Consider the following 72,089-nt stretch of genomic DNA (forward strand, 5'->3'; position numbering starts at 1 on the left):
GAAGTGTCACTGCACTCCTATGTACATTCTCGGCAGTTTTACTTTATGTTCAAACGTGATGTCTCTGTAACCCATAGTTACCAATAGTAGTTTAGTACAACTCCATTGAACTATTCAAAAGTGCTTAGAGAGGTTCTTCACATAACCATTGAATACATCTGGTAGGAAAAGACCTCCAAGATTATCCAGTCCAACCTTTGATCTGCTGCTGAAGATCAACACTAAACCATATCCCTAAGCACTAGGTTTGCGTGCCACTTGAAAACCTCCAGGTATGGTGACTCCACCACTGCCCTGAGCAGCCCATTCCAATGTTTGATAACCCCTTCAGTGAAGAAGTATTTCCTGATATCCAACCTAACCTAGACTGCTCTGGCACAGTTTGCAACCTTAAGTCCTGTTACTTGCCAGCAAGAAGAGGCTGGCCCCCTGCTCACTCCAGACTCCCTTCAGGTAGTTATAGAGAGCAGTAAGGTCTCCCCTCGGCCTCCTCTTCTCTAGACTGAACAAACCCTGCTCTCTCAGATGCTCCTTGTAGGTCATGGGCTCTTGACATTTCTTTATGTCTAAACAGCATATAATGAACTGCAGTCACTTTTCCCTCAGTATAAATAATGGAAGTGCAAATAACAACATTTAGAATGGCTTTAATCATTTACAGTATTCCTCATCTATGGCAAATCTCTTGTTAATGTGATTTTATAGATACTTTTTGTGTCATTGTTTCTCGTGTAATTCTATAATTGAAGGAAGATTGAAAATGCAGAGGAAGGACTAAAAGAGTTATATTAGTAAAATGAAGAGGCAAGAAAAGGGAAAGAACACTTTTAGTCTCCAAAGGGGACTAAATAAATAAGTCAAATCCATGCTCAGTTTGATTTTTAAGGTGATGTATTTATCTGTTCTTAATTTATCCACACTAATACAACCTTCCCTATTCAGCTCATCATCTCCTGATGAATAATGCATGAATAAATATTGCTACCTATACACTCCACGAATGCAAAAGTAGTTTATAATTTCCCAGAAAGGTTTTATTAATAGTACAGTGTTAACCACCTTGGTTTGAGTCATAATTAATTGTCAGTGTGTATTTGAGAAACCAAAGGGAATGAAGATGAGAGAAGGCAGAAGGCGGGGAGTGGGGGGGAACCCAAAACCACCCTGGAGTTAGCTGCATTGAAAGAGTGAATTCTTTTCAGTCTGAGCAGGAAGCTGCTAATACTTGTTAATGTAGTCATTCTTTAAAATAGTCTTTCAGATGATTCAGTTGGAAATCTTTGTTATGCTCTAGCTATTAACAGAAGCCACCTGAATTTCTGGGTGGAAGTCCAGTGGAAAGAGAGTGACAATATCCAGAAACATCTAAGTTTTCCATTGGCTGGTTTCAGCTCTCATATTTGCTTTTCACTTCTGAAATATAATGCTAAGGGGGAGTCGAGAGGTGGGGAGGTTTGACATCTTCCCCTTCTACTGCTTCACAACCTATTAAAAAAACCACTTAGTTTTAAAGCAATTTAAAAATGAATCAGTAACTTTAAGTTGTGTGATACACATCCCATTAACCTTCACAATATCTCCAACATCCTTTACAGGAAGTTGACACGGCAAATCACTAATGAGACCGGGAGTGAAACCTAGATATGAAAATACTACTTTTAGTCCCTGTATTCCTTCATGAATGCACAAATTCTGTGGGTGATGAAGTCCAGGGGAACCCTGGCAGCAAAGCAGAGGGAATTCTTCTCCTAGTATAGCTGCATGGCTTGGGCAAGGGAAAAATCCTGGCTAACAGTGGAATGCACAGATACACACAACTTTAATGCTCTGAACTCCTCTGAACTTTGACAGTGGCGATTCATTCCCAGAGAATACCTATTTGTCATTCCTCCCACTGCTGTGCTATAGCCGACACTGAAAGCATATTAGGAAAGTGTATGTAATGTTCAAGGCATCTTCAGGCTCTTTCAGATGCAGGAAAAGCCAGACTGGGTTGCTCAACCACCTTATCTACCAAAACACCAGCTGGAGAGGAGCTCCTAATTATTTGGAACTCAGTGTGCTAGTATGAGCTTGAACAGATGAAGACTACACCAAGCCAAATTGCCCTTTCACACCACCTTTACGCTGGTATAACATCACCAACTTCAACACCACTAAGCAACAGATGAGTAGGTCTGAAGATCAACATGCAGAGGGAAGTACAAACTTTTTAAAGTGATCTGTAGGAACTATTGTGGGCAGAGGAAGGAAGAGGAAACACAGAATACAAGGTGGTTAAAAAAAAATGAAAGCAAGCATTTGTAGGGGAGGAGGGAAGCAGCTCACGAGGGGGACAGAGCTCCACATTGAAAGACCTCTGTGTGTGGTGTGCTTTTCTTATTGTCATGCCTGTAGTATGCAGCAAATGCAGAAAAACACTGTCAGGATTTGACAGCAGTGATTTCTCCTTCCTGTGCTGTGGTCTGTCCAGCTTAAGCTGCAGGAGCACTGAACGTGCACACAGTAAATAATGTTTGTTCGGGAGGCTGCAGAAGTTTTAGCAAACATGGCAAAATCATCCCAGACACTTGGAGGTTTCAGATGTATGGATTCATCTTGCTCCACACTCTTATTGCTTCATGTGAATTGATTCTTGCAGGGATTTTCATAGAAATAGGAATTTTTAAAACGAATATTTCCTCAATTGTAATGTTGTTGAGTTCCCTTTTCCTTTTAGCCTACTCTAGCATGGAACTGGCTGGGTTGTCCTCCTTCATTATTTAGATTTGTATAGCTTCAGGAAAATCTCAGGCAGAGATGTGTATATCATCCTTGAAAACACTGATAATGATGTTGTTAACAAGACTTATCAGTCTTTATATTGTCAGCAAGTGAAGCTAGCAGAGTCAAGCCACTTCATTAGCAGAACACAACTGTGAGCCTCTGAAGCATAAATTAAATCTCTCCTTGCTGCCTTTATCTGGCTCTCCAAGCTACAGAGGGAGCCTTATCAAACCGTTTCTTTACACTGCAGAGTAGCATTACTCTTTGGAAGATCTCCAGCAGATGCTGCAACAGGCCCTTTGGGGATGTGTCTCTGCAGCTCTCGCTTCTTTCCTCTTAGTGATATATATGGAATCAGAAGAAGGAATTGTGCATAGGCAAAATTGGGTTTCCCTTCATGCAAGAGCCTTTAAACTCCCTGAGAAGAAGTCCTGTCCCCTCTAAGATGCCCAAGAAAGAAAATTCTTGGTCCCTTAAGCTGCTTGTTAAATTCCTACCCCATCAGTGGGAAGCTTAAAGAACAGGCAGCAAATGATTGGCATATGTTTTTTCAGGCACTGTTAACAGGTAAGTAAGAGTTATCCATCTGTAATTTAGAACATATTCTGGGCACTAGAACCCTGTTAGCATTGCTGATTTACGTAGCAACAGTACAGGCAATGCACTGAATACACTATTCAGGGCTTAAAGCTTTACCTGTGGAGCGCTTACAGCCCCCAGGTGTGCCAGGAAAATAATGTTGTTATTATACATAGGGCTACAAGGAAGGTTGTATTATCAAACAGGCACTAGCATGTTGTATATTCCAGTGTGTAAAATGGGCATGTTTAATGAAAGACCTCAGTTTAATTTTGAGTTGAAGTAGAGGACGTAGGCAAGTATTTTCCAATTCGTTAGACTCCGGGTTGAAAAAGCATGGAAATAAATTGCTCTGATGAGTCCTGTCACCATGTTGGAATTCCAACACTGCCATTTTCTGAAATTAAGCAGACCCATGCCACCCTTTGCTCTGCTCACATAGGTCCAAATGCTTCCTGAGAGGTTCCCAGGGCTGGCTTTGAGGCTGCATCACAGTGGGAGCCGTCGTGCAAGAGGTGCAGGAGGAACACAAGGGGTGTTTTGCCCTGAGTGTCTGGTTTATGAGATAAGTTGTGAGCTCATGGATCAGGAAAACAAGCTATTTTCAGTTCATGCTCTCTGCCAGGTTCCTTTCTTGATGCCCACTCATACAAACATCATTATGCTGCTTTTACAGCACTGGAACAAGAGCAAGGTTTGAGAAGCTGAGTATAAGCTACGGAAACTGCCTTGATGTAAGGATGAGGAAGGATGAAAGTCACAAAAGAAGTGCTGCAGCTTCTGTGTATTTAGAAGGGAGGAGTTCTATCCTGAGCTGCCTGTTGGAGGGGTTTCCCTTCTTTATTGTGCCAACTGGCAAACCTCTTACTGAAACTTTTGTGTCAGTTTTCAGTATTACTACCAAAAAATCAGTTGGCTGTTGTAATCCTTTTGTTTGGATAATTGCAATCCACTGTAGAACAAAAGATTGACGTCATCTGCAAAAGTATGCCAGTTTGTAGAAAGTGCATGGAGCTTGCTCTGTTGTTATTGTTGACATTTGCCTTTCAACCATTCATATGGTTGGACTTGATGATCTTAAAGGTCTTTTTTAACCAGAATGATTCTATTTATAAAAGGAGCAAAATCTCTTGGTGCAGCTTCCTTGGTGACTGCGTCGGGGTTAAACGTTTAGGAACAAACATTGCTAAGCACTGTTGCTAATGGTAGATGAAGGTTGTCTTGTGATGTGAACTGGTCACAGGGGTGGGCACATACCTCTTGCATTTTTCCTCTGTTTTTGTGAAATAATACATCATGAGTTGGAGAACACTTTGTTTAGCATAAATTGTGCAACAAATGGCTTGGAGCAAAGAGCTTAACCACAAAGATGATTTCCCCCCCCTCTTTAGATCTGGCTACTAATTACACAATGAATATTGTCTTTGCTTTAGCCTCTTACAGATACAATGTCTGCATCAGATATCCAAGAAAATAATTCTGGTTTCCTGAGATCCCACCTAGAGTACTGCATCCAGTTCAGTCTAGAGAAGTGAAAGCTTCATTTACTGTGGCTTTGCAACATGTAAAGGGAGCCTATAAGAAAAATAAGAAGAGTATTTTTATCAAGGCCTGTAGTGGCATAACAATGAATAAGGGCTTAAAACTGAAAGCAGGTAGATTTAGACCAGCTGTAAAAGTAGGAGTATTTTTACAGTGAGGCCAGTGACACATTGGAACAGATAGCCCAGAAAGACTGTGGATGCCCCATCATCAGACACGTTCAAGGTTAGACTGGGTGGGGCTTGGAGCAATCTAATCTAGTGATAGTTGTATCTCCACGTGGCAGGGAGGTTGGACTACCTGGCCTTAAAAGGTCCTTCCCACCTTTCATTAGTTTCTGCCAAAGTACTGGGTCAAAAGGGAAAACTCTGGCACAAGTTTCCTCACTTCTGCTGCCCAGTTGCTTTGGCCTCAGTGTGAGTCAAATAATTTTCTACTATTCTTGGTGGAAATGACCTTCATTTCAGATTTAGAAAGGAACTTTAACAAATGGAAATAAGAAATTTTGATGCAAAAGCATCCTGGACAGTGAATTTGAAATCAATCTTTCAGTGAGTTTACATGATGTCTATTGAAAAATAGTACCATATACATAAAATTTTTAGTTACTGTGTTTCAGCAACTAATAATATAGGAAGATTTTGCAAAAATCCAAACATTTTGGTGTATGTTTCATGTAATTCTCTCCCACGCTTAGGAAATTAAAGTAAGCTTATGTGTGGAAGTATTGTTTCCCACTCTCTCTTAATGAGAACAGGTCAGATCTGGTTGTCAATCAGAATTTTCTGATCAACAACACTAAGTTCATATTTCTTCCTAAATTGTCTTTATTTCACTTGAGGGAGATTTTTCCTTAATGGTTTGTCCCAGGAGTTTTTGGGTTGCTCCATGATTTCAGTACCATAGTAACAGAAACATAAGCTAGGTTTTTCAGTAGTTACCAGTGCTACAGTAATTATCTTACCCTCCTTGTAAGTGTTTTGACTTCCCTTCTCCCATAATCTAGGTAGCATTAAACCACCAGATCCTTCAGAAAATATTACAAATACAATAAGTAGGATTATGTCTGCTGGCCTATAGTAGAATAGCCACTGAATTTTTTTATACTACTCAGTTGAATATTATAATTATTTACCTGTTGCTACCCAAACAAATCACTATGGGTCTGAGTTAGCAGGATTGCTATGTGCATACCTAATGCTTGTCATCAGTTCTCATTAAAATCTCTATTGATCAGCTTGATGAAGACACAGGGTTTGTCATCGGTGAGTTCACAGATGACACGAAGTCAAGTGGTAGTGTTGATCATTGTGAGGGTAGGGAGGCTCTACAGAAGGACTTGATGGGGCAATGTCAATGGCATGAGCTTCAATAAGGCCAAATGCCAGGTCCTGTACTTGGGCCACAACAGCCCCAAGCAATACTACAGGCTTAGGGAGTATGGCTGGAAGGCTGCCTAGCTGAAAGGGACTTGGGAGTTGTAATCAACAGGCAGATCAATATGAGCAAGCAGTGTGCCCAGGTGACAAAGCCAATGGCATCCTGGTTGTATTAGAAATGATGCGGCCAGCAGGAGTAGGGAGGTGATTGTACCCTTGTATCCTGCTCTGGTGAAGCCACATCTCAAGTATTGTGTCCAGCTTCAGGCACCTCAATACAAAAGGCTTGTTGAAGTGCTGAAGTGAGTGCAGAGGAGAGCAATGAAGCTGAAGGGCCTAGAGAATGAATCTTATGAGGAGCAAGTGAAGGAGCTGGGGCTGGTTAGTTTGAAAAAGAGGATGCTGAGGGAAGAGCTCATCAGTGTCTACAGCTACCTGAAAGGATGTTGTGGAGAGGTTGGTGCTGGTGTCTTCTTACTGGTCAAACAAGAGGGAATGGCCCCAAGCTGCGACTAGGTAGGTTTAGACTAGCTATTAAGAAACAAATTTTCATGGAAAGAGTGGTCAGACATTGGAATGGGCTGCCCAGGGAGGTGGTGAGGTGGTGGAGTCACCAACCCTGGTGATGTTTGGATGCAGTGCTTGGGGATATGGTTTAGAGTGACCCTTGTAGAGCAGGGATATGGGTTAGACTTGGTGCTCCTGAGGGTCTTTTCCAGCCTGAATGTTTGTGTAATTATGTGAAAAGCAGTGACATTATGCTAATTCTTAATGCTCTATACTTGGAAATACTTTCCTGAATCAAGCTTCTATGCCTTAGAGTAGCATAAGTATTCTCACTGACACTATGAAATGTGAGGTACAATAACAGCCATACTTTTCCCCTAAACGCTATGTAAGGGACTCATACTTTTCTTAACCATGTGAATGTGAGCTGAACATGCCTGTCTTTTTGTTCTATTCAGTTCCTCTGCAAAACAGTTGGTGTAGCTGTGCTAATATATATATCTGTATATTTTGTGGGAACAGTTTCAAGGAAGATCATCTTTAATTGTTCCCTCTTAGAGCAGTAAATAGGTACTTCCATCTTGGAGCAAGGAATGTCTGGCTTTGGTTGTTTATATTTTTCTATCCCCCAGCCAACATACAACCTCAAATATGCATATGTATTATGTATAGTGATTAGGGTTTACTTAGTAGAAAGCATGAGTTATATATTCAGTTTTGCCACAAAATAGAAGTCCTTTCTTCCAAAGGAATGTCCACATTTCCTCTGTGCCAATCTGGTTAAAGGGCACATGATTTTCTGTAATTTACATGTTTTGTTGTGTTGGTTTTTTTTTCATTCATCTTTCTTTCATAGCCTGTTTTGTAAAGAAGATTTTCTACTTTTTTAAGTGCTTCCTGGGATAAACTAATAGGACGCAATAGGGAAATTTATCTTACTCAGCAGCTGAAAATAAACATAATTGGAAGTTTGTGGAAGGACATCTTAATGGTCTGGGTTTGGATCTGGATTTGCAGTTGTTGATGTGGTGGTGTCTCTTGCAGCATTAGGCAAGTAGGTGGAATGGGGCAGGTGGTGTAGCTAATTTCCTCTCTGTATATCATCTCTTGCATGAGGCTTTTTATATCAAGGCACTGGATGAATGGATCATTAGGAGTTTGCCAAGAAAGTTTTGTGGGAAGAGCAGCCTAGAAGGAATAGTACTGTAGTAAGCACACCATAAAACCTAAAGATAAGCAGAAGAGAGAGCTTGCAATGGCCAAACACTTTGTATCAGCTTAAACTTCTGAACTCCGTTTGGATAATGGAGAGCAATAGTTACTATCTGTCTGGGATCTGCTTAGGTCATTGAAATCTTGTACCCACAGCCTGTGTGCAGACAGAATTTTCATTGCTTTTTATCTAATGGGCAGCAGAATGGAAATTTTAGGCCACCATGACTTAGTTTGCTTGATTGTGTTTTGCTGAGGTGATTCCCTAGTATGTGATGTGAAGTGGATGGTCGCTTCAAATCCTTTTCAACTCCCTCCAGCTATCATGAATAATGGAAAGCTGATTCAGTCTTTTTGAGGACTTCAAAACATACAAAACATTTTGAAGATAAAGTAATTTCTCAGCCCTGTTTTTATCTCTTTAGTTGAGTGGTACAGAGGGACACAGCCTTGAAATCAGCTAGAAATGATCTGCTGAATGTCACAGGTGCGTTTGGGGATCCCCAGCATCCCTAGATTTGGCACAACTTAACTACAGAGCCTTCAGTCCTCTCTCCTTTAGGTCCCCCTGCTCACACCTCCCCATGAGCCTCACCAAATATCTGCTTATGCCACAGTTTGGCAGCACATATTGAATCCATAATGTCTGCTAGCAGTGTGCTGTTTAAGCATTCTTCCAAGGGCTGCTTATGTTGTCTTTATGCAAGTCACTGTACATCTGTGATTCTAAAGAAAGACATGCTTAGTGCAGGTTTATTTTTCTCAGAAGAACATTCCTAACAAATTCTACTTAAGATCTTTACTACCAATTCCTTCCTTGCTCAGGAAGTCTCACATTGTGCTGGCGTGACTGTTGTTTTGTTTGGGTTTTTTGGGGAGGGTTTTATTTTTGGCTTTTTTAGTTACCTATTACTTGCAAGGAGCACTCTTGCCCTGTTGTCACACTTGCTGCAGTTTACAACAGTGAGTGCTACCAGTCTCATTGCTTAGAAGAATCTGCTTTTCAAGTACTTGCTGACTTGGTTTTAAGGTTACATGGGCAGAACATGAAGTACCATACAGCTGGGCTGAATGTCAACTCTACTGAACTGGTTATTTTCTAGATCTCTGTTCCTTCTCCCTCTTCCTTCCTTCTACAGCCACTAATTCACCTCTCCTAGGTTTGGTTTGCATTAATCTTTTCTATTAGAGACCTAAGTTTGGACTCACCCAGCCCCTAACATTTTTTTATATTCATCTTGGCTTTTGTGCTCTTGACACAGATATTCCATTTATAGCCATGTACTTAATTCCATCTTATTTTAATGAAACCTCTCTTGCACAGCTACATGGGAGTACCCAGCACGTATGACATTTAGACTTACTGAGATCAGGGACAGTAACAGAGGCAGTAGAAGAATCACAACCCAAACAAAAACGACTAGAAAAAGGAATGAAAATGTCCAACCACAGAACTGACTGATCACCCCCCCCTGTTCCTGCCCCTGACCTGAGTGTCAAAGCTAATTCAAGAGTGCAATTGAACAAATAATCTGTGAAAGATAAAAAGCAGTCCTTTGAAGGGCTTTATAACTTATGTTCTCTTGTTTTCTTTTTCTGTCTTGGAGGCAATTCTCCGCTCAGTTCGTTGGAAATGGCTAGTCTGCATATTTTGGTCTGTGAATTACTGGCAAGTGTGTCTTGCATAGCTGTTTAGCTGGAGAAAAAGGTTAACTGACTAAATGAATGTCATTAAATTCTCCAGTTGGGGTCTGCAGGCCCAAGCAAAAAGGAAGAATTGAGGTTAGAAAGCAGTTTTACAGCACAGGCATGAAAGCATAGTCTAGCAAACACTGACTGGGCTCCGCTTCTGATGCTCACAGGAGGAGAAACAACAAAGCATGGTGTTACCTGGTGTGAAGATACTATAATCTACTTCAACCTGGAATAGTATGATCCTAGTGAACAGAAGTCAGGTCAGATCGCTTTGAGACCAAAACTTACTTCACCAGCCCACCTCAAAATGTTCAAGCTGCCTTTGCCCTCACAAGGGTATTTTGAGGATTAATGTCCTGTCAGCACTTTGAAAATGTAAAGTGCTAAGTATATGTTGTTATAACCCTTTCCATTTATTACTGTTATTGATGGTCTCGTGGTTTCCATGACGCTATGTTGATTTGCATGGGATTTTCCTGCAGCGTGCATTTCATCTCGTGAAGAGTAAAAAAACAAATAGCTCTTTTTAGGCCTTGTGCCTTCTTGGATATCCTCCAGTTACTGGGGGACTTGTTTATGACCCACTATCTCTGTGCTGTGAAAGCCTTACTGCAATACGTTATGCAGCTGTTTGTTTTCAACTTTGTTGTCTCAACTGTATAAGCCTCTGCTGCTACTGAGACCAGCGTGCTGCTCTTAACTGACTCCTGAGGGGTGCCTGAGTGGAAAGCAGACTTTTACCACCCACTGAACTCCCCATGCTTTTTATAGTAGGTGCCTTTTTCTGATAGCTGCTTCGGTGTGTTTCAAGGAGCGGGGTTGAAGCCAAGCTTGTCAATCGCCGGCAATCAGGGAGTATCTTGCTTGTTGAAGTTCAGTCCACTTTTTTCTGCCTCTTCTGGCACTGGTGTTACAGCCAGACCTCCTGGTGGCCCAGCTTTTCTGAGGAAAATTCCAAACTTTATTTCAAAATTTGAGATTTACAGTTTGGCTCAGTAACGTGTCTGTCTAATTCCCAGCCAAGTCCCCAGGCGGCATTTACTTTTGGAGGACTTTGCCTCCTCAGCTCTGCTTTCCTACAGGCTTCAGGGATCAAGTTAGTCCAAGAAAAGCCCAAGGCATATGCAACCACGTGTGCCTTTTGCTTCCTCCTCTGTTGAGAGTCTCAGCAGGGAGGTTGGCCCCGATCTGTCAACAGCGTTCCCTCAGCTGACAGCCTCAGCCAGGTGGGTTTTCCTTGGCCCAAATCTCCCCTTAAGAAGAGACATAAAGAGGCTTGGAAGCCACAGCTGCAGGACAGACAGTGTCCCTCTTACATAGATGGCCATGTGGCAGGGCACAAGCACAGCAGGTTGTGCCCAAAGACATGAATGAATTGCCAGACAATGCAGATACTAAACCTACCCAAGTCCTTGTTGTCACACCTTTGACATCTCTAAGGCCTGCATGAACTGCCATGCCCTGAACTGTACATTTGCCTGTCTTTCCTCACAGGGCTCCAGGGTGCTGGGTGGGCAAAGTCAGAATGTGTTGCAGAGGATCCCGGACCTGCCATGTTGTGTTACCCTTCATGCTCCTTGTTCAATTGCAGGCTGGCATCATCAGAGGAAACACACACTTGACTTTCCTCCGTGAAATATAGAGGGAGTTGTGCCATGTAGAATGGTAGATTCATGTAGGTTGAAAGAAACCTTGAGTTATCTAGGCCATTCTGCTTAAATCCAGCTAGGTCTGGTGGTTCAAGGCTCTCTCCATGTAAGCTTTGAACATCCCAAGGACAGAGGTTCCCCTGTCTCTCTGGGAACCTTGTCTATGCCACACCACCTCATGGTGAAGAATTCTTTTTTTGCATCCAGGCCAAATTTCTGTGGCTGTATTGTGCAAATGTTACTTTTTCTCCTTTTGCTATGCATCTCTCAGAAGCATTTGACTTCATCTTCTGTATAATCACTCATTAGCTAGTATTCAGTCCTCTGAAACATGCAGTATGGGTTCTTTGCCAAAAATCTACCCTAAACGTTTTTCTAGAGCTTTCTCTTAGCTTGGTTTTGTTCTCTTGTTCAGCCTAATGAGATAACACAGAGAGAAAAGAGATGGGGGGGGGGTGGTGTGGTGTGTGGGGAATCTCATGATGCAACCAATTGCATTTTGTTCAGTACTTTTAAAGAAATATCAAGACCCCAAATATAATGACTCCTGTAGTCAGCTCTCCAATTCTTCCAAAACAATCTTTCTTGTAGTGGGAGAAAGCTCAACTGCCCAAACTGGAGGAAAGAGTGAAATATTCTAGCTTCTTAAAATGCAGATAAACAGAAATCAAATAGACAAAGGCTTAAACTCTCTGCTACTCAATATGAGGAGCCTGCATAGCTCCTTGTTCTCTTAAGGAAAAAATAGTGGGGCTTTCCTGCCACAGCTGAGATGAAATGCACCTACTTTAGGTGTCTAGTAGCTGCTGTATGCCCTGCTCAAGAAGCTACTCCAATCTACTATGGACCTGTACCTGCACTATTTCCCAGCTTGCTGCCATATCTACTTGCAATAACTTGTCCCTCGCTTTTCTGTGCCCACTCCACATGGCTGTGATGTGGAGAGGGAGAGGAGTCCAGGCACTGAGAAGAAATATGAGCAAAAAAAGAAATGTCTTTGGCAGAGTGGTTTTGATATCAAAAGGAAAGGCAAGTCAGTTGAGTGATGCTCAATGGTGCCCCTTTCACAGAGATCTCACTTAGTGTTTGACCCAGTTCTCATCCAAGTCAGATGACCACAGTCAGCTTTATCTCCAAGAAATGTCCTGCTCCTGAAGGAGAATATGTCCTGTCTCTGTGTACTATCTGCTGACAGAGAAGATATACACCAAGACACAGAATTGCGTGTGGAGGTAGCTTTCTTGCACAGCTTTGTGGGCTGGCAACTGACCTCGTTGGCTATCAGAATAGTCCATAAGAAGCATCATGCAACCTGTCTGCATCCTATGACCTCAGACATGAGTTGTTAAATGATGCAAAGTTCAAGAAGTTTCTTGGTCTGTGTTCATACTCCATGTTTTCCATTGATCCACAGGGTAATGCTGAAATAGGAAAGAAACCCCAGAGTGAAGCTATGCCATGCTGTCTCTGGGGCTGTGACTCTCAGGCCAGGTCAACAAAACAGATCTTTTCTTCAATAGATCTTTAACTTTAGAACTGGCAAAGTGGAAAGAATGTATTTTTCCTCCAGGACCAGACAGATTTCAGACTTATGTGTAAATGAAGTAATTATTCTTTTACAGAACTCTCAATAGAAATAAGGAAACAATTTAAAAGTAGAACTTAAGGGGTTTGAGGATTTTTTGGGAGGGAGTTTACTTTTTCTTTGGTTGCTTTTTGGATGATTCTAAAGTTATTATTTAACTACTGTGTTGTATTGGTGAAGTCACACCAGCAGATGAATTCTCCAGGAAAAAAAACACAAATGCTCAAACAGGAGGTCCAGTCTTTTGCGTGAAAAGGAAAGTATCTACAAGTTACAACACTTATATCAAATCCTGCAATGTCACAAAGCACAGCATCTGATCTTCTTTACTGCCCAGAGCAGACCTCACAACTCCTGACACTGTAATTCATGTGCTGTGAGAACACCTTCTCTGAAAAGACTCTGAAATGTACTTTTAGCTCTGACAATCTTTAGAACTGTCGTAGCATCCATTCACAAACTACAGGAAAACTGTTTCTTGACCTTACATAAATCATCAAGTTCAGTGTGTTACAGTTTTATGGGCTTTGGGACCCACGGTGCTAGAACATGTCTGACAACTAGAGATATACTAGGTAGTTAACTGGCCCCCATCACGTACCTTTAACAGCATAAAATGGTCAAGACCATTTCATACTTGCTACTTTTCTTTTGCCTGCATAGATGTTCATCTAATCTAACTGCCTTAGATATCCACATGTAAACATTCTTTTCCACCCTTCCACATCTTTAGAAATGTGAGGATCCAGTTGTTAAGAACTGTGCACCCCACATGAAGGAGAACAAATGAAGGAGAATAAGTGTATTTGTTCATGCACCCTTTAGTGTTTTATTCCTTTAAGAAGTAAGATTCTGACATTTTACTTGTCACTGGAAGCAAGTATAATCCTAAATAGAAATAAATGCTGGTGTCCAAGGATTAAAGTTTGCTGTGGAGCAGAAGCAGCTCTTTGTGCTTTTTTCTTTCTGTTTCTGAAGCATAGTTAATGTGATTGATAGTCTGAGAAAATACATCTGAGCTAGCCTGGCTGTGCAGATTACATCAATTAGAGGGAACACTGGGAGGCAGGGGATCCTCTGGTGTCAGTGTTTTGAAGTCAAATGTTGTGCCTCTGCATCCAGAGGATTGTGGGGGGAGAGAGGGGAAAAGAACCCAACACAACAAACCGAACAAAGAATGGACTTGGGTGTTACTTAACTGCAGAGTATTTTCAGCTGATCAAAGATTAGTTTTCCTAGATTCTTGTTTTAATTCTCCAGTATTCTTGTTTAGCAAAAAGGCTGAGATCTCCTTTATGCTGCCCCCAGTACCTCAGAAACTGTCGTTCTAAACATCTGAAACCTTCATACTTCTGTGAAATGGCTCTGCTAAATGTTAATGGAAGTATTGAGTCTTTGAAGAAGTTCACCCATGCTCTTTGGCTTTGATCAGGCCCAGTTTCTGTGTGTTCTCATGTTCTTGTAGTGTCAGAGGAGTGTTAGGCTTCTGTCCTACTCCTTTAGCACAACGTAAAACCAAATGGGAAATCAGACCTTCTGCTCTGTGGGCTGTGTAAAAGCTCTGGATAGAGCATGAGAGTGGCACATGACAAATGTGAGGAAGATTATAAAGTCATCACATGCAGTGCAACTTCATTTGCTGTTTCTTTCTCAAGGGTATCCTTGAGTGCAGCAAGACTGTCAAATAGGGATTATAAACCAAATGACATTAAAGAGTAACACTTGCCATTATTTCTGCTTTCACTGTATTTGTTCAGTCTCTAGAGTGGTCAAAGCTCCTTCCAAATAGTAAAATCTTAAAATAAAAAAGAGGGATAGCTTCAATGTATGTGCCTGTGTATGCCAAGATAGATCAAGTGCTTTAGGAAGGTGAGGCAGACGTTCAATATAGCTTTCCTTTTACCTTACGCATTGGAACAGCTCCAAGTTATAGGATCATAGAAATGGAAAAGACCTATTAAATGATACCTTTCCTTGCCAGTGGAACTGTACTCTCAGCATATGGTATTTTCCATCTCAGGCTATTAGGCCTCTATCCCTTCACTTTGAGGACTCTGTTCCATAGCACAATAAAACCAGTGTTGGGAATTTTTCCCTACTACTCAGCCTAAAAAGGGATTTGTCTGTTTGTATTGCCTTACTCACACCTGTAAGCCACCCTTTTCTGTCCTTCCTCCTTGAGAGTTCAACCAGAAAACTCTTGTAAATTGTCATTGTACATACTCCAACCTCTGTGAAGTCGACCAAGTGCAAAAGGCAAGGGGGAAATCCACTTCTAAGCTAAACTTATGGAAAGCCTGTGACATTTACTGTAGGCAAACTGTTTTTCTCATCTTTCCTTTCACAGAATTTCTCAATTGTGTCAGTTCCTCAATCTTTATCCCAGTTGTTATCTTTCTCACTGTCTTCCTGATGACTCAGCGATGAGAAGGGCAATTGCACTGGCACAGTTCTACATTTGAATTTATTTCAATAGGGTTGCATATTTGACTTTAAAAATTGCCCAGGGAGGTGTGTTTTGTTCATGGAAGCATGCTACCTCATTTAACATTGACTCTACTTCCTCTGTTCTTGGAAGCAGAACTAACTTACCAAGCAGAAGCCTTAGTGATGATGTTTTGTGCTGAGCTGGAAGTAGCTCCCCCACAACTCCACAGAGCACATATAGTTTTCTGGGCTTTATATTTTTTCTGCCAAGTGGTGCTTTCAATCCCTGTCTTATTTTTCTTTTCATGTTTGAATTTAATCTGTCTGAATTTTTTTTTCCCTTGAACTTTTCCTGGTAAGTAAAATGGACCATAGACAAACAGTTTAAAAAAAGACATTTGAAAGGTGCAATGCAGATAGAGGCAGACACTCTTCTTGTCAGAGAAGGACTGATAGTTAAAAATGAGAGAGAGAGGCAGAGGAAGCCACCACTGGTCTGCATGAGAATTTGTGGGATGGCTGCCCATTGTTAAATTAAGTTCATCCATTCATTTCAAGTATTTTCACCACACTACTTGCTCTATTTTTGCAGTGGATGCCAGCCAGGTTAAGGATTTACAGCCTTCTATGGTTACTCTTGCCAACACATAGATCTTGAGAAGGTGTTCAGTGCGTATAAAGGGGCCTTAAAATGAGACTTGTTAGCTGTAGGAATTCGCTGCTCTTTCTCTTTCCCTCCTCTCCTTTCTCTGCCCCTCCACCACCTTAGTTTGTCTATGGACTTGGCTTCTTTGTTCTTTCATGACTAATATTACCATCTGTGACATTACATATCAAGATAGCAATGCAACATATTAAGCACAGGAAAACCCGGAATGTTTGAGCTCATCCAAGCATTTGTTGTTTAAAGCTCCAGTGTTATTCGTAGCCACCTGAAGCATCCCAAAGCTTCTAAAAGCACGTTACCATAAATCAGCAGGTTTCTGTCTTGTTACTGCAATTGAGATATAAGACCATATTGGAGCTGCCTCCTTGAAAACAATCTCAGGAACTTATTCACAGTTCTATTTCTCACTGAGGCCTCATTAAAAAAAAGCTTTTGCTTTTATGGTATTAGCCTAACTACCTCCTAGGGCAGTTCACTTTTGGAACTTCTCAGCTCACTGTTGTTGAGATTTCATACACTGCTAGGGGACCACTACTCACAGAGCAGACTCTGACCACAGCCTGTTAGAACTATGCCCTCATGCAGCAGGGACCAAGCAACCAGGCAGTTCTGTAAACAAGTGCTTATCTCTGCTAACTTCTGCCCTTCTGAGGATGGGGAAGGGGCAGCAGGTGTGGACACAGATGTATCAAGTAAAAAAATCTTGAAATGGACACGTCCTGAGATGTGAGATCAAAATCAGAGCAGAGGTCTCTCATCCTCCTGCTTCTTGTATAGTTCCAGACAGATCCAAACCTTACTTACCTAATAGGGATTGCAGTAACCACCAAGATCTGATATCCTGAGAGACATTTCTTTCCCTCCATTTGCTGATTCTTCAGACAATGAGTTGCTTCACTGTTTATCTCAAAACCTATACTCATCTGCAGACACCAACCCGTCCATCTTTTCTCTGCATTAAGAATTTTCCATTCCAGGTACTAGTAGCTGCATGTAGCATTGAATACGGAATACCTGCATGCTTGATGCTCTATTTTATTTGCATTATGGCATTCTAATTTTGAAAACTATGGCACAGTAATAATGAAGTAATGTACAATAGAGATTTGTGGTAGGGTTGGGAGTGCTCCTGTATGTCCATATTTGAAGTCTCTTATTTCCTTTCTAGATCATCCAAATTGCCCACTAGTACAAGCAAGGTCAGAGCAAGCTTCCCCTTCTTAAGTGCTCCACCTGTAGCACTCACAGCTCCTGAGAGCTGAGGAGTTATTCTATCTGCTTCTTGCAGTGCCATGCAGCCAAGTTGTGCTTACACAGAAGTGAGGATGGGAGAGCAAACAACCATCACCTGTAATTGAGGTGAATCCAAATCTCTATTTTTCTCCTCTGTTACCAGACTAGATGAGGATCCAAAAAAGATGATGTGACTTTTACTTAATTGAGTTGACCCTAAGCTTGGCAAGTACAAAGGTGCATCACCCTTGGCACTTACTTAGAACAAGTTGTAAGCTAGCCTTGCTGAAACATCTTGACTGTGTCTTGATACACAAAAAGTAAGTGTGGGTATAGTTATTACAATATAAGATTTTTCACTTATATGTAACTCTCCTTTGGATATTTGCAAGTCTTTCTTGTCTTACGTGGCAAACATTCTAGTTTCCTGATTAAAGAACAAAACCAAACCAAACAAAAACCCCCAAACCCTATTAAATACCCAAACAAAAGAACCACAAACAACAAAACACAATAAATATATTTTTCTTTTTTTGTGTGAGCCATAGAAATGAGAGAGAAGTTACAGCAGACAAGTAATGTTACTCTTGGGATTCATGGATTTGATTAGGAATGATGACAGGCTCAGAAAAAGGTGTAATAGTGGTATTCTTTAAAGGAAGGAAAATGTGAGCTGAGGAAAGGAGGGAACTAGAGGAAGAGCAGAAAGAAAGGGAAAGAGAATACATGTCTTCTTTGAGAGAAATAGCAGCTTTTCCCCTGGACCTGCCATTAACATTTCAAGGCCAAGACATTTGCTAGTGGTGATGCCACTGGGAAGTGTTTCCTGGCGGTACTGGGTCATTCCTGATCACTGTGTTGACATGTTGTGTCGTATGTTATTTATCATTAGATAGGGTAAACAATCATCCTCTAACCAGGAATTTAAAGATAGCTGATGTGGCCACTCGAGAGACAAGTGTGCTCAGAGTGCACACAGCCCACTGGCTATGAGAACCCATCTGCACAGAAACTGACAGAGGTGTAGGTGCCAACCTGTGTGGGGCTATGCTTTCAGGCTGTAGCACATGTGCTTGTCTGCTGTGTGCACATGTGTTGAAATACGCAACTTGGCCTAGTTCTCTGCTTCACTATAGAGCTGTAGGAACTGCATTCAGTGTTATTCAGACTCTACCTATTCCTTGTAGCTGATGGCATTTTAGTATAATGAAAGTACTGATGGTGTAGCTATAGTTCTCTGGAAAAGACATGTGGCTAACTTATGATGTCCACCTGTGTGACCTAAAACCATCTCTGGGCACAGCTTATTATTACAGGTAATGGCAGCTTCTACTTCTGTGCTGTCTTTTCCGTTTGGGTCCATAGGACCCTGGCAGCTGAGATCTTCTCCAAGGAGATGGAGCTGTGCTCTTTTCTCAGTGAGACTGTAGAGCAATCTGCAACCATGAACTATGCTGTTCCACCATACCTCAGGTGTTTTCTACCCTGTCCCTATGAACTTAGGAGCAGGATGGATAAGGCACAGGAGGTTTCTCCTAGCTATAGTCACTCCTGGTCCCAGGCGCTCGTGAGGCGGCAGCAGCCCCTATGGAGAGGAGGCAGGGGAAGGCAGGTGCTGTTCCCACGACCAGAGCCCAGCTCCCAGGGGTGGAAAGCTGAGGTCAGGAAGTTAGCAAAGGTCAGCCAAGTCCTGCTGGCTCTTCCTAATCCTCTTTTCCACCCACAGCCCCTTGAAACTCCCCTGATTCCTCCCAGTGCAGTGTCTGGGGGAGTTGCTCTATTGCTGCAGGACTCAATTTATTTTGCTTGCTTCCAAACTATGCTTCTGCGGAGTCTCAGCTCAGCTTTGCTTCAGCTGGTGTCGAGCAACACACGGGAGAGATGCAGCTCTCTATTACAGTGCTTTGTTTTTCTTTTCCCTTCTTTTTTTTAACAGCAACTCCTTTTTTTTGTTGTGTTGTTTTGTTTTTACTATTTTGACAGGCAATCTTGCTCCTTTTCCTCTTGCATAAGTATGAAGTAAGCCTGTGAAAACAACTACGGTTACTACTTGTTTACGTGCGTAAGACTGAAAGGAGGGTTTTGCTGATCGAGTTAGTTCCTGCTAATCTGAAGGCTGGACTTGTGTAAAGGCTTTATTTATTTGTAGTCATACACTGTCCAAACAAACAAAAAAAAAATCAATGACAATAAAAACCATTTCTTTTGGTCCACCCAGAATGAAAATTTGTCAGTTTTCCTGCCAAACAACAGCACACAGATTTGAAAGAAATGTCATTTCAGGTCAGGAGGGATTTCACACAGGCCTTTTTTTTATGTTAATTAAAACAGAATATAGGTAGATTTCGAAATAAATCCTCATTGCAGAATGAGAACTGGAAAGATTCTCTTTTGCAAACGTCAGTATGATCCTGCCTGGCAATTAAAAGTGTTCTTTTTCACTCTGCTCTAATCACAAGCCCTATGAGGAGAGGCTGAGGGAGCTGGGATTGGTTAGCCTGGAGAAGAGGAGGCTCAGGGGTGACCTCATTGCTGTCTACAACTACCTGGGGGAGGTTGTAGCCAGGAGGAGGTTACTCTTTTCTCTCAGGTGGCCAGCACCAGAATGAGAGGTGCTCAAGCTGCACCAGGGGAAATTAAGGGTGGAGGTGAGGAGAAAGTTCTTCACTGAGAGAGTCATTGGCTACTGGAATGGGCTGCCTGGGGAGGTGGTGGAGTCGCCATCCCTGGAGCTGTTCAAGGCAGGATTGGATGTGGCACTTGGTGCCATGGTCTAGCCTTGAGCTCTGTGGTGAAGGGTTGGACTTGATGATCTATGAGGTCTCTTCCAACCTTGGTGATACTGTGATACTGTAAAGATTTTTTTTTGTGTAAGGAAGTAAGATGAAGATGCCTCCTTAAAGAGGACTGGAGAGGTTAAAAAGCAGTTAACTAACAATCTTCTTCCATATAGCTGGAGAATGTGCTACTTGCTTTTGGCTTTATATGAAGTATCCAGGCAATAAACCGAATTAAAATACATAGGCTGTAGTGTCAAGGGAAAATTTTATCCAAACAAAATGTAAACAAATTCATGCATCTCTCTAGGTTAAAAACAAAAAAAAAAAAAACCAAACTGGAACAAACAAATAATTTTGCACATATGTAATGGTCTCAACATTTTGTCAGTTCTCTTCTGCTTTTAAAACAATAAGACCCAAATGTGGATAAAATGATCTTGTTCTTCCCACTCAAAGTGAACAACTTTTTTCCAAGTTCTTATGCTGAAAAAATGTGTTTCTTAGGAGTAAATGATTAAACCTATATAGAATAAGTGTTTTAGTGCTCGAGTTAAGGGAAAATAAACAACTGCATTAGCTAATCTGAGTTCAAATAAACAGATGCATAAGCTGGGCTATTTCAAAGCAATGCAGAACTGAGCAGAGGCCATTAACACTCAAAACACTTCATAAGGTTCAAAGTTGGTTAACCTCTTCAAAACAGAACCTGCCTAGATCTTGTATGGCTGCACTAAAGGAGTGAGGAGTAACACTCCTGTGCAGTAACTACAGGTTTGGTGAGCATGTATGCTGGTACAGAAAGCAGCTTACATGAACTTAATTTTAAAGATCAAGGGAACAAAAAATGTGATCTCACTTACTGCTCACTGAGCCAGCATAGCTGACCAGACATAGTGGTGTCCAGTGCTCTTTTGAGTCTTAGCAAAAAGGCTAAAATTCCAAGAGCTTTAAATTCTTCTGCCAGAGAAAGCCCCTTTGAGATGATGCCCAGATTTTGTGATGTGACATTGACCCTTGCATATTCAGTGCTATGTTTAAATGATTCATGGCTCACAAGAAAAATCTTTTATGGTTTGCAGGAGAATCTTTGCTACCTGCACAGCTTGCTTGCAGAGGTGGCAAGCATAAAATCTGTGCTTTGGTGCACTGTGGATTTAAAGGTAGATCTCTCCAGACTGTCCTAAGCCTGTGGGCTGTTCCCACAACAAAAAATGGCCAAAAAATTAAATAGGTCCGTATTCAGGGAATTTATTTCAAATGAGTGTGTGTGATAAATACAGAAACATCTGAAGCAGCAAAGGCCTGTAAGTGTTGTATATAGATCTCGGAACACAAAAAAAAAGAGTCTTATAAGGTGCAATAGTGCTGAAACAAAAAGACCTACCAAAGTCTTCATTCAAGCTTTGTCTTGCAATTAAGTCCATAGCACCAGGGATTGTTTTGTATGAATTTTTAATTTGATCAGCTTTCTTCATAACTCATAATTCAGAATTGTTGTAGAACTTATAAAACTTCTGTTTACTAAATCACAGGAAATGGGAAAGGTATAGGGAGAGACATGTTCTGAAATGCAACCAAACAAGAATTCACACTTGAAGAATCCGCTCCAGATTTTACACAGACCTCAGTACATGCCAGGAGAGAGTTTACATGTTTTAGCCAGCGCTATGTGATTACCCATAGGAGCGTAGACATGATCAATAAGGTTTCTAGTCAGAGAGGTCACTATTAAAATCTTTACAATTGCCATTTGCCCATGATTAATAGTAACATACAGTTTACAGTACTCCCCACACTATGAGTGCTGCCATAAAGATTATTAGGTAAAAGCTAGAACTGTAAAGGCTTTAATTTTTGTATTCCTTAATAGAGAGTCTCAATGCTGTGATTTTAAGGAACTCCCAATAACTGCAGAAGCAGCATGGGGCTTTGCATGGTGAAGGAAGCGAACAGTATTTCTTTTACCAGCTCCTTAAAACTTTGCCCCAGTTATGAAAGCTTTTTTATAGTCTGCATTATTACAGCCTAAATAATATGTATTGTAACCCCAAATATGCATATTATAAGCACTTAGATTTTGTGCTTGCAGGGGACTGTCTTTATTTTGTTAGAATTCCAGTTGGACGTTTCTGTTCCAGGAACTGATAAAAATAACTGTAAGGACTCCTGATGTTTTTGAGGTCAAAGTTTTTAAACAGGTTTTCACATTTGCTAGTTTTTACAGCCCATTTAAAAAAATATGTGCTAGTGTCAGAGAAGCCCAGCTGTGCTGAAATGATAAACATGACCAGGGATGCTGCAGACTGTGGATGACCTCTTCAACACACAGGAACGAGGCTTGACTTTTCGGGCAAGGGCAGAGCAGCACTTCTGGCACCCTAGGGACTTCCAGCACTCCTATAGGTGGATGCTCACCTGCTTGGGAAGCGTGAGCCAAGGGAACAGCCACACTGCACTGGGAAGACATGAGTTACTTCAGCTGAGACGTGGTATCTGCGTGTCACCCCCACAGCCTGTAGTGTAGACAAGTCCTGAGCGTGTGTGAGCTGTTTAAACATAACCACAAGCTGAACAGTTCCATTGTTCGATAGAGCTTTCTGCTGTGCTTGGGAATGGAATTATAAATGCCTTTTCATAACAGCATCCTCAGGGTAATGGATGCCTAAAATACATCGGCTCTGCTATCAAGGAGCAGATTATCCCAGCTGAATACACAGTATCAGAGTTTCCTGATTTGTATATAATCTACATTCTTAACATTTTCCTGGAGTGCTGTTAGTTTGGGTTAGCAGGACTTATTGTGCTCTCAGCGTTGAAAGATGAATAGACCTATCAGCCAAACAGCATAATAAATTGGTTAGGCTGCGCATGTCATGCTCCACCTCTCCCTCGTTCTTCATCATGTATAATGCAGCCTAATGCAACATGACAGCTGTTAGCAGAAAAATGGTGCAGCAGCCATAAAAAAGTGATTTATGTCTTATTACCGAAGCAGCTAAAATTAAGAAGCTGGTGTTTGGGAGGGCAGCAAACAAGTGAAATGTGAAACACAGCGTGTTTCATATATATATGTGTATATACACACACATATATATATTCATGAAACATAGGAAGCTGTGAAATGCTTAAACTGACAGTGGAATTCTCCCTGGGTATCCACCGCAAGGTCGGACTAATAAAGGGAGTAATTGGTGGTGATGGTTGTGGATGTTCACAATCGCCTACACGTCACAGCTGCTTATGCTGGAGTACCAGAAGCATGTTAAATGCATCTCCTGACATGAACCCAGAGATCCTTACGACCAAATGACACCAGAAAGCTAATTTAAGGTGGCAGCTGGCAGAAAGAACAACATATCGAGCAGGAAAGTTGTTCTTAGCAGCCACACTGTATAGAGAAAACAGTAGGCTAGAAGAAATAACGTGGATGTCATTCCCAGCTTCATTTTTTTTCTGCTACCATAAAGCCACAGGTTTAAGGCTACAGCCATGGATTAGGGATTTCTCCCTGGATGCTGAAACTATGAGCATCAAAGAAAATGCTGCGTTTAACTTACAACACCCCTCATGTGAGTGAATGTGCTTGTGTAACGTCCTGACACTTCTGCCACTGGATGATGTGATGCATTAATGTAAGACACAGTGAATGATCACCACCATGTCAGATCACTCCTTGGTTTCTGTTCAACACATACTGTGTGTGTACTATAAACACACACATGTCTATGAATGTATATGCTCAGGCAGCTGCTAAGTGTGATGGCTTTGCTTCAGTGGGTGGCAGTCTTCCTTCTGAGTCAGTACTAGACTAGTTCTTCCCCCTATGGTGCTTAATGAAAAGTGGAATATGGTCAGGTCAGAGAGGTTAATAGCCCTACTTTTGTGAGAAGTGCCAGGGGATCTTTCTGAGCAAGCAACAAGAAGCTCACGTTAAATACCATCTGAAAGACAGCCTGGGACCTGCTCAGAATCATAGCCTGGGCTGTTGCTGTAATGGGCAAACATTCTATGAATTTAAGCAACTGAATCATCCTGCCCCATAGATAGTTACCAGATGCAGTGAGACTTTGCCTGCATGGGGTTACAAAACTATAACCAAGAGTAGTATGGCTGGAAAATGCTAGATTTGGGCATTTTGACTTAAATATTATCAGAGAAGAAACTTTCACCAGGCAGTGCATAGATGTCTTGTAAATAATCCAGGATGGGGGTCTCTCAGACCCTTTGCTACCTTACTCTGGGTGCATTAGGTACTGAGTGAGTTGGAGCAAGTGAGACTTTGTGGCCAGAATGGCCACATTTTGTACTGTTACCAAGGCATTGTCTTGGCCAGCATTTCTAGTCCTTTTAGTGAAGAGCTATGGAAATGCCTATATGTTAGATGTCCTGAGTGACTTTCTAGACACATGATAATGAGTGCAGAAATTATTTTACCAGGATGTTTGTGGTGACAAGTGGCTTATGGTGACTTATGCCTCCACAAGCCACTTGGGGATTCAACTACCAACCTCCAGTTCACACCTTAGAAGAGTATGTAGGATTTATTGCAGCACTGCTGTATGACTGAGGGAAAGGAGCATTGCCTTGCACTGGGCTGGACTGGCTTGCTACAGCATCATAACAATGGTTTTATGCAGCTTCTGCATCTGTGACTGGCTTTGTCTCTGCCCCAAGTGCTCTGTGTTGGGAGTCTGTAGCTCCTAAACATGGCAAAAGGGCTTAGGAGTGATCCTGTCCCACTGTGACAAGGGTGAAGAGAAACATGTCCCTAGATCAGTGAGAGTTCACAGGAGAGAAAATGGCAAGGACAAATGCCTTCTGTGGGATTGGGACGCATCATAATTGTGTTTTCATAAGCTGCATGATTAAATTCTCCTGTGTAGTTAGGGTACTATACTTGTAAGCATCCACTTTTTCATCAGTTTCTCTGTAGTCTCTCTTTTAGAGGATCCACAGTACTGTCTCTATGTTGCTCATAAGAAAAGTAGTTTATAAATCCTTTTGGGTATAAATTATTCTGTTAACCAGGATTGAAATAATGTTACATTTGTCACACACATCATTTACTCACTCATCTCCTGAAAACTGTGATTGTTTCAGATGCCTGAACGAGAATTTCAGACTAATTCCAAGCACGTAACAGTTTGTGAGCTAAGGTCTTGCATTGGTATGGATTGTTACCTGAATAGATTCCAGAAACTGAGCAAAAAACGTTAGGAATGACTTCAGCTGTCGTTGCTTAGTGGTATTTAAGGTGAAATGAGGCAACTTTTAAATAGCACAATGTAAGATTGCATAATAATTTAGGTCAAAAAGCAAGTAACATGTCACATAAGTGAGATGTTAAATGAGCAGAATATAGTAAATGCAGAGAAGCAAATACCATGGCTCACTGTCAGCATTCTAGATTCTTTTAGACTGAGTATTTCTTGCCATCCAAGCAATGAAAAAGGTTAATATTTCTGCTAGAAACAGTTTCTCCAGAGGGAAACTTAGATGGCAAAAGATGCTTTGCATTTTGGTGAGCTCTGTTTAAGAAATGTTTTTAGAGGTGGAAGGTGCAATGAGAGTGCATTTAGTGAAAGCTGACAAACTTACTCTGTCAAGAAGTGTAACAACTTTAATAACTGTAATACAAAGAAGTAATTCCTGCCTACTGCAGAGAGATATTTTTTTTTTTGCCCAGTTATAAAAAGCTTTGTGATATCAGAAATTGAAACAGTGCAGGCAAATTGAAGCAGGTTGCATTTAGAATCATAGAATGGTTTAGGCTGCAAAAGACCTCAAAGATCATCTACTTCCAACCCCCCACCATAGGCAGGGACACCTCCCACTAGAACAGGTCGCTCAAGGACTCATCCAGCCTGGCCTTGAACACATCTAGGGAGGGAGCAACCACAACCTATTCCAGTGTCTCACCACTCTTACTGTAAAGAACTTCTTCCTAACATCTAGTTTAAATCTCCTCTCTGCCAGTTTAAACACATTGTTTAAACACAGCCCTATGAGGAGAGGCTGAGGGAGCTGGGGTTGTTTAACCTGGAGAAGACGAGGCTCAGGGCAGACCTCATTGCTGTCTACAACTACCTGAAGGGAGGCTGTGGCCAGGTAGGGGTTGGTCTCTACTCCTAGACAACCAGCAACAGAATAAGGGGACACAGTCTCAAGTTGTGCCAGGGGAAGTATAGGCTGGATGCTAGGAGGAAGTTTTTGGCAGAGAGAGTGATTGGCATTGGAATGGGCTGCCCAAGGAGGTGGTGGAGTCACCGTCTCTGGAGGTGTTCAGGAAAAGACTGGATGAAGCACTTGTTGCCATGGTCTGGGTGACTGGCTAGGGCTGGGTGCTAGGTTGGACTGGATGAGCTTGGAGTTCTCTTCCAACCTGGTTGATTCTGTGATTCTAACAGAGGCATCACCTTTTTTGTTTGTATTGTATCGGCTTAGCCGAGTATGCTGCTGAAAGAGAGTACATGTCTACTTATTTTATATCCTTCCATAACAATCTGTGGTTTCGTTCTGTGTTGTTTTTGCTTTGCATGAATCACTAAAGCACCAAATTCTTTACTTTTCAGCAATTACCTTAGCAAATGTAAGACTTCTTTGAAGGAAGCCCCCTCATTTACAAAGATAAGGCATTGGGACCACGTGCAATTTTGCATCTCACCAGATACAAGCAAAGTTTATATGCAACTTCAGCTCCTAATCAGAGTTCTTGTGCTGTCTTGTTCCATTTGCTATATCTTACAATACTTCCCTGACCTCTTGTCTTGTTACTCTCTTGCCCAGTAACTGTACAACCAAACATTGCCAGGATCAGCCTGAGGAGTAACTTTACATGCTCCTTCCATCCCAATGTTCTGTTCAATAACACCCTGAACCTCCTTGCAACAATACAAAATTAGGGAATTCCTTCAAGAGAAAGTGATTTGTTGTGCCTCCATTCTCTGCTAGTGAAAGTATGTGGCCTTGGCTTTGTACACCAAAAAGCTTTCTGGGGCATTTTAGGGAGCACTGTGCTTGTGCACCTCTTTATTTTACTTTATGTGTTTTTTTTCTCTGTGACTGTCTTCAGGAGCTCCATAATGATGGATATTTCTGTCTTTGTTTATTCCACAGTTTACTAGATCCTGATTTCACTTATACTTGTCTACATGAGAAATAATTTTAATGCAGTAATTTCACATCTCCTCTGGTGTGCCTGAGACCAGGTCTGACTCACTTCTCCAATGCCTAATCTTTAAAATCAAATCTGTTCTTTTTCTCTTTAAAACTGTCATTATGTTCATCTGTACATTAAAGTGTAGTATTAGTTAAAAAAAAAGTGTAAAAATGACATTTCAGAGTTCTATATTTATCTGACAGTTGTTTCTGTTGCAGAAGTGCTCATTTTATCAGTTAAATAGCTCTTTCCCAACACCTATCCCTGCAAAATGCACAGGGTGTTATGATTCTAACTGCTGACATGCCATCATCAGATTCTGCAACTAGCATAGGTCATCTTACGTTGTAAAGTTTCTGTCTGCTTGTACCACCCTGTCTTCTTCAAGCCATGCCCTTGGTGACACTGCCAAGCCCTTTGCACTGCATGAGCACGTTACAGGTCTAAAGGACCATGTTGTGTGAGGAAAAGACATACCACAGAATAAAATGCAGCTCAGGCTTTGTGATAGAATGGCAGGAATGACCAATATTAATAACAGTAAAGCTTTGCTTCTCCTTCCAGATGCAAAAATAGACCCACTTTAAGGACATTTGTTGGGGTGCAGGTTTGAGGGGTAGCACTTTTAGCAGAGACTGGGTCAGCGTTCTGCTAAAAGTATCTTGAAAGTCTTAATTTGGTCTCAAAGGGGCCTAGGGAATTTAAAACAGTATTTCACGGTATCACAGTATCACCAAGGTTGGAAGAGACCTCACAGATCATCAAGTCCAACCCTTTACCACAGAGCTCAAGGCTAGACCATGGCACCAAGTGCCACGTCCAATCCTGCCTTGAACAGCTCCAGGGATGGCGACTCCACCACCTCTCTGCACAGCCCATTCCAGTAGCCAATGACTCTCTCAGTGAAGAACTTTCTCCTCATCTCGAGCCTTAATTTCCCCTGGTGCAGCTTGAGCACCTCTCATTCTGGTGCTGGCCACCTGAGAGAAAAGAGCAACCTCCTCCTGGCTACAACTTCCCCCCAGGTAGTTGTAGACAGCAATAAGGTCACCCCTGAGCCTCCTCTTCTCCAGGCTAACCAATCCCAGCTCCCTCAGCCTCTCCTCATAGGGCTGTGCTCAAGGCCTCTCCCCAGCCTCGTCACCCTTCTCTGGACACGCTCAAGCATCTCAATGTCCCTCCTAAACTGGGGGGCCCAGAACTGAACACAGTATTCAAGGTGTCTTGCAGAAGTGGTGATCTGTTCAGTTCCTTTGGCAAGAAGTGTGTTGTTAAGGGGGCACAGGCCTGGGAAGGGGTTAACTGAAAGTGGTGGATATAGCACATTACAGCACATCAAGCAAACTTCCTCATCTCCTTGCAGTCAAAGGTCTGTCTTTCATTTTCTTTTAGAAAATGTATCAAACAGTTTGGCATTAAAAGTACAAGTTTTGTCATATTGAGAATAACAACGTGTTGTAAGACAAAGGAACAAAGGCTGGAAGTTGAGGGAAATTAAAACACAAAAAAAAAAAAAAGGAGGAAGAAACAAAGGAAAAATGAAGATGTGAAACAGTTGTGTTTAGTTTGGAGGGGGAAAAAAAAGGCAGCTTCATCTTTCCCCTCCCTCTTTGTAATATACTTGAAAATGCAACATTTGGAAAAATCTACGTGTGCCTAAATTTAGGCTCTGTGTATTCCTTTACTCTGCATTTCTTTATCAGACTTTAGTCACCCATATATCAGTTTGCAGAAAGCATATGTGGCAGGCTGATGCATGTCCTATTTTATAAACATTTATTGCCCACTGGTGTGTTCCTATCTTTGAAGTTACATCCACTTCTCCCTTTCAGCCTCTGTTGCCTCCTTTTCCCTATTGAAAAAAAACCCCAAATCACTCTTGTCAAACAATTTTGCTTATGTGGAAAGAGTATGAAGATTAGTTTAATTTTGGGTTTAGCCTCATCTTTGTTTTAGTTTGCCTTGCTTCCCTCCTCCCCCTCACACCCCTTCCTTTTCTTTTTAGATAGTGTAGGCCAGAAATAATAATGTAAACAACATAATCTCCATTGCCATTGCATGAGCACAGCGAGGCAAACCTGGCCATTCACAAGCTGGTTTGCCCACCAGTCTGTCTCCCCAGGGATGCACAGGGCTTGTGAAATTGAAACAGCCAGGAGGACTTGAACTTGAGCTTGAAGGAAACAGTGACTGGCCTTTGAAGAAAGCTCAGAGATAATCATCACAGGCTGTAGCTGCTCAACAATCAGGATAATACAGTTTGGTGATTTAATAAGATGTGTTTGAATAAGAAATTAAAAATCAGCTGGCTGCATCAGAAGGGTAACCAAGCTGTCTGGCTTGCTGCAGCAGAGCTGTGTTTTAGTCTTGTGGTGCTGAGTGAATTCTCTCTGCGTACACAAGATCAGTGTCTACTCACAACCTGATCCTCCTTGTTGTTCTACCAGAGAGAGCAGAGTATTGCACTGAGGTAGAAGCGGCATAACTCAGGGGGAATCAGCAATGAGCTTTTCCAATCAGAAACATGATGACCTAAAAATTACGTCTTATTTTTCTTGCCTCCATCTGTCCCTCTAAGGAAATTGTATGAGGAGAGTTTGAGTGACCTGGACTTTCTCAGCCTGGAGGAGAGAAAGCGAAAGGGGGGCCTGATTGCTGTCTTCAGCTACCTAATGAGAGCTTCTGTTTAACCCTGAAGCACACCACTCTTTTTGGATACTCAAAGATTGAGTCTGCATTTTCCAGCTATACCAACCAGTCTAAGCAGCAGTAAATCTTGTCTTCCCCACTAATCTCTTCTCTCCAGCTTCTGTTCTTACTGATGATGAGTATTTAGCTGACGCTGTTAGGATGTCCATTTCTAGACAAGTGAAATTGAGATTCTTCCCTCCTATGTGTCCTGTGTTACCTGATACAGTTATCCAGATTGATTTTTCTTTGATTTGCTCTTTGATTATTTTTTAAGTTCTTCTGGATTGTCAAGAGACTTTGTCGTCTGACTTCTCTGATTCTTATGCTTAGTGCACAGACTCTAATGCGGAGCCAAACACTAATGACATCTCTTAATTTCTTTCACCTCTTTTAATCAAACTATTAGTTATGTGTGTGCTGTCTTCTTTATCCCATGGTGGGTTTGTTTCTTCAGGAAAAATAAGTGGGGGTCTTTATAAATTTCGTCTGGGAAATCCAAGCTGACTCCCTCAGTGTGTTTCCATGCCATGAACTTGTCGATTCCTTCTAAGAAATTAATCAGGTTTTCCAAGTGCAAAGGACATGTTGACTCTTACTGTCTTTATCTACCTTGGCCTTTTAATTCATTCTTAGATATTGCAGATTTTGCAAGGTGTTTGAATTCTCTTCTAGCCTTCTGTAAAATGTTTTTTGAGTTAGTGTGCTGACATGTATTTTCCATTTGTCTCACTTAAATCTGACTATTATGACTGCTTAAAACTAGTTTCTGGGATCTTTTTCAGCATTTGTGTCAAGTCATAGAATCAGTCAGGGTTGGAAGGGACCACAAGGATCATCTAGTTCCAGCCCTCCTGCCATGGGCAGAGGCACCCTACCCTAGATCAGGCTGGCCAGAGCCCCGTGCAGCCTGACCCTAAACACCTCAGGGATGGGACCTCAACCACCTCCCTGGGCAACCCATTCCAGACTCTCACCACTCTCATGCTGAACAACTTCCTCCTCACATCCAGGCTGAATCTCCCCACCTTCAGCTTTGCTCCATTTCCTCTAGTCCTGTCACTACCTGATAGCCTAACAAGTCCCTCCCCAGCTTTTTTTGTTGGCCCACTTCAGATACTGGAAGGCCACAAGGTAACCTCAGAGCCTCCTCATCTCCAGACTGAACAGCCCCAACTCTTTCACTCTGCCCTTATAGCAGAGCTGCTGCAGCCCTCTGAGCATCCTCGTGGCCCTTCCCTGGATACTCTCCAGCATCTCCACATCCCTCTTGTAATAGGGGCTCCAGAACTGGGTGCAGTACTCCAGGTGGGGTCTCACCAGAGCAGAGTAGCAGGGGAGAATCACCTCCCTCGACCTGTGGCTACACTTCTCGTGATGCAGCCCATAATACAGTGTTCCTGAATGGACTGCAAGAAGTGTTGAAATATTTTAACTTTTCAGGTGTCTCTTGTAGTTTCTTGAAGATTTGGAATTTCTCTTTCTTTTAAAAAAACAAAGCACTCTGCTGTAGCAGAATTAGGCAGATATAAGAATGCACAAATGTGATTTACCTTCCTGCTGTAACAAACCTAAATATAGCATAGTTACTGTTTCAGAGCAGTCTTTTCGTAATAGTTTCTGAACTAAGTTCTGTATGGCAGTTTGCTGCTTCTCTTGTGGATTCCCTGCCTAGCTGCTCCCTGAAGAGGTCATTCAGAACAGTAAAAAAAATTGATCTCAGCACCATAGGCTGATTTGACATTTACTGCTTGGTAGTAATTGAAACCACTCCCCTGCTGCTGCATTTCCTCTCCCTGCAGTCTCTCTGCTCTTCCCAGGTACTGCAGACCCTCTCAGTACCTGGGCTAGGTCACTGGAAGGGCAGGTCAAGTACTGAGCTTCTCCTGTTTGGACCTAGAGTGTCTACTTGTAGAGAATGTCTCTTATTTGTTGACATAATTAACTTCTTTATCTGATCTCTTTCCTTCCTGCCCAGACATGTGGGGGTGGCATAAAGCTCCTGTGCCTGAGAGTATTTTCTTAGGCTATGGAAACAGGAATGCAGAAGCAAATCCTCATGCCTAAATCTAGAGCAAATTTTGGCACCACAGCTGTGTACCAATGACTTGGCTGTCCACTGAAAGCATGAGAAAGGAGTAGGATTTGCACAGAAGTATGACACATTTAAACATGATTCATACTAAGGTAACTTGCCACTGCTGAGACAGGCCTGAATCCCTTTTGAGGGCTGTGTCTTGTGCTAGAAATTTCCAAAAATTGAAACAGTCTGAAATACTTCTTGTTAACCAATCTGTCTGCCCAGTCAGATAGCTTTGTGGCCTCTGTACACTCAGGGTGGCAAAAGTACTAAGTGTCTGATGCCTGAGAGTAGTGCTGTAAGCCTCCTTCCTGCATTGCACTGTTTCTGCAGATGGTATGGCCCTGAGAAGGGCTGCATCAGTGAAGTAGAAGATACAAAGCTTTGCTGAGAACTGAGACACCTTTGAATAGGCTCCTTATGTAGAAAGACCCTGTGAAATTGTATTCTGTAACCAGACATTTCTCTGCCTCTACTCTAAGGTTATCTTCACATTTTTTTCAAAGGTGTTCAACTCTGATCACTCTCATATGTGGTTCATTAAAGTGCCCACCCCACCTACCATCTTACTCTGTTCTCTTTTGTACTCAGAGATCTTTCTCAAAACATAGACCTTCATTTCACCTTTAGTCAAGCCATCCAGGTCTGCAATACCCTGCTGACTTCATTAGGATCAAGCTCAGGCCCATAAACTGCATCCTCCTGCAGCCATAATAGGCATTCTTGTGTGTGCATAAGTTGTAGAGGAGCAGTCTGCTCAACAGCTCCTCCAGGGACCTCTGCTAGTATCTGTTGCCAGCTTTCCTCTGAATGTTTTTCTTGTTTGAATAAAGCTGCTATGTTGGTTTTGTCTGCTGTTATATGAAATTCTGGAAGCCATAACTCTGGAGATATACATTTCTGTCTTCTGAGAAGCAGACTAACTTTCTCATGCAGTAGAGACATGTGAAACTACTCTGCTCTGGTGAGACCCCACCTGGACTACAGCACCCAGTTCTGGAGCCCCTATTACAAGAGGGATGTGGAGATGCTAGAGCGTGTCCAGAGAAGGGCCATGAGGATGCTCAGAGGGCTGCAGCAGCTCTGCTGTGATGACAGACTGAAAGAGTTGGGGCTGTTCAGTCTGGAAAAGAGGAGGCTCCAAGGTGATGTTCTTGTGGCCTTCCAGGATCTGAAGGGTGCCTACATAAAAGCTGGGGAGGGACTTTCCAGGATATCAGGGAGTGACAGGACTAGAGAGAATGGAGCAAAGCTGAAGGTGGGGACATTTGGCCTGGACGTGAGGAGGAAGTTGTTCAGCATGAGAGCGCTGAGACCTTGGAGTGTGTTGCCCGGGGAGGTGGTTGAGGCCCCATTCCTGGAGGTGTTTAAGGCTAGGCTGGATGGGGCTCTGGGCAACCTGATCTAGGGTAGGTTGTCTCTGGGCATGGCAGGGGAGTTGGCACTAGATGATCCTTGTGGTCCCTTCCAACCCTGCCTGATTCTATTACTCTATGAAATAATTGATAAGCTGCTTCCTGGCATAGTGCTTTAATGTATACATTGAATTTGCCACTGCACCTATAAGCTTCAGTTCAGAAACAAAATAAACTCATTCTCTCTCAGAATCTTTGTAAGGCAAAGATTCATGACAGTTTCTACTCATGTGGCCCTTTCTCCCAACCCCTACACTTCAGGTGCTCAGAAATGCTGAACTCTCTTGTCAAGAGGCAGAGGGAAACCTCCCCATTAACTTAACTCTACCCCCTAGAGAGGATTTGGGGTGCTCTAGCAGCTGATAATCTTCTGTCCTGTCTTTCCAGTCAATGACATTTTAGTAAGGCTGATGGAAAGCAACAGTATTCAGGAAACATGATTGAATGGTGACAATATAACTGAAACACCCAGAGGTCACAGAAGCTGGGCAGCACGTATTGGCAAGCTGTGGATGTGATCTCTGTGTTAGAGCTGTATCATAAGGGAGGACAGTCACCTTCAGCCCTGGGCAATACTTGAAATCAGTCTGTGGGTGTATTTCAGGGAGACAGACAAACTTAAGTAAGAAAGGGATCAGTGAGGGCTGTCACTGGGACTCTGCTAGCCCTGTGCCAAGCATGGAAAGAGTCACACACTGAAACTAGCCTAGTGACTCAACAGCCCAAGCAGCAGTGTGAAGATGTTCCCCTAAGGTAGGAAATCCATGCTGAGTAGACACTGTCTGTGTATCTGGTTAGCAAAATCATTTGGTGTTATCTTCTTTTGTCTGTATACTATTATCTTGCTCTCTCTCATTCAGGACAGGGCTTCTTTTTTCAGTTTTAGCAAATTGTTCTGCTCATGCAAAAGGCAGCTTTTAGTTCTCCACTGTTCTTGTCAGATGGGGCATTTTAACAAGCCTGTACAATAGCAATAGTTCTCAACAGCATTCTTAAACTGAAAAAGAAAATCAAATGGCTGGAGAAAATGGAAAAAATCTGGATTACACCATCCAGTACTGCACTTTATGTCATGCCAGGGAAAGGATAACCCCCATTTTACACCTGACATGTAAGCTTCATTTATACCAGGTTAACAAGATAGCAGTTGGAATCAAGGAGCCTTTACGATTCTATTCTCTTAGAGCAACTTCCAAATCCAATTGGATTTGTCCTTGCTGGCAACAATAATAATAACAGTGAATCACAACAAAGGAAAGAAAGCAAATAGTCATGTCTTAATTACATCCGAAACAAAGGCTTTCTCTAGCTCTGATTGACTTGATTTGTTGAAAGTTTATTCTCGCTAAGACGAAAGCAATTCACTTCTCCAGCCTTTGTAAAGAGCCTTTCAGTGCCTGATTATTAGAAGGCCTGCTTATAGCTGTGGTGGCCTGTGCTTGAGCACTGTGCAAATAATCCATTTAAAGATCAACCTCAAAATTCTTTTTCCCTGATTCTCACCCCACTGGAATGTAGCACAGTCCATTTATCACTGGAGGAATGCAGTGACTGAAGAAACCCCTTCATAAGTTCTCTTTACTTTCAAATAGGAGGGTGTTCAGATAGTTTTTCACTCCGAGCAGGGCTTGCCTATGATCAGGCCTGTTTGATCACTTCATTTGACTACTAATTGAATTCTAAACTAGCACATATGAACTGACAGCCTTGCAATTTTGTCTTGGTTGTACAAATTCCCCTTTAATCTGTGTAAGCATCTAATTCTGGAATTGTGATAGTTGAAGATCTAACAGCCTGCAGGGAAGCTGCAGTTGGCTTTGGCTTTTTGTACTCTGTGTGTTTCACAAGGAGAAGCGAACAGCCTAAAATTCCACTACATGTAAGGCCATGAATTGGAGCTCCACTTAGCACAGTCACAATGAAGAGAAAGATGTTGCCCTGTTCAGTCCAAAGAGGCACCCACAGCTCACCTCTAAGGCAGTTGTTTTTTCTCTTATTTCCCAAGGTCCCACGAATTTCCCAACCAGGAATGCATATTAAGGGACGATTACACAATGCTTGGTGAAACTCCCTTTATTTATTTCACTTGTGTCATTGCTGCTGTTGTATAAGAAAGAGCAAAGTAACAAAAAGAACAAAGTAAAATAAAATAGTAGCTGACCCAAACATTTTTAACACATTGAAAACCTCTTCCAAATGCAAAGACTCTTTCTTTCTGCCTTTTCTTTGCATTGATTTGCACAAGCGTTTTCTCGGTAAGCCAAATACATCTCTGGTATAACTTCACTGAAGTCACTGGACTTACACCAGAGGTGGTTTTGGTCCTCTGTCCTGGGTAAATACAGTAGGAATAAATTGGTCACGCAGGCAGAGTGTCTGGCAATAAGTGCACTGAGTGGTCCTGGCAAACCAATAGGAAAGCTCTAAAAATGAAAAAAATCTCAAAACAGGTCTCTTTTTTTTTGTTTTTATGTAACATAGGGCCTAAAAATCTACCGGGAGCTGCTGAATACTGCCCACTAACTGTACAAAGTATAGGTAGCATGCCTTCCAAATATCAAAATACCAGACGGAATGCCATGAAAATAAATAACTTCTAATATAAACAAATGAGAACAGATCAAACTGTTACCTCTTTAAACAGAATGTAAATAAAAAAAATACCAGTCCTTCTACACAATAAATATTAAGAAACCATTGACATAGTTGAAATGTACTCATATAAATTAACAACTTTAATTACATTAGCCAAACAGACATTGGTTAAAGCACTGCATGTAGTATGCAAAATAATAATAACAATAATAATTATAATAATATCAACAACAAAACACAAAATGATAAAAACAAAATAGGCTTCATAATATCTTGGCTTTCATAATTTATATATATGTATATACATATATATAGTTGTGTGTGTATATATATTTATACTGTAGATATATATAATATGTATATATACATACATATATATATCTTCAACCCATCGTCAATGTACTGTGTTTGAAAGTATTTAAATACAAAGAAACCCATTGAGAATTAACACAAATTCACTATCTCTCAAAAATAAATAGCTATCTAACCCAGAAGTCTTTGTTTCTGCCCAGGAAATTGTTGCTTGTAGTTGCTCACAAAAGGTCAAATTATGGTTTATTTATTTATTTTCCTCAAACTGAAAACCTTTTTACTCCACATGAATGCAGTGAGAGCAGAGGGGGGAATAAAGCTTTTTTTTTCAGTGTAAGGAAAGTGATTAGCATCTGATTCTTTTGCTGATGCACACTATTGACATGAGGTTTAACTTAAGGAACTTAATCGTTCCCTTCTAGCCACACTCTAGAAATAGCTTTTGCTCACTTTATTGATGCTGACTGGCAACTTTCTAGGAAAGGAGACTCTCTGAAATCAGCAGCATTGCTTACAGAGTAAGGCACTATTCCACACGAGTAACTGCAGTCCAGGCAAAATTTCATTTTGCACATAGACTTTACAGATGCCTGAACTTCTCTACCTCAGAGATATTGCTGCTAGCCTCTACATGGCCTTGTGGTGTCACAGTTAAATGAACTGGATGGCTTAAATCTCAACTAACTTAAAAAAGAACCCAAGGAGGTATATAAAACCGAGTCCTACTTTGCAATGATTTGGTAAAAGCCTGTTTACATTGAAGTCAATGACAAAACTCCCATTTCATTCAGCTCTACAGTTTTAGGCCCTAGATCAGCACTCTGCTATGACATATGAATGCAGAATAATTACAAGCATCTGTAAGCACTTCCTTTTGCTAAACCCCAAGAACACAAATACATTCAGCCCTCCCAAAGAAACATATCTTAATGTGCACTTCTGCCAGTTTCTTAGGCTTTGTAGCCGATGAGCATCTGTCATGGAGAGGGAGAAAGACAATCAAATGTGGTCAACTGTGAAGCCCAAAGATTGTGGAGGTACTAAACAGATACAGTTCTGTGATTGAATATGTACTGAAAATACATTTTCAATATAAACAGGAAGTAGATTATATGAAAAGGAATGTGTTAGTAGTTAAAAGCCTCTTTATTTCTTTTGGTGTAGTCATACCTGAAAGGAGAAGTCATTTTTGAGACTACATGCACTTGAATAACTGCTTAAATATGGTATCAATTTCTAATGATATTTTAAGTACATGAAGATTTAATTAAATCAAATTATCAGGGATGGGGTGTTTTGCTGGAATCAATCAGTCTTGATTAACATCCCAATTTCTTATTTTATCATATAGCTTTTTGTTTTTACCCCACTTTAACTCTGACCACAAATCAAAACCCCATGACTGAACCTAAAAATTGAAAGGAGAAACCTTTAAAATTTGTCACTAGTATACACACCCAAGTGAAAGGTAAAAAAGCAGGGCTTAGGAGCTGTTGCTTCTTCATTTGAAAACTTCCTTCTGGTTTTGGTGTATCTATCAAAAAACACATTCACCAAATCTAAAATCCTATTTTCTTGCCTCACTTGGAAGTTGTCTCAGTCTAGTTTCATGTTTTCCAGGGTCAGTTCCCATTCATCACATAAAGGCTGGTTTCAAGCCTAGCATCGGATTTCTTTTTAAAGGCTCTTTCTGCTTTGACTAGGAAAACCATGAGCCTAGACTTCGCTTGCAGCCAATGGGAGTTTTGCCATTGTCAGTTAGGGAAAGGTGCTGGGATTTCAGGTCTCTGACACTCTGTAACTAATCACACTTGAGAGTTGGTTTTAACAGTGTGAGCCATCTCACTTGCTTCCCTCACCACTACATTCAGGAATCAACCACGAAGTGAGCAGCCTGGTTTAAATAATTGAATTAAACAATGTTGGATGTGGTGCCATCCATCCAAAATCCTTCATCTCCCTTCACACTCCCCACAGCAAAAGGAATCTCTGATTCGTCCTGACTTATCTTTACTCATGTAAGTAGTTTTACTATGCTTGTAAGGAGACCAGTAGATACCAAAGATTCTGTTGACGTGAGCAAGGGTTCTGCGACAACATGCATCCATTTTTAAGGCCAGGCCTAGAGTTCAGTGAAGTAAAAGGTTCTCTTCTCAACAATTATCACAGACTATGTCCTTGCTTCTGCTGTTCTAGAGTTTGGTTCTGCTTCTAGAACAATCTACAGTAATTCTGCCACTTGCTTCAAAGGAAACAGAGTAGTTTTACTCATGTAAGTAATTTTACTATGCTTGTAAGGAGACCAGTAGATACCAAAGATCCTGTTGACTTGAGTAAGGGTTCTGGGAAAATATGCATCCATATTTAAGGCCAGGCCTACAGTTCAGTGAAATAAAAGGTTCTCTTCTCAACAATTATCACAGACTATGTCCCTGCTCCTTCAGCGTTTGGTTCTGCTTCTAGAACAATCAACAGTAATTTTGCCACTTGCTTCAAAGAAAACAGAGTCAGGAACTCGATTGAAGTTACAAAGATAAATTAGTTGTGCATCTTTTTAATTTTGTTGGTTTTTTTTTAAACTATCCTGCTGGCATTTGGTATCCCTCCCTTTCCCCAGGAAGAAAACACACAAAAAAAACCCCCTCACCCCAAACCAACCCAACAAACTTCTGCAAATAATTTAAATCAGAAAGCCTTGATATTTTACAGAATACTTTAGTGATAAATTTAGCATTGACCCAATTGTTATCACTTTGACTTTTTTTTAATTTTTTTTTTTTTGCAAATTGCAAACAAGTCTGTAAAAAAAACAAATGCATTGTATAAAAAGTACATAAATGTATAATCCATTAGCTGTACTATGCGATCTAAATACTGTGGAATAAATTAGATAGAAAACTTAGCTATAAGCATGTATGTTGATATCTATTCAACAGAGGAAAGGGCTTCTCTTTTTTTTTTTTTGCATTCTTTCTATTTTCTTCTTTTTTTTTTCTTTTTTTTTTTTCTTCTCTTTTTGTCTTTTTTCATCTCTTTTGATAGGTCCAAATACAGACACGCGCCCATGTGCACACACAGGTGCACACACAGAGAACACGCACACACACATGCACACGCACACAGTTTTGGCTGACAAAGAAATGAAGGCCCTGATTACACTGTTTAAATATGATTCTTGCCATAAAGGTGCTAACACTCTATCCCTAGCCAATGTGACCAGGTTACATTGTGCTATCTTCTTTCCTTTTTCCTTTTCTTTTTTTCTTTTTATTTTTTTCTTTCCTTTTTCTTTTTTCTCCTTTTCCTCTTTTCTTTTTTCTCCTTTTCCTCTTTTCTTTTTTCTCCTTTTCCTCTTTTCCTTTTTTCCTTTTCTTTTCCTTTTTTCCTTTTCTTTTCCTTTTTTCCTTTTCTTTTCCTTTTTTCCTTTTCTTTTCCTTTTTTCCTTTTCTTTTCCTTTTTTCCTTTTCTTTTCCTTTTTTCCTTTTCTTTTCCTTTTTTCCTTTTCTTTTCCTTTTTTCCTTTTCTTTTCCTTTTTTCCTTTTCTTTTCCTTTTTTCCTTTTCTTTTCCTTTTTTCCTTTTCTTTTCCTTTTTTCCTTTTCTTTTCCTTTTTTCCTTTTCTTTTCCTTTTTTCCTTTTCTTTTCCTTTTTTCCTTTTCTTTTCCTTTTTTCCTTTTCTTTTCCTTTTTTCCTTTTCTTTTCCTTTTTTCCTTTTCTTTTCCTTTTTTCCTTTTCTTTTCCTTTTTTCCTTTTCTTTTCCTTTTTTTCCTTTTCTTTTCCTTTTTTCCTTTTCTTTTCCTTTTTTCCTTTTCTTTTCCTTTTTTCCTTTTCTTTTCCTTTTTTCCTTTTCTTTTCCTTTTTTCCTTTTCCTTTTTTCCTTTTCCTTTTTTCCTTTTCCTTTTTTCCTTTTCCTTTTTTCCTTTTCCTTTTTTCCTTTTCCTTTTTTTCCTTTTCCTTTTTTCCTTTTCCTTTTTTCCTTTTCCTTTTTTCCTTTTCCTTTTTTCCTTTTCCTTTTTTCCTTTTCCTTTTTTCCTTTTCCTTTTTTCCTTTTCCTTTTTTCCTTTTCCTTTTTTCCTTTTTTTTCCTTTTCCTTTTTTTTCCTTTTCCTTTTTTTTCCTTTTTTTTCCTTTTCCTTTTTTCCTTTTCCTTTTTTCCTTTTCCTTTTTTCCTTTTCCTTTTTTCCTTTTCCTTTTTTCCTTTTCCTTTTTTCCTTTTCCTTTTTTCCTTTTCCTTTTTTCCTTTTCCTTTTTTCCTTTTCCTTTTTTCCTTTTCCTTTTTTCCTTTTCCTTTTTTCCTTTTCCTTTTTTCCTTTTCCTTTTTTCCTTTTCCTTTTTTCCTTTTCCTTTTTTCCTTTTCCTTTTTTCCTTTTCCTTTTTTCCTTTTCCTTTTTTCCTTTTCCTTTTTTCCTTTTCCTTTTTTCCTTTTCCTTTTTTCCTTTTCCTTTTTTCCTTTTCCTTTTTTCCTTTTCCTTTTTTCCTTTTCCTTTTTTCCTTTTCCTTTTTTCCTTTTCCTTTTTTCCTTTTCCTTTTTTCCTTTTCCTTTTTTCCTTTTCCTTTTTTCCTTTTCCTTTTTTCCTTTTCCTACGTTTGTGACCTCTTTTTAACACTGTGCTCTCAGCAAGGTGAGGAACCATATTAATGCTGCTTTCTAAGACAGGCATTTTGAATTCCATCCCATCAGAAAACAGTTAACAGGGGCTTGGTTTTGCAAACCTGTGAGAATCTGAAGCTCCAGGCTCAGGGTTATCAAACTTGGTGTAACCAGGGCCTAAAGGTTTCTCCCATTCCCCCTCATCATCTCCCCCTACCCAAAGACAAATGTTGTAACTGTAACATTCTTTTAAATATGACAAAGATAGAAGGGTTTTTTTTTCTTAAAAAAACAACCAAACAACTATCTACCTATGCCCTATGGGTTGGACCCTTCAGGTTAGGTGTTGACACTGAAAATTAGGTCTTACAGGTAACACACAAACCCATTAAGAGTTGTCATGCTCGAGGGCGGTTGTTGAGACAGCCAGTCTTTTCACTGAAGACTGCATTCCAAACAGCAATCCATACCACAACTGCCATTGTCTGTGAATTCGCAGGGGCAATGGTGGGCAGAGCCCAAAGCTGCTTGCAATTTTGCAACAAGGCTTTCTAAGTGTACACCAGCACTTCAGCTTTCTCTCTTGCAAATACCACTTCGAACACATAGCCTCCCACTTGGTAGTAACAGTCTTTTAACATACTGTGCTTTGCACACAAACATTCATTGTTTTAAAAACCTCCAAGTGAAGCCACAAGTGCTTATATCTTGTGTGTGCATACATATAAACATACAGAAATATATATGTATGTCCCTTGTATAGAGTTGTTTCCAACAATGCACAGTTGCTGTGCATCAAGTCTTAGTTTTGTACACGCGAAAGAGTACAATTATGCTTAGACAGACCTCAGATCCAAGCACCGTGGGTCCAAACGTACAATTATGCTTCAGCAGATCTCAGATCTGAGCACCATGGGTCCAAAAGTACAATTATGTTTGGATAGACCTTGGATGTGAACACCATGGGTCCAAATCCCAAGGCTTCTCTGGGCTTACTTCAAATGGCAATATTCTGTTGAGGGAACTATTTGAACCGAACTGGTTAACAGGTATTCTAGCCTGAATATAATCAACCCCACTGACCCTTAATTCAAACCCTAACTTATTACAAGTGAATGGCACCAACCACAAACAGACTTTTTTAGAGGCTCTCACAAAATGTCTTTGGTGTATGTGTCTATTCATTTTTAAGGTACAAAATAATAATAATTATTATTATAATAATAAAAATAGCGATTTTGTGTGCTGTAGCAGTTCTTGTATAGCTCACAATAAGTGCAGCTCTCAACCCCTCCCACACCCAACCACCCTCCCTTGCAAATATTTGTTAAATAAGGATTAGACAGGTCAGACACCATTGTAGTGCAAATAGTAAACCATTAATTTTTTTTTTTTTTACAAAATATAGAAATGTTTGGCTCCAGTAACTGGACAAACATATTCCTTTCAAGTATCTCTCACTGAAGATTTTTTTTTGTTTGTTTTTAAAAAAAAAAAAAACAAGTTACTTCCATTTAAAAAAAAAAGAGTCTTTCTGCTTTTGTTTTTTTTTTCTTTTCTTTCTCTCGCAGGTAAACAGTTTCAAACCAACTAGGTTGCATAGTTCTAACGTTGTAAGCACCTTTTGCAAAATGTAACATTTATTCTTTCATTTGTTCTTTTTTTTTTTTTAATTATTGTTTCATTTTTCTTCATTTTTTTCTTTTTTTTTTTATTCTCCTTTTTTGTAACTGTAGTGCAGAAGATGAAGGTGTACACACCTGCACAATATTGACCCTTTACCAACATTTAGTATACGTCTGTGCATAGTGTCTGTATGTATAGAGATATGTATATAAACCCACAACCACATAAATCTACACATAAACACTATCCACCTACTCAGTTCCTTGGTAACTTTTTTTCTGGGGTGGGGGGGAAAGTGCCAGTGAATGTAGTGTTCATACACGTGGCTTTTCAAGGAATTTCAATGACAGTTTGGACTTAGTCCAAATTGCTGCAGGTTAGATGAGCTGCTACCACGGCTTGAACTGATGGGTAACTAAGGGAGGGAACGTAACTCCCCTAGTAGTAACTAAGGTTTAGTATACTATGTCATAAGATAAGGAGCATACTGAAAGGAAGGGGAAATCCCCAACCCATACCGCCATTCAGATGCATCTCATTCAAGCCCGGGTTCACTTAGCTTTTTCTTCCTTTTTATAGCTGAAGTCTTTTCTGATCCTCCACAAGTCTTTTTATTTTCTGTTTTCTCTTTTCTCTCTCTTTTGTTTTTCTCTTTTATTTCTGATGATTGTTTCATTCGAGAAAGGTTATACCATGTCCGGTCTTTCCTCTTCTTGGGCTTTTGATATATTTTCTTCTCAACGTAATGGGAAGGATCTTGCACACACATGTGTCTATGAACAGCCACACTCCTCCACAATCATATTCTGGATGTCTTTCTTTATGATGTTCTGGCCGTCATCGTAGTAGAGCATGGACATGGGCCGCAGCTTGGTGGGCACGCAACACGACTTGAGGTTGGCAAAGGGGCTGTGGCCCCGCATGCGGTAATGGTTGATGACAGTGGAGTGGAAAGATAGTGATGAACCAGATGTCCCTGCTATATGGCTGGGACACTCTCCTTCACAGTAGTTGGCGTGATAACCTGTAGGTGCAATGATCCAGTCACTCCATCCTATGTCCTTGAAGCTGACAAAGAACTGCTTCTTGCAGCAGATGTTGACTTTGCCGTCACACTCCAGGCCTCGTCGTCTCCGCCTGTGCTGGCGGTCCTCTGAGTGCCGGGCAAGCATCATCAGGAAGGGCCGATGCGATTGCTCCTTCTCCTCTTCTCCTGTGAATTCTCCAGGCTCCTTTTCTTTCCCTTCCCCATCATCTTCCTTTTTCTTCTTCTTGCCCAGTAGCACCAGGCTGGCTCCAGTTTCTTGGCACAGGTCACAGGCGATCCGCACATCCAAAGAGCTCTTGCCTTGGTCCAAGAGCCTCTGGACGCTGCTGGAGACAGGAAAGATGTGCCAAGTGCTCTTACGGGTGTCCACTGCCTTTTCTGAAATCAGCATCTCATTCCTTTCACCTTTCAGCCCCCCATCCTCCATATCTTCTGCCCCTTCAGAGTTTCCTTTTGGCTGCCGTTGCTGTTGATACAGGCGGATGGTGACTTTTGTCCTGCTCCGATTGGCCTTCGAGACCTTCAGAAAGAGCCACACTTCAGCATGTTCCACCACCGACAATTCACTGCCTTCCTTGGAAATCTCAAAGTGCAACATTTTCTTGGCTGTGCCTGATTTGGTAAATGGAAATAGGAAGAACTTGTTAGTGTCTCTGCTTGCATTCTGCTAAAGAGAGCTCTGTTAACTTTCACAACAGTCATGAGGGTTTCCTACTTGGCTCTTTAAATTTTTATGGTTCTTCTGTTCTAGCCTTCCTTCACCTTATCCCCTCCTCAGCCTTTTGTGAAAACTCCCTCTTTAGAAGAGTATTTCTTTACCTCTTGTTTTCCAGTACCACATTTTAACCAAAGCATTTTGTTTCGGTAATGATGCGGTCATTTGAGTAAAGCATCTCATGGCAAACGAGCATCAGCAGCTGCTAAGAGCTAATTTGCCTAAGCTGTCTTTTTGATCACTGATAGCTGAAAGGTAAAAATGCTTTTGTGAAGACAGTCCATGGCTATACATACAGCAGGCATAGAAACCCTTACCTAATCACTTGAATTAGAGAGTGAGTTCCAGCCCTGACAATTCTTTGGCAATGCTTTGAAAGGTGTGTAGGAAAGGGGTATACATTTTCTGTCTCCTTAACATGCCATTTTTCACATGCATCTTAAAATAAGTTGTAGATGTCAATAGTTTCAAAAACAATAAAATATTAAAATATGAGCCTCATCTTTGAGAGCTTTGCAGAGTTACATTGGAAAGAATTGCAGAATTGCAGCAGACTCTTCATCCTGTGAGATGTTAGCTGTAGATCCTGTTCTTAATTTAACACACTGTGATTATAGTAATGGTGAATACACTGAGAAACGAGCTAAAGAACTGTATAATTATGGGGATGGTTCTCTGGCATAATTGTATCAACTTGCTGAGATGTCATGATGATGATTATGATGGTGAGGGGGTGTTTCTCTGATACAGAGCTCATATCCCTGGCAGAAGTTGGAATGAATAATGAGGGCTGTTTAATGATTTGATCACTAGAGCATGAAAAAGTTAAGAGAGAATGAATTAGCTGGGGGCTGGTGGTGGTAATATTTTTTTCAAGAGAGGTACTTATATATTTTCTTGACAGAAGAAAAAGCCCTGTTAACATCTTTTGTTCCTCCTCAGCATGGAGGCCTGGGTGGACAGATGCACAGATATCTGACCTTAGTGAGACAGAAGCATGGCATTCATAATGATCACTTTATCATTGAGATTATTCTTGAGCTACCCCCAGCTGTTGACCCTATTGTCTGTGCAGTGTTTCTGCTTCTTAGGGAACCAGAACATTGCAAGTGGTGATCGAAACTGCAACTGTTGGACACACACAGTAAAAATGGCTCTTGTGACAGTAAGGCTCTCCTCTGTATTTCCCATTCTCACTGAGCTCCACTGGTACAGTCTCCCTCACTATCTCCCTGCTCCTCTGCTCTCAGGTGAGAGAGAAGTGGGGCAAAATCACAAGAGCCGTCTACCCCATATTCCCTTGCCGGTTTAGGAGTTTTGGCTTTGTCAAGTCTGTAGGCAGACGGTGCTGCCCTGGGGCTACCTGTTGCCTTCCTCCTCTGCTAAATCCTGGCACTGACACATCCAGCTTTCCCTGGTGGCATTCCCAGGTCAAAGGGACAGACGTTTGTGAATTACAGTGGCCAAAGGGCACAGCGTTTTGGGTTTGTTTTCCTTCTAAGTGAGAGTGTGAAATTGTAGATTTTAACTGTCACTGAGATAGGGAAACACATGGTTTGTGTTAACTGCTTCTCACAGGCTTTGCCGGTGCCAGTCTCCAAGGTGAGCTGCATTCATTTCTCAGGGAGCTGCACGCGGCAGTGGGACTATGGCTTAGAAAAGGAAGCTGCTTAGGGAAAAGGAGAGAGCCAGAGGACAGCACTCTAAGACACAGAGGAGTTACTGCTTTTCTCTTATTTTTGAAATAGTATTAATTCAGTAATGGCTGGAAGTTGTGTTGGAGCAGAAGGGCAGCTGATAGGCTTTAATCTCCTTCCAGCCCAGCTTGCAGACTATGAGGAGATCTTCAGTGACATTCCTCCACTCCAATGAAAGTCTGCTTCAAGAGGTTGGTTGCCTTGTAAGCAGATCTGTTACAAAGCGTGCTGTGAGAATGGATAAAGCTAAGGCCTTTGAGGGCCATCCAATCAGCCTGTGGCTTTGTTTTCCTCCCCAATTCTTTTTTCTAACGCAAACTTCTAACTTTAGGTTATCCTTTTCCTTGGCACAGTCCAAATAAACCCATTCTGAGGTAAATCTGTGTTTCAGGGGGAGCTGAAAGCAGGAGACTGGTCAGGAGTGGGTTGCCGCCTCCAAGACTTTCCATCCAATGCCTTCTGCTTGCTGTCCCTACCCAATAAAACCTTTAGAGAAAAAAGGTGGTTTAGACCAGGCTGCAGAAAGTGTTCTGGAACCAGTAGCCTCTTCCCACCTGCTCTCTTTCCCCAGAGCTGTGGGGCATGAGTCTATCTTGCTGGAAGGTGCAAAACTTCTTCTGTCTTACTCTGGTACCAAGCTGGACACAGAGAACAGCTCTAGCACCAGGAGAGGTCTTGTGCATAAGCAGATCAACTGTGTTAGACGTGAACACAGAAAACTGGCCTAGTCATGCTCTGAAGAAAGCAGCAGGGCTGTGCAGAGAGGATTCAGCAAGGGAAGAAGCTGTATGGCCCATCTGATCAAGAAAGGCAGCCAGCCCTGCCTCACAGAATAACCTAATGCTGCTAAGTGCTAATGCATGATATTTCACCTTCTGCTGTTTCCATGCTAGTGGGAGTTGAAAATAGTTACAAAGTGACATATCTCCAACAGCAAATATTCACATTACCTCCTGCCCTGGCCAGAAGTGTAGCAGTGCAACTGGGCTTTTCCAGAGATGTTACACGGAAAAAAACAGGACCTCAAGAACTCTCTCGATTAGTTTTACATATGGTCCTGTATGTGTGAAAGTTGAATTCTCCCTTATTGCTACAAATATTAGGATACTACCGTGAGAATACCCAACTGCTTGCTGGTCTTTTTGAGGGAAATGAGCTTGAGCAAGGTAGTGTAGGAAATGTCCTTACACAGGGATAACAACCTCGCTGTAGGTTGTTAGTTACAGTGACAGCCTCTGTGGATGCGCTCAGCAACATTTGCACACACAGACGGTCCACTCTAAAGAAAAAAAGGCGCAAGAAGCTTTAAACGAGCCTGATATTTCTGGACAAAACAAAAATCCTGAGTCCTCAAACCTGCCATAGCTAATAAAAAGTTTTATAGCAATTAAAAAAAACCTCCTTCCTTTTTCACAGATCTTTTTAGGAGACTGGGAATGCTGCGAAGTTGGGGATAAAAAGCAAGCTTTCACATTAGGGCAAACCCAAGCTTTTCTGAATTCTCTCCACATTCACAAGGAGTTTGTTACGATCACACAGCACAAATGGTATGAATCCTGCCCTTTTTACAAGGTCACTCTGCTCAGGCAAGCTCGTTTTGAAATCCGAGTTGGGCCTACGCTAAAACCGAGTTGAGATCTCTGGATCTGGCTTCTTATCCGTACACATAAATTTTATAACAGGATCTCTATTTCCAAAAGGTTCGGTGCTACAATAAAATGAATTCTTCAAGTGTTCTGAGACAAAGAATCACTGTACTTGATTTTCTCCAAATATTGCTGAGGGATTTAGCAGCTTCAAAGCTTTGGAAATACATACTCTTCATCTAAATGAAAGCTAAAAGGAGACCTTCCTGAAAATTTGGGATGGTATCTCCTCCATAATCAGACTTTGTTTATCCTCTTGGCCTGCCTTTTCATCTGCCACAGTTGATTTGCAAGGGTCTTTTTTCATTTCTGATCATCCTGCTCCTCCTGCCTGACTCCTGCGGAAAAGACCCACAGCCCAACAGCGGTAATGCCTTCATCACTTCCATGCTCGTATAAACGGCGATGTCAACAGCCTGGATTGTTATGATAGCAGAAAGCAGCTGAAAAAGGAGATGAGGGATTACTATGGGCCCCCTTTGATTGCTTTTCCTCATCTCCCCTTCCTAAAGCCTTGGAGAGGCCACCTCAGCTTTACTGCTGAGCAAGGTCCCTTCCAGGAAGAGGGCTGTGGTGCCGAGAGAGCAGTCTCGCCGTGCGAGTGACACGGGCAGATGCTGTGAGCAATGGTTAAAAACACAGGCCATAAGAAGTAGTGCATATATGGTAAAAGGTTTAATGGAAGGAGTTACAGAATGGAAAGAAAGCCTAGCATCAGTGTATATAGCGTGAGCGTTTGCTCCTATCTGGTTTTCTCTTCAGCGGTGTTCGCACACCTTTTTTGGAGAGAAACCTGAAGATGGAAGCAGAAGGAGGCCGGCACAGGTACCCTCCTCCGCACCTCTGCTCCCACAAGGCGCTTGGTGACAGACACCACGCAAGAAGGCTTGGAGGGGTTGACAGAGCCCTGGCAGGACCGGGCATGGGGTGACTGGTGAGGGCAACCCTGTGTGAGGTAGCTGGTGCTGGGCTCGCAGCTGGAGCCTCTGGCTCTTCATCTGAGGTTAAGGACCCTTCTATGGCTTGGACCGTGCAGCCAGAGCTCATTTATTTGCAGTGTGATTCAGGATCAAGCCTTGTTAGCTCAAGCTCTTTGCATATAGTAGGTAGAGTCTAAGGTATAAAATAGAGAAGATCTCTTTTTTTTTTTAAGTAAAATGCTAAGATACTTAAAATTACCTTTATTGTTTAAACTACATAGAGTTAAATGATTAAGGCTGTGGTTTTTTTTTTTTGTAATGAAAGCTATTATCCTTTTTGCCATTATGACTTATTCTTCCTTTCCCTTGATAGGCACTATTTAAATTTTCCTTTGAAAAATGCCTCCTGTGTAAGAAGGTGCTGTTACTTTAAATTTCCATGTTCACCACTCCTTCATTTCGAACTGTTTTTACGTTATACTGTAAGTGAACTGTTTTTCCATACAAAGCAAGCTTTTTTTCCTTTTTTAGTTGCTAACTTTACTACTGCCTATGTTTAGATTTGGGGGAATTTGTACTGCGTGCCAATCTGTAATTACATTCAAAAGCATCCTTCTCTTCACTTCTCATTTCCGTTCCCCAGGAGACAGAAAAAAAAATAGGTTACTAGAAAGGTTCCTCTAAAGAGAGCGAAGAGAAGAGCATGGTTATTGAGAGATAATTGCTCAAAATGTTTACTAATGAGTGACCACTAGAGCTAGGCGAATTGTTCACAGCATCGAATTTATCCAGTGAATTTAGCACTGTTATCATCTGGCAATTATCCCCTAGGCAGGCTGATGATTACAAATGTGTCATTACCGCCGTTATTCAGTGGCCATTTCTGCGAAGGCATTTCAGCCTATGGATCACTAGCAAAAGATTTATTCCAGCCGTTCATCCCGGCTCGTATGTGACTGGTCATCCAGGTTGTGTGCTTTCATTTCTGCTCCCTCACTGCCTGCCTGTTGCCTTTTACAAAGGGGGACGGGGGGGTAATTAGGATACAAATAGTAAGCACCTTCTCTTTATGTCCACATAGCCTTTGTTGCCAGCAAAACGAGTTTTGTTTTGTTGGCGCTGTTGTAAGAAAGCATAAATTAAAAAGGAAAACCAGGGAAAAAACCCTATTCCCTGAGCATTCGTGGGTGAAAAAGCAACAACGACCTTATTTAAATACATTTTCTTGAAAAGTTAACCCGAAGGGGCATTTACAAGATCATTCAGAATGTGAAATACTTCAGTCCTGGTGAACCTTGACTTTCCTCGGCTATTTTGTTAGGAGGGAAGCACTTTACATCCACAGCCTAGAGTTCTTTCCAAATTGAAAGCCCTTCCCCCACAGGGCTTTAAATATTTAGAAACAAAAAAGGTGTTTGTTTGGTTGAAGGTTTTTTGTTACTTGATTTTTTGCAAAGTTTAGAATCACTTGCTCCAATAACACGTTTCAAACAAAATGCAACACCAAATCTTTGTCTTTCATAAAAGAGAGAGTAGTTTGTTTGGGTTTTGCTGTTACAGGCTTGTAATAATTTGTTTTAAATTCTAAACTTAAGTGGATCAGAAGCTGCCAGTCTGTTTTCATTAAAATATTTAATTTCTATGCACTAAGGCCTAAATCCCAAGCCCACTGAAATTAATAACAGAGCTTCCAATTGCTTCCAGTAGACCAAGCCTGAACCCTAAATCAGTCTTGCAAAGCTCTCTTGCATTAAATGAGATTGCTTCTTCATACCCACACAGACATGTCCAGATAGAAGAACTCCTCAGCACAGCTCAAGTACAGATAGGCAGCATAGACACATCCTGCACACAGCACATGAATGCACACTGCTGCATCTGCAGGAATCTTTTCATCTTACAGCAGTGCTGGTACAGCTCCACAGGTATATGAGGATGTCCACCTCGGCATACCATATGTATGGACGTGTGTGTGCTCATGCACACATACAGACAACTGCTTATCCAGCTATTGCCAACTGCATCTGCCTACAACACACAGATGGACACACAGAGAATACTTTCTGTTTCCCTCTCTCTCAGGTATCTTTTTGTAAAACTGGTTCCCACCATCTCAGATCCATCTGCTCTTTCTCAAGTCGTTCTCCAACCAATCTCCCTGAATTCTCACATTTTGTTGCAACGAAACAGATTAATACACAATAGCTTTCTTCTTCTGGAAGTAACTTGCTTTCATTTGCTACAGTATGCCAAAGGAGAGAAAAAAAACAAGGGGAAATAGGCTTGTTTTCTAAAACCGAGGAGACTGCATTAAAAAAAGATGTGAGAAAATCAGCTCAGATGATGATTCACAGTCACATTTCTCAGTATTCTGTAAAAACTAATAATGATAATTTCTGATCTCTCTCGATTTCTGGAACTTCTAGCATCCATCAATGTATCTTTCTCCCCTTTCTATTTGCCTGTTTCCTTCCTGCATTATTTTACTTGCAGTCTTTCACTCCAGTGAATCTCTGCCTTTTAAATAAACTAGGAGAGAGAAACAAGAGCTCCACTCAGAGAAGCTGCAGATAAGCATAAAGATCTCCGGGACTCAGGATCCAATTAGGTAAAACAGGAGTCTGCAGGAAGGTTGCCTTGTGTGGAGCAAAAAGCCTTTGGAGTGTGCCCTCTCGTGGCCATTCCTCATTCAGCACGGATACCTGTGCCCTTAAAGATGTTTGCTTTCCAACTGAGGAAGTGATTTAAAGAGGCACAGGCGACCCATCCTTGTTTCCTCCTGCACTGCCAGCCTGGCAGCATAGGAGCAGGCATCTTTCTAGAAAAAGGCGAGTGTGTGTACACACATGGGCCTGAACAAGGCAGCAAGCATCACACCATCAGCTGGGTTCACCCTGGGTTCAGCACACAGTCATACAAAAAGGCAGAAGCGGTCTAAAAAGCTGTCAAAGTTCTCTTTTTTTTCCCTGACAGATCTCCTAACAAAAAGCCCTAGGATTTTGGTGTTTCCATCCAGTAATTCCTATCACCTTCTTGGGGGCAGATGTTAGCAATCCATTTCATTGGTAGTTTAGTTGCCAGAATCAAATAGACCTGGCAGAATCCCAGGTCTGCCTAATAAGCTATCTACTTGAAATAATGAAAGAGTTAGTAGCCAACCACATTTTATGAGCATTGGGTATCTCAGTTATGGAACCTGTTGGATTTGCCTGTCATAAAATTATATGACCCCTCTCCTCAAAAGACTATGTTTAAGTCCTTGAAGTAACCCACAGAGCTCTGGCACAGCTACCCTCATAGCAGAACTAATCGAGGTTAGTAATCTCAGTTTGATATGCAAGTAGAAAATCATTTTCATGTTTTACTTGTAAGAGTGCCAAAGGACAGTAGGGTGCATTTGTAAACCTTTGCCCAATACTCTTGGTCATTAGTTTTGCAAAGATCTGCCTGGATTTGTTAGCTGTGAAAACTACCTGCCAACTATTTTGCTGATTTCCTGGACATAACTACACCTGTGCTGCAGACAAGTTCACTGCAGTTAGTTTCCTCTCTAATTGTCTGAAGCCTGTGCTCATTCAAATTTGGGTCTGTTTTAGAAAATAGCAGTCTCAGACCAGAGCCATGTGCACAGGGCACTATTTGTTCATTCACTCCACTTCATTGTATGTCTGAGGATACAGCTGATGAAAGATGGAAATACTACTTTTTTTATAAAGGCGAGTAGTAAATGTGGCTTCTGAAAGGTGGAGGGAATGGCTGGTTTATGTCAGGTCATACCCAAAGGAACAGAAAGCCTAAAGTCTTAATTCTCCTCCCATAGACCTTTATTTGATACAATCTGAGGTGTTTCCATTCGTTTTCATTGATTAACTATTGCCCTCTTTCGAGATAGAGTGAGTTTCACATTAAAAGCAGGGGGAACATTAACCTGACTGTGTGAAGAGCATGTTTATTCTCCCTCCTAGTGTTTTCAACTTATCCATACTCTTCCCAGTTCCCACAAAGTAAAAAGTGGGGGCTGTCCATATAGCTATATTCTATCCCTGTCTTTTTAAACTCTTACTTCCTATGTAACATGTTGCTTGTCTTCTTTCTGCCTCACCTTGCTCAACAGGAAATACAATACTGCTTTAATATTTGACATGTAATACTGCTTGGTGCCTTGAGTGGAAGAGATCCTAGGCAGAGTTTGCTTAAGTTGTGGCAGCATTGGCACCTGTACAGTGTGGTAGATCTTCTGCTCTTAGCAAGATACCAGATATGGATGGCTGAAGTTGAAAAATACGTTGTCATAGTCTGAAGCCACTTCATAGAGTGGAGATGCCATTTCCATTATAAGCCCAAGCCCTAGAGCTTAGTTTCTAGGTTGCTAATTTGTTCCTCCCTCCTCTCAAATCAAAGCCTAGTAGGTATGAGGTAGGGGAAAAAAAGGCCATAGCAGCCCTACTGCCTTGGCTTCCAGGATGGGCTTAGCAGGAAGCTGAAGAAGAGCAGCAGGGAAGAAAAGGCATGGGAACTACAGCAGCTGCCCCTGTCCTCCAGCTGCGCAACTCCATAGCGTGTCTCCCTAAATGGCTTTGGCTGGCAGCGGTGGGACAGTGCTGCGCGCGGTGCAGAGGTGCCAGCGCTGGGGATCCATGGCTGCACCAGTGGCCAGCATGTGGGCAATGGCACAATCTGCACTGCTCACGTGACCCCCAGAGCCAATGGCTTGGGGAGCCACGGTTGGAGGGTGTCGTACTGAGTAGGCATATATCAAATTCCAAATTCCTTTGTGTCAGAGCTCAGGAGAGACAATAATGTGTTTACAAATGATTGGGACTCACACAGTGAAGAGAGACCACTGCTCATGCCATATGTGTTTCACTGTGCTCAGAGCGAGCTGCTGAGAACCAGGTGGGGAATCCGACTCATAGACAGCTCAGAGATTTCTTTGCTCTTAAAAACTCAGTTCTAAACTAACGCCGAGCTGCCTCTGCTTCTCATGACTGCGAGCATTGATACCTTCTGCCTGTTTTCTGAAATGGAGGGGATGGAAGAGCTAAAAAGCCTGAGCTTTTGTAGTGAAAGAGCCAATAATGTATATAATGACAAGGGGCAAGGGCTCCTTGTACAGTGGGAAATCGGACAGCCTGCAGGAATGTCTGCTCTTAAAAGCATGCACACTTCTTGTGCATGGCTTCCCTGCAAACAGAACATCTGAGTCAACAGGTTTTCAGGACTGGAAACTCTGAGTGTTGTCTTAATTGTTTATACTGCTGCAGCAAACTTTTAAACAAAAATGCTTGGAGTTCCTTTGCATACTTTGCCTACCATATGCTGTACCAAACAAAACAATGACATTCTTTTAAAACCGTCTTGGCAACAGGAAAAATGCTTTGGCTAGACAGCATCATAAAAAGTTGCTGTTAGTTAGATGATAGAGTTACTGCAAGATACTGCTATGGATGCATATATAAACATGCTCACATATGCTAACAGATATATATGCACGCACAAATACATTGCATTAAAAAGGGGTCTCAACCCACTCAGATGGGAACAAGACTGTAAAGTACAACTTCAGAGCTGTTTCCTATAGGCAGCTGATGTGAGTCTCAAGCCATTACTAAGTAAATATCCGAGCTCTTACTGTGTAAGAGTTAGGGAAAAGAGAGCTGTGAAAGAGTTCAAAATACACCCTACCAAGGTTGTATTTTTTTGGCAGGACTGTTTTAGAGGCAGAATCTCCCCCCCCCCCATATGCAGAAGTCTGCATTACAAATTGGATCAGCTACAGGAACTTGTCCGGTTCTATTGAAGTCATCTGACAGTCCCTGCAACTCTTTCTTGCTGAAGATGCTGTGTTAAATTAGAAAGAAAAAGAAAAAAAAAAAAAAAGAAGAAAAAGGCAAACCCAAACAAAACACAAAAAAAGCTCTCTCACTTCTGAAAGTTAAAGCTGCTTCATCTAATTTTGCAAATTCCACTGTAATTTTTACATGAAAGGGTTGTTTCTCAAGTAGTTTGCAGCTCACTTTCTCTCTTGATAAGCTCCCCAAAAGGTTTCAGCTCTTTTTCTTTCACCACCACGGCTCTGCAACCCAGTACTTTACTGCAAGTACTCTGGTTTCACAGACACAGTTTGGAGGACCCCGCTGCAGCCCGACTTTCTGCTCAAGATTGGTTAGAGAGCTTCCTCCCTGTGTGGCTGCCTATGCTTAGCAAGTGTAATCTGTAGCCAAGACTAAGTCAGAAAAAATCAAATTCCTTCAGAGTCCTGTCCCCCCCACCCCCACCATTCCTCCTCCCCCCTTCCCCCAGGTTTCATCCTACAACCTTGCAGAAAACATTATTGCTGAGGAGAAGAAAATAAGTTAATTGCAGCTCTGGCACAAAGGATATTTTACAGTTTTGTTTTTTAAGCACTCACCTGATTCTGCAAAAGTGATGATTTCTGAAGTTTGCTCCACAACTTCATTCATTTCGGCTCTTCTTCCAACATCATCCTCTATTTCCACATAACCATCCTCTCCCACCTTTCCCACGTGGAGCTTTTTGATGGCATTTAAAAGTGCTGCCTTGGGCACCGGCTGGGTAATATTAGGTCTGTCCCTCAAGTGCAACATGTTCAGAATGTGCTTCTTTACTGCTTCCACCATCTCAGGCTGTGAGCTGGGCACATCCTTTGAGAGCGTGGCAAGGGCACATGATGGACAGTCAGTGACTGAACTGTGCCCCTCGGATCCTGGGGTTGGGGAACTCCTCACTATAATCCAGCAAAGCACCAACAAAAATCCTCTCTTCCAAAGCAAAGGCATCCTGGCAGCAAAAGTTGTTGTGATTCCCTTTTTAAAAGGCCCTGCTTTTCCTCCCCCTTCACGCACAGTTTTTTTGGGGCTGGTTTGGTTTGTTTGTTTGTATGTTTGTTTTTCCTTCTCTTCAGCAAATTCTCTGGAACAAGAACCAAAAGTTTTCTGTGAAGTTTTGTTTGCAGGTTCCCTCTCTGAATGCAATAAGTGCTGTAGATGTTTGTGGCTGTCAGGGAGAAGAGTTCTGACTCTGTCTCAGAGTAGGAGAGAGACACAGAGAGAGGGGGAGAGAGAGAGAGGACGGATTGGCCTAAAGTGAGTGAGTGAATGAGAGAGGGAGGGAGTTTTGTCTGTGAGTAAAGGCTATGATTAGGAAGGGGGAGGAACAGGCAGGCTGGCTTCCTTATGCTCATTGCTCCCCTAACACACACCTCTCTTCAAATATCACTACTCGTGGTTTCTGCCCTCCCCCCTTTCTAAAATCTCTTTTCATTCCTGTAAATTTACTCTTTTTTCCTCTCTTTCTTTTTTCTATCTTAGCTCTATTAGACCCTCCTGGCTCCCCTCGGCTGTCATTCCCTCTCCCCCCTTCACACACCCCCCCCCCTTTCCCCCCCCTTCTTTCTTTATTTTTTTTCCTTCTTTCCTCCTTTTTTTTTTCTTGTTTGTTTTATTCCTTCAACAGTCTCACTGGCTTAACTAAGCAGAGGGAACATGAATGAATGAATGGAGTGAAACCTTTTACTAACAAGCACCTTGCTCTTGGTCCTGTTCTGTGTTGTTAGAGATGGGGATGAGGGCAAAGGCTCCCAATATTTTGGGCAGAACATTATTCTGCCTTGAGTAGAAGAGAAAAGATGTTTTTTGCTCACTTCTAAATGCTGGAGGTTATCAACACTGGCAGGAGATCTGGTGGTAGCAAAATAAGACTGTTGTTTGGAGGGCTATAGAATACATGATACACCCTTCAGCTACAGTGTGCAGCCAGGCACTGAGAGCCTAAACAGGAGATGGTGCAGCACATATCTGTGGCATGCTAAGGTAGTGCCCTCGCAGCAGAAACATCCCTACTTCTCTTCTAGTCTGTGCCTAGAAGTTCTCAGGAAGATATATTTAGGTTTGGGGTTAATCGAGTAATGTCTGAAAAATGCTTTGAAGGTGCAAAGTGTTACATGTCATCTGGCCAAATCATACTCCTGACTCAGGCAAATCCCTCATCAATGCCAATAATAATTCTGTCTGAGTGAAGGCTGAGTAAGATCTTCTACATTTGGCTCATTGTTATTAGAAGGCACTTTTTGTGTCATGCACTTAAACCACACAGAGCAATCATAATATGAGAATAAGTGATGGGGAATGAAAAGCAATCTAAAACATCGCCAGGAGCCAGAGTTTCAAGGTAAACCCTTGCCAGTTTATGTATGCCCATGAAGGTTTTGCTGTGCAGTGAAAAGGCATTCCCCGTGTCACTGCCATGCCTCTATGTTGCCTTTACATTCTGTAGCCTCTCTTTTCTGTTCATTACCTAGCAAGGGTGAAGTCAGCAAACTCCCTCACATTTCAACTTGGTAATGGAAAATAGCAAAACTACAGCTGATAGGCTCTAACTTTTAAGGTTCTTTTCCTCCAGACTTTAACTCATGCTAATTTTCTTAGAACAGCTTCTGCTCTTTCTTTTCCTTCCTTTCACTCTCACTCACCTCTGTCTTCTCCTAACCAGCAACTATTCCACTTTCACTATACTACCATCAACCATTGTATTTTAGTGGAAAGAAAGTAATTTCTAAATACAAGCATTGTAATGTCTCCAATTTCCATGAGATGACTACAGGCACATGGGCAGAGAGACAGGCGAGGAATGAAACATGCAGAGGTAACTGAACAATCAGCGCAAGTTCTACAAATGTAATATATTGCAAGTCCTTTTCAATTAAGCTCTTTTATAAGTCTTTCACTGTTATAAGGCATCCACAGTACCCCCTCATCTGCATTTTACTGACCTCAGTTGCTATACTGTTATATGCTGTTACACTTACGGGTCTGTCAGCATTATAAACCCTGCAGCCATTCTTATAAACACATCTTTGTAACACAAACCTCACTATAATACATCTAAATTTCTTGGATCTTGTGAACAGCCCAAAGTCTGTTGTAATTATACAAAGTCTGAAACTCAGCTTGAAATAGAACTAAAAGTTTAATTGGACGAAAAAATAATTTCAGATGAAAATATGCATTCATAATTAGATGTACTAACAGATGACATAATTAAAGGAGTTATTTATAGTTCTAATGTAGCACCTATCCCACCAATGCCTGATGAAAAGTAAGGGATAAGCATAAATCAATGTAAAATACAGATAAGTATAATGGGGTTCTTGCTGTGGGGTATACGTTACTCGCCATATATAACAGGTACACTTATCACACACAATCTCTCTTGCATATAGGTACAGCATATTTTACTTGCATGCCATGATGATGACAGATTTAACATTAAAGCATAACTTTCCCCAAGCCACTGTTTTCTAAAAGCAAGTCTGCTGCTACCGCTGCTATCTGGTTCATCTGTACTCACATCCATACATTCATCTATGTGCAGAAACACACAGCGCTCGAATCAGTATAGAAATGGTGCTTCAGGCTCCTTCTATAAAATCACCTGAGCTGCAAAGCTCTGTCTCTGCATTCATTCCACACAGCCCTAGCAGTAGGCAACAGCATGCACAGGAATGAAAAGTTTCAGTTTTAAAAGAGAAAAGCTGATGTAAAGTTTTACCTCTCTAGTCCTGACTCTCAGGAGGAGGCTGCTGTACTGTGCATTAGGAACTGCTGAAGTTCCTCTTGGTGGCATTTATCATGCGAAGCTTTATACTGTACTTCTCATGTGTACACTCACATCGAGTGTCTGTCAAAAGTAAGTGGGCCGGATCACTGTGCTGGATTGGCTCATTCTGTTACATCCGCAATTGACTGTTTTTCCTGTATGAGACATACTTCTGGTAATTATCTAATGGAAACTCCTAATTGTCTACAATGACAAAATATCGTGGATTAAACTTACAGTGGTGATCTCTGTAGCCATTTAAAGAATAAAACTTAAAATCAGACTGAAAGCAAACATTGTGAGTCAGGAAGACACATTGTAACTTGTTTTAATGCATAGCTGGATATAGATATTATTAGATGTAGATATCACTGATTTAGTTCAAATGCAGTATTTGCCAGATACTTAATTACCAGTTTGCAAATTGTTTTCTTCTTCTTTCATGCCTCAGGGTATACCACATCATCTATTTGCAAATTTGGATGCTTTTCAAATTCAGGGAAATGCATTTGCTTAAGGATCCTTTTTCTGTGTATGATTTTATTTGGTTGGTTGGTGGTTGTTGTTTTTTTCATTCAGTCTTTATTGTAAATATGTTAACCTGGTGATCCCTTAAAAAAAAAAATGAATCATATTGCTCCTGCCCAAATCTCCTGGCTTCTTGATGTGCAGATTGCATCACACTATTAAAAACTGTTTAGACCTCTAAAAATAAGTTACAGTGAATGACAGGTTACTCTTTTTTTTTTCTTTTTATTGTGAGTGTGATATTAACACATGTGGAGTAAAATAAAATGCAGTTTTTATTTCAGTTTACAATAGTGCAAACCAGAAATAACTGTATGGCAATTACGCAGTACAGAAGTTATATATAGAGACACACACACATATATATGTGTGTGTATATCTATATATATGGTCAAAAGTAAATCCAAAATCCATCTGATTTCTTAAACACACATAATAGCTGGCTTTATGTCCTACCATTTATGACAAATGGCATGATCATGCAGTCTTTACTCATTCAAAACACCCACTGGTTACCAGAAAATCCCCATCCTTCAGGGTTTTTTTGGTTTGGTTTCTTCCTTTTTTAATTTTTGTTGTTTTCTTTTGGCCTGAGTTGTACTTCTAATTGTATTTTTATGCCCTGTTGGTAATGTAGGTTTAATCTGTCTTGGAATATGGCTGATCTGGATCAGAGAAGAAAGATTGAGAATTTTCAATTGACAGTGATGCCAGGGAGTCCTTATAGCAGCAGTGATTCCAACTGGTGTGTGTGCTCTATTCACACAACAGCTTTGGTAGAATGAGCAAAAAATCAGGAGTTAATGGGAAACATATGACCAGATAGGTTGTTTCGTTTCCCAGGTTTAATATGCATATAATAAGTTTCCAGGCTGTAACATGTTGTGGATTGAAGCCTCTTGAAACAGGTTTCAGTAGCTTTCCTGCAGTCCGACGGTGGTGGTTCCAGTTTGTTACAAAGAACAGGGATTGTTTTCCTTCTGATTTTCTTTTTTCCCCCCTTGTCTTTTCACTTCAAGGACAGCAAGAGGCATGCTTGAAAAAATAAAAAATAATAATGAGCATTATTGGCAGGATCATACTTTTAATGGAGATCCTAACACTGAGCTTTGGCAAAGAACTTTTCCAGCACGAAATTCTACTTTTCTCGGGACCAGACTGAATTTGGTTTTAACTGGTCCCCTAAAACTCTTTGAAATTAGCTGCATACTGGCAGTGCAGTGCCTGTTGTAATCTGGCAGCAGACATATGCTCAGCAAGAGATCTTGTATTGCACTGGTTTAACAGAGAGTGGAAAAGCTGCCCGGAAAGTAACAGAGTTATCTTCTCCTTGGACTGGAAGCAGCGCGGGGCTCCGCTGGCAGCAGCTGGTGCGGCAGCTGCTGACCATCACAGCCCTGCCCATGCAGCACCCAGTCTCTCCCTCCACAGCTTCTCCCACAACAGCAGCGGGGCAGAGAATTCCCAGTGCGAAACTGTGTGGTCTCTGACCACAAAACAAAAAAAGCAAAGCGAAGGCTCCCGAGTGCAGCACAGCATACACGTATGTGATTTATAGCGCAGGATAACTTCTGAAAGGAGATTAGGAGAAGTGAAAAGCATTATTCATTTCAAACCATGCTCCCTATTGCCTCGGGGAATTTGTGTATAGCTTTACCAAAGGCCTAATGAAAGCTTTACTCAGTGACTAATTTTTTTTTTCACACCTATTTCTCTCTTTATAAATATTTTTCTCCCCACCCCTCCACTTCTTTTCATTTTGTTGCACACAGCAACACCTGCTGGCAGTGGTCCGGGAGTACTGCTGGAAAGACCCACTGATCTAACTCTTCAGACCAGCTGCCATTAAGCACTGCCAAGACATATTAATGAGCTGCCTCTATTTTTACCCCTTCCTGCCAGAAAGGGCAATTGCTCTTGGGAAAGACTCTAGCGTCTTCTATTATTTTTTAACTCTTCTTCTTTTTTTTTTTTTTCCTTTTCCTTTCTCTTTTTATTTTCCTTTATCTTTTTTTTTTCCCTCCTCTTTTATTTTTCCCTCTCCTAGCAGCTTCAGACCCCAGATAATCATTGTTCATTTATTGAAGCTGTGATTTCTAAGTTCTATTCTGACACCACCGAGCGAGCCCACGTAAACCATCGGAGTGATGCTGAGCCTGTCTTGCTGGCTCGCGGGCATAGTTTAGTTTCCTGCTGGATCACAAATAGTTAAAGCAATGGGACCCAAAGAAAAAGGTTAGTGTTCCAGCAACCTGTCTCTTTTCTTACTAATGGTGAATTTTATCTTACAAACCATTAAAAAAAAAAATGGCCTGATGCCACTTCATTATTCACCTAGTGGAGATTGTCTGATTTAGTGGATATTTTGGAATCCTGAACTGCAGACCACAGTATTTGTGCGTCTCCATTCCTGCTTTGAAGAGCAGTCACTAGAAAATACATTGGCACAGATTTCTGTGCAAATCAGCTGGATTCTCACTCTGTTCTACCTCATTTTACTGTAGCACTAAGAAAAGATATGCCAGAAACTTATATTTAGTCGTTTCATGGGTTTACTTTTTTATGTAAGTGGACCAATTAAGGCCGGTCTTGCCGTTGCTGCTAACTCTACTGCTTATGTGCTGCTTAGAGGGGCCGATGATTTTAATCATAATTAGTGAGCTGGTCAAAAAATAAAGTTCATCTGAGGATAAGAACTCAGTCTAGAGGGTGGGGTAAAGAATAGCTTTCAAGTTCTTGCCTTTTAAAAAATATTAATGGATAAATATAAATGTTCTTAGTGAATCTTATGTAAAGTCAATCTGACTAGCAGAAGCAAGTATGTTAATTTGCTTCCTAAACTCTACCTGTGTCTTCTGCCATGTCAGTCATTGATCTTTTTTTCTTGCCAACTCAACAGTAACAAGGACATGCTTCTTTAACAGGGATATTTTTATGTCCACGTTATTTGAGCTTCTGTATCTTAATTTTACACTTGGAAATAAAAATGAGGAGATACGAACACATAGGCCACAGAAGATGTTACTGGAGTGATGTGACACAAATGTGTTCTCTAGTCAGAGCTTTCTTCAAAACTTTGAGGGAAATTTGACTTACAAAAAGAATTTTATTGAATTTATATATTTTTATATATATATTTATGATTTATAGATCTATATATATGTAAGTTATATGCAGTTAAGTTCTAACCGTAGAGGGTAGTCCAAAGAGCTAAATTTGTTCACACAGCTTGTTCATTTGACAGGCAATTTTTCAGTATATTACTGGAAAAGTCTCTTCTTTTTTTCTTTTTCCTTCTTATTTTTTTTCTTCTCCTTCTTCTTCTTTTTTTTCATGAGAAACAGTTCTGTACTGTGTAAAATGTCTTGAGTGATGCTGTCTTCAAAAATATTTCCAGGGGTTACAATTAGAGTCACATCAATGATTTAAACCACACAGGGAGGGAGCCCCAGATGACAGCTCCTATTTGGTTCCAAGTAGGGTGAAAAATTTATGTCTAAAATTGGAGTAGCATTTAATATTTATAGGTGAAATAAAGCTATTGTTGTAAAGTAGATTCCACTACATTAATTTGCCTGCTGCCTGAAACTTCGACCGGTGCACAAAACATAGATTAGATTAATTCCTTATGTAATTGTACTTCAGTAGGTAGAGTTTTATCATTTGGGCCAGCTGCAAAATAATGGGGAATGGTTTGATTTCTCTGACAAGTCCTGAATTCTCTGTTCTGTGTCCCTTTTACTACACTTAGTGAAATCACAGAGTGCACAACGGTGTGAGTACAGACTCCTGTTAGCTTTTTACTCTTAAGGCCAATTTTTGATGCCACCAAAGTTTATGTTGACTGTGGGAGCAGAGGTCTGTTGGAATGAGGCTTTGACTCTGAAGGTTAATAGTAACCATTTAGTGGATGGAAAGAGAAACAAGACATCGAGTCTTAGCTAAAAGCTCTTCAGATGCTTCTTCGCTGATGCGCTTCTCCAAGTAATGTTGCCTGTCAACTTCAGAAAGACCTACACCTTTTTGCAAGAGGAGGGCTGGACTCTTAGTTAAATGTAAACTAGGGTAGTTCTCCTGCCTTCAGAGTTAAATCAGTGGAAGGTCTGCCCTAAAGTATTTTTTAATTTCTTCTTTTTTTTCTTTCAAAGCTGATCTCTGTTTTCATATGGTAAGAAAATTCTGATTTCATGTAGGTTTTATCTCCCTCAGTGATGAGGCTACCTTTTGCCTATTGTATTTTGATTACTTCTAAATCTGCTGACGTGTGGGAGGGAGATGAATGAAGCTCGTAAGATTGTCACTTTCACTGAGTTGAACTCTACCAGAGGTTATGCTGGCAAATCACCCAAGGTAGTCATCATGCACAAGCCATCAGGAGAAGCTGCTATGTCACACATCCAGAGATATTCCTTCTCTGTGAGAGTGGCCAGCAGAGAACTGGGGCAAGTGAAATACTGAGGACACTTAACAAGAGGCTTAAAAAAGGTCTGCTACTCTCATGCATTGTTGCTGCTTTGTCTGTTGTCAGTCCCCTGCAGGGCAAACCACTAAAGAAAAGTAAATAGATCCTGCAGTAAAAACGGTTAGGGGATCTCTGACTGCTTACAACCTTTTATTGAATAGAGTATTAGATGTGGACCTGGGAAATCCAGATTCTCTGACTCTGCCCTCAGCTGCTGAAAAGAGGTACCTCATCTCCCCAGCTGTGAAACTGAAAGCCTCAAGATCTGTTCTGAGATTTGTGAGTCAGAAACCATAAATGAGCTTTTTCTATTGATTTTGGGTTTTTGTGACCCTTTGAGATCTGAATGAAAGAAGTCATAGGGGGAGACAGGGTGCAGGTGAGGGCACAGGCATCAGCTGAGCTTTCACTGTCATCAGCCCAAGTGTCGGTGCCGCCCGTGCGTGTTCTGCCTTTCCTTGGAACCACCTTGGCACCATCTTTCCTTGGCATTCTTCAATGCTGCTTCTAGAAAAGGTAATTTCTCACCCCATATCACACTGCAGGATGGACTTGGGCAATCCCAGGAGTGAGCACAAAACAAGTATCTGTGTCTTCACTGAACATCTCAGTCCAGCATTTTTGCCATTAAGCACCAAATTCAGAAGCTCCTTGACATCATGTCTAGCTAAAGCACGTAACGCGCAGCAAGCAATGCCATGCTGAACTCCTACTGCCACTACCGGCTTTTCTGCTGGCTACTTAATGTTGGGGCTCGGGTCCACTAGCCACTGCTAACCTCAGGGTGGGGTGGAGGTGGGGAATCAGTGATTATTTTCAGGAAATAACTGTGAGCATTTCATCTATGAGGAGGTGAGGGGAGTAAAACAAACAGCCACCGTTTGTTGATGTAATGAAGCTATCACACACGCACACTGTTTCAACAAGCACTGGAGATGACCCTGTGTTTCCAGGTTCCCCCATAAGTCTGCCTAAGTTGTGAGGATCTGCCTTAGAATTTTCCTCAAATGTGGGGAGTGTCACACCTGAGATTTGACTTCGTGGTACTGAGGTTAAGCTTTTGGAGTGGATGTGGGGGTCCTCAAATCTGGATTTAATTCACTAATCCACTTTGGTTAATTTTTCTCATGCGACTTCACATTTTATGGTTGAAATTTTACACTTGCAGTTCAGTGCAGGTGGGAGGTGTAGCACATAGACAGTTAAATATGTGTTTGCCTGGTGCCTGCCTACAGACCACGGTGTGCATGAACAGTAAGACTTGAGCCTGTTTATCAGTGAGCACAAAAGTCTACCTGCCAAACTCAGAGGTCTTGTAGAAGTGATTTTAGAATGAGCTTCATAATGCCCAGTGACAGTTGGGGGAACAGAGGGTTGATAGGCAGCAGTGATGGCCAGTTGCCTAGAATATCAGTTCCTCTTCAATAACTTTTGTATGCCAACTATGAACTTATAAACAGTTATTTTCATTATTCATTGTCTGCTTATTGGTGTCATGCCCTCATGATGACTCCTGCTAAAAGGGGTGACATAAGGTAGCCCAGAATAAAGTTTTTGTGTGCAAACAGGGCTCATCTGTGTGTCCATGCACACATTTTTTAATTGCTACTTTGAAGCTGCCCATTCAGGCACAGTAACCAAGAATCTAGGAAGTATAAAACCAACAAAGAAGAGTTCAGATGTTTCTCATGAAGCAGATTCTTTTGGAGGGGAGGCTTAGCTCTGGTTCTTTTTTTCCCCTCCCCCTCCTTAAACTGAATTTAGCTCCTGTGATCAGAGCCAAATTGACAGCTTTGAACCATACTGTAATCTGCTTGCTCACAGGAGAGATGTAGTAGGGACAGTCACAGGACACCCTTCCTCACCCACATTCTTGGGTGCACAGAGGCTAGCTCATGCCCTCGGTCAATCAAGTTCTTGGGACGCTCAGCAGAGCTGCCTGCTGGGGTGTCTTACTTTGAGTGGGAGCTGAACTGAAAGAAGTGAATCCTTTCATGCAGACCAGCAAATAGCCAATCTGGAAGTGATGCCCAGGGAAATATTCTCAAAGGGGTATCTGTAGCCTAGGGAGAGAGGGACCTCAGAGGTCTCATTTAGAGATGAAATTTAATGTGTAATGGCAATCCAAAAAGCCAACAAAATTTTGGGCATTAGGAAGAGTGTGCGAATAAGACAGAGGGCACCATTTTGTCACTATGGAAAGCCCTGCTGCACACACAAATGGGGCACTGTGTGTGGTAGTGGTCTCCATACTTCAAGGAGGAGATGGCAGAGTTAGAGAGTCACCATAATAATTAAGGTTGTGGAGCAGCTGCTTAATAAGAGGAAATTGGAAGATAATGTGTTGGAAAGAAGGCTGAAAGAAGATATGCTTGGGGTTTAGAAAACCATGAAGATGGCAGATAGGTGAATGATGAACTGAATACCAGGGGGAACTCATTGAAATTAGTAGGAGAGGATTTAAAACAGAAATTGTGCTTACACAATGGAGATGGAGCTTCTGGGATTTGTTGCCACAGGATGATGTAGAAGAAGACTCAAAAAGGTTCATTAAAAAGCTACCAGAGGGAATAGGTAGGGCCATATCCTTTAACATCTTTAATACTACAATTGCAGATGCTGGGGAGATGAAAGGAAAGGCCCATGGCAAGTGCCCAGGCTCACATTCTCTAAGTATCACCCACTGTTGCCACTACTGGAATGAACAAAGGAAGTTAGATGAACCACCAAGAGGTCACTACAAAGAGTATCTCAAGCCTTTACGTAGTAGCAAAGCGCTTCTGTCCCCACACTGTGGAAAGAAGCTCCTGAAGGTGATTCAGAGCAAGACCTAACTGTTCCTGCCCTGAATCACCCTCAGAAAAGCCTACCTCTTACCATCATTGTCAAAGGAAATTGACCCTAGACTAAAGCCAGCCTTGTGAATAACCACATTAGTCACAACTGACACAGATTGGGGTTGAACTGTTGATCCAGACCTGAAAAAAAAAAAAAGAAAGAAAGAAAAAGAAAGAAAAAAGTCCTATAGAAAAATCTCAATCCAGACCCCTCAGAGTCATTCTGGTGAGTGGTTTTGAAAGCCAACCCATTGTATCGGGTTATTATTGGTTAACTTTGATCACAGGCAATTGGAAACATTGCCTCAGCCAGGGAGGCTGCAGCAGTACGTCAGGCTCTGGCTAAGACGGAAAGTTAAGAAAACATTTTTTTGTGTACATTAGCCTGCTTTCTCATAGTCTCAGAGCTGAGTCACTGGGAAAGACTGCCTCTGCTGTCTAGGTGCAAAGCTGCTTTGAATTGCCCAGGTACGGCCGGATGTCCTAATGTTTGTGGGAAGCCTGCTGCATGTCACCCTCTGGAAAAGGAAATGGGTCGTGAGGCTGGAATTGCAGGACAGCTGACTCAGGCAGAAGGGGAAAAGTCAGGAGGTGATTCTTCTATGTAAAACTACCCTAGCAGCTTCCTTCGAGCCCTTTCTGCTCATAGAAATGAAATAACAGCCTAACTGCCTGATATTTCATTGCTCTATCTCCACACTCAGTTAGCTCTTTAGGCGTGTAAATACAGATTATTTTTTGTTGGGCAGACATTACTAGAGTTCCAGATGTGCTGACATATTTGGTAGGCATCTGCAGGAAATCTGGTCACTTCAGAAAAAAAAATGAATGCCTAAAAATTGTTCCCAAGCATATTCTGATACTCCAGAAGAGGCTACAATACAGCAAGAACTCCACAGAATCCAAACATGTCTTTTAAATGTGTTCTAATGGTGAAAATAAGTGTAAGAGATAAAATGGCTGATGAGTGGTAGCATAAATATTTGGTATTCACATTTTAAGTAGGTCTTTTGAGTAACCAACAGATTAATCGCTGCTATATCCTTTGACATAGGTAGGGATCTCTTTCAACTGGGGAGATATGAGGTGGGAGCTTACTCAGTGTTTAATTTACTGTCCGTGGGCACCAAAGAAGTCTGTGGTTGGGATGGAAATGGGAACCTGTCACAGTTCCCAAGCTGTTCTCCTACTTGGTAAAACATGTTACTATCTACTATGAACTGTAAAACTATTCCATGCTACCCAACACTGCTCAGGCCACACCTTGAGTACGGTGTCCAGTTCTGGGCTCCTCAATTCAAGAGAGATGGTGAGATACTGGAAGGTGTCCAGAGAAGGGTGGTGAAGCTGGTGAGAAGCCTGGAACACAAACCCTATGAGGAGAGGCTGAGGGAGCTGGGGGTGTTCTGCCTGGAGAAGAGGAGGCTCAGGGGAGACCTCATTGCTGTTTAATATTACCTGAAGGGAGGTTGTAGCCAGATGGGGGTAGGTCTCTTCTCCCAGGCAACCAGCAACAGAACAAGGGGACACAGTCTCAAGTTGTGCCAGGGGAGGTCGAGGCTGGATGTTAGGAGGAATTTCTTGACAGAGAGAGTGACTGGTATTGGAATGGGCTGCCCACGGAGGTGGTGGAGTTGCTGCCCCTGGAGGTGTTGAAGCCAAGCCTGGCTGGGGCACTTAGTGCCATGGTCTAGTTAATTGGCTAGGGCTGGGTGCTAGGTTGGACTGGCTGATCTTGGAGGTCTCTTCCAACCTGCTTGATTCTATAATTCTACACAAAGCCTCCAACTGAAAATGCTTAAGATATGATTACCTGGAGCATAGGTGAACATTTCAGTATCTGTAGTATTCCTCAGCCCATCATCTGGATGAGTTTCCAGATATTATCATTGAGACCTTTATTCAGTGATTCAGTTCATAAAATGTTTTTTGTTTCTCAATATGCCTTTGTGGAAACAAGAAACACCAAGTTATGCACCTTAGCTTGCACACTCTATCTTCCGTTTAATTCATGTTCAAAAAGGAAATTTGAGTTGTCTCAGCTCAGAGAACTTTCTAGTACTGTAATGTCAGACCTCTGCATCTCCTGTTTGGAACTGGTTTTCTTGGTCCTTGCAGGACAGAGAAGTTGAAAGTAGTGTCACATGCCCCTTCTATTATCTGTGCACTCAATGAAAAAGTTAACTTGATAGAAAGAGTCCAAAGTATCTAATCTTCTCTCAGGGCATCTCTTAGTTATATTCAAGGCTGCAAGTGCTGTTACTCTACAGGGGTAGGAATTCAATTCACACCAGTGGTGCTCTCACAAGAGCATTTCAGCTCAACTGGTAAATATCTTCAGGTGGCCAAGTCTCACTTTAAGCAGGGCGAATTTGCAAAGGTTAAATAGCAAGCAGGATTGCTGTAAGGCTCCAGCAATTTGAACAGAAAAGAAAATGTAATTAAATATAGCATTCTTCCAGAGATTAACCAGAGGCTCAGCGCTCTACATACCACATCTAACTTTTTTGTGTTGTTGCTGTTCAGTTCCGTGTTCTAAAGATGCCTAAGTTCTTTTTGTAAAGGTATTCTGGAATTAGCAATGAAAACAGAAGTTATTAGCTGATGAGACAGGAAATGGGGACTGTGCAGCTTTATGTTGGAAAGGCTTTTGAGGTAGTTTTTGCCCAGTTTTGAGTTCACTTCTGTATGTGTGTGTTAAATAAGAGCTTGCTGTAGGCCAACCCAAACATCTTGCAACTATAAAATGAAGCAGAAGAATTAAAAGAGTGGTTCCTATTCAAAGATTTCAACAGAAGTGTCCCTCCAGTTTCAAGGGCCCTTTGTGCCATCAGAAGCTGTTAGCCTCTTGTTAGTCATTGCTAGAGGAAAAAAAACCTCGACAGCACACAGCTAAGTTTGGTCAGTTTGCTCAGCTGCTGTTGATGTCATCCCTTGCCCACTAAGTTACTGTAATAATCCTCCCTTTTTATTAATCATAACTTTGTAGAAGGCAAGAAGTGAGTGACATCATTGTTGAAGAGGACTGGCTAACTCATGCTCAGCTTTAGTCAGCTTTGCTATAACATCTCTCGCATGTCATATGAAAATAATTACCAGTTCTCACTTTCCATGTCTGACCAATCATCCTCTTTTTGCTTCTTTATGAGGCTACAGGCCTCTGCCTATTTCAAACACCTGCTGAAGGTGTAATCTATTTGAAGATGAAAGAGCATATCTTGAACTGGAAGCTGGGAGATCGCAGGAGATCCTCATAGGCTGAAGTCACTTGCCATATAAAATATTAGTGGCATTTATTATAGTGAAAACATAACCTTCCATAGCATAACATGTTAAAGTACTTCAGGTACAGGCTAGCATCATCCTCTGAATGAGATTGCAACATTGGTACCTTTCACTATGCGTTTTCTGCTCTGCTTTTGTTTTGGATAGCATAAAATGTTTGTCTGCTTCTACATCTATCTATACAAAAATTCCAAGGACAGTTTTTTTTCACTGTTGATTTTTTGAAGGCTATTTAATTAGTTATTTGCTAAAAGGCCAATGTCTTTCCAGCTTTGCTGACCTATTGTGTAAGACCAAGAAAGTGATCGACTCTAGCCTTCACTTTTAATGCCACATTTTGAGGCCAGATGATACCTTCTTACCTCAAAAGTCAGACAGCCTTCATCTGTTATGGGTCAGGGAAAGCAGCCATGACTGAATGAATGGGCAGCACTAGGCAGATAGGTCAAATGCACTGATAGATGAATTTCAACAAAACATCAAGCAACACAAGATGGATATTTCTACAGCTCTTGGATTTTTTTTCCACGTTGCACATGAGAATGGGTACATTTCCTTGTGGATATAATGCATTATTGGAAGGATTGGTCACAAATATGCTCCTCCTAGACATCTAATTTAATTTCTGCTGCAATAAATAGCAAAATTCTCTGACTTCAGCTAAAGTGGAATAAGTCTTGGGTTGTGCTTCTATGCTTAACAGTCATTTCCAGCTCTTCAGCTTTGTGGTATTTGGACTTAGGTGATATAGTTGTGATGGTCTCTCTCCTTTTCCAAGTAAGTTTGTGATTCCTCAAGAAAACATCAAAACATTACATAAATTCAAAATAATGGATTTAGCATCATATCAGCTATCCCCACTTCCTACAAGGTAAAAGATGTCAAATTTTACCGAGAGATACCTGCACTCCCATCTCTTCAATGCAGTCGAGTGCTGGTTTCAAAAATATGCCCATTCTTGAGAGGAAAGATCCTAAGGAACAGATTCAACAGCATAAAAAGTTCCAAAAGTCTCACTTACTTAATATTAATAAAAGTGAGAAAGTGACTGATTGCTTGCTAAATCACTTGTGTGAATGATTGCCATTATGAGTAGGCAAGTGCACCTTAGCTCCCAGTGTATACTCAGCTAACATCACCTCCCAGCCATTCTGCACTGCCATATGCTTTTCTGCTAGTCAGAGATGTTTTCACTCTGATACCTTCTCTAGGAATTTGGTAACCATCACTACAATGACATCTTAATATCCTTTCTGGAAGGCTGTTTGCACTTCATAAGTCTACCACTGATGAATTGTCTTCCCAGTTTTATTAGTTCTTGCATTTTTCCTGAAACCTTTCTGGTTTTGTGTCCCTGTTTCAGTACCTTTTCTTCTTTTATTTGTTATTAGGTTTTTTTATTGTTGGTTGGTTGGTTTTGGTGTCATTTCAGACACTGAGGAAAGCCAGTTTCTTACTCCTTTGCAATGCAATACAAAGGGTTTAGTTTCTCTTATTTATTTATTGTGATGTCTTCATTTTACCCCCTATCATAAAATGCCACGTGGATAAGTATAGCATGTATCCTCTGGTGAAAGATCTGTTGCATTGCCCTCCACTGGACTAAGACACCTGTAATTCACTTGAGCAGAGCTTAAGAAGTTGGGTCAGAATGTAAGACAGGTCACCCATACAGATCACTGCGAACTGAGTACTCTGCCTATGCGATCTGCTATTATTACTATTCATGTGGCACCAAACCTTCATGACCTTTAGCTGCTGCCAGTAATGATTTAATATTACATTCCATGTTAAGTATTCAAACTGCTGTACTGAGTGAGTAACACTGAGGAGTGGAAGTTTCAAGGGGATTAAAATGAACTGCCCTGTTCTATGCAGTTCCTCAAGAACAGTTATCAATATCAGATCTAAAACCACTTAATGTCTGCTATGTGGATTTTACTAGAGATTTCACATTCCAAATACTCATTGGTATTGCATGGCAGTATGTGGATTGGTATTATTTATGTTTTCTCTCCTTAATTATTTTACTGAAGGAATCTAGAATGTTGCCCTGTCAATGTGCAGTAACAGTTCTCATCTCATGTACCTCTTCCAGACCTAGGAGAAGGTAGTTTGACATAGCTGAATCTTTAAGAATCAGAGTGTAATGAAACAAAGCCCTCTTTTCTAATAATGGGGCTTATTGTTTTGTTTCTGTTTGGCAGGCTTTACTCTGTCAGAGGGATATTCCTATTGCTTTATTTTTTAAATGTTAAAACCCAACACTCAGGTGATAAGGAAGCCCTGAAGACAATTCCTTTAAAATTGCTTGGAAAAAAGCCTTTAGGTTAACCTATACTTAGGTTATATAATAACCTATATTTTAGGTTAACTATATTTTATATGTCATCATCATGGTGAACAACATCTGTAGTTACTGCTAAATTGGAAACTAATCCACTACCATTCACAGAATCAAGCAGGTTGGAAGAGACCTCCAAAATCATCCAGTCCAACCTTGCACACAGCCCTATCCAGTCAAGCAGACCATGGCACTAAGTGCCTCATCCAGGCTTGGCTTCAACACCTCCAGGGGCAGCAACTCCACCACCTCCGTGGGCAGCCCATTCCAATGGCAAATCACACTCTCTGTCAAGAACTTTATCCTAACATCCAGCCTAGACCTCCCCTGGCACTACTTGAGACTGTGTTCTATTGCTGGTTGCCTGGCAGAAGAGACCAACCCCACCTGGCTACAGCCTCCCTTCAGGTAATAGTAGACAGCAATGAGGTCTGCCCTGAGCCTCCTCTTCTGCAGGCTGCACACCCCCAGCTGCCTCAGCCTCTCTTCATAGGGTTTCTGTTCC

At 41.3% G+C, this 72,089-nt stretch overlaps 1 protein-coding gene across 2 annotated transcripts; it reads right to left on the bottom strand.

The window, feature by feature from the left end:
* Positions 1 to 42,341: 42,341 nt before the first annotated feature.
* INHBA (inhibin subunit beta A) lies at positions 42,342 to 58,135 on the bottom strand. Of its 2 annotated transcripts, XM_064169808.1 has the most exons (3): positions 58,081 to 58,135; positions 54,923 to 55,443; positions 42,342 to 44,144 (listed from the first exon to the last, which is right to left on the bottom strand). In XM_064169808.1, the coding sequence occupies exons 2-3, from the start codon at positions 55,308 to 55,310 to the stop codon at positions 43,258 to 43,260; spliced, it is 1,275 nt and encodes a 424-aa protein (XP_064025878.1). In that variant the 5' UTR covers positions 55,311 to 55,443; positions 58,081 to 58,135; the 3' UTR covers positions 42,342 to 43,257. The 2 variants fall into 2 exon arrangements, with proteins under 2 accessions (XP_064025878.1, XP_064025879.1); XM_064169809.1 differs by lacking the exon at positions 58,081 to 58,135 and having other exon boundaries at positions 54,923 to 55,487.
* Positions 58,136 to 72,089: the final 13,954 nt, after the last annotated feature.

Source organism: Pogoniulus pusillus, chromosome 32, assembly GCF_015220805.1.
Source record: "Pogoniulus pusillus isolate bPogPus1 chromosome 32, bPogPus1.pri, whole genome shotgun sequence".
NCBI classification, from domain to species: Eukaryota; Metazoa; Chordata; class Aves; order Piciformes; family Lybiidae; genus Pogoniulus; species Pogoniulus pusillus.

Bases quoted from the DNA above. Each gene is read 5' to 3' on its own strand.
- INHBA (XM_064169808.1), bottom strand. From the start codon at position 55,310: ATGCCTTTGCTTTGGAAGAGAGGATTTTTGTTGGTGCTTTGCTGGATT. The intron at 44,145-54,922 runs GTGAGTGCTTAA...TTACCAAATCAG, and splicing joins CATCACTTTTGCAGAATCAG to GCACAGCCAAGAAAATGTTG.